This window comes from Gossypium raimondii, chromosome 7 (genome assembly GCF_025698545.1).
Source record: "Gossypium raimondii isolate GPD5lz chromosome 7, ASM2569854v1, whole genome shotgun sequence".
In the NCBI taxonomy this organism is placed as follows: domain Eukaryota; kingdom Viridiplantae; phylum Streptophyta; class Magnoliopsida; order Malvales; family Malvaceae; genus Gossypium; species Gossypium raimondii.
Window position 1 is genome coordinate 32,390,867 of NC_068571.1, and position 72,089 is coordinate 32,462,955.

Consider the following 72,089-nt stretch of genomic DNA (forward strand, 5'->3'; position numbering starts at 1 on the left):
TAGTTATAGTACAATAGTAAAATAAAAGGGGATTTTTACAATAATAAAATAAAATAACATAAGGAAATAAAAGTTCAAGAGATCAAAATATATAATAAATCAAATCTGGTTATGGGTGATTAGATTGCTTCAATAATCCACATTAATTGTTGCTTCATGCTTCTCATCAATCAACTAGTCGCAACCCCAGTAGGATCTTCTGATCTTCCACTCAAATAGCGAGTCAACAAGGACTACTTATCTTCCAAGCTCATAATCTAGACTGGTTTAGGGTTAAGGTGTTCGCAGATAGGCCATACCAATGTTGGGTTAATTCTTACCTTGATAACTTCCTAACGTTGTCATGCCTATAAAACAGTTGATCAATTGAGTAACCCTATAAAACAGTTAACAAATCATACCTCCACTCGGTAATCCCCCATAGAAGGATTAGTTCCTTATGGTTTTCATAACAATACGGAATTGATGTAAAGAGAAAACATGATAAATGAATTGAAGTGTAGTGTTTAAGAAAACGTATAATTTGTATTAAAGATGAAAATGAATCCACAAAGTTTGACTATCTCCATAAATCAGATCTCTCGAAATAAGACAAGAACAAACCAAAAATAAATCTAAATCTTAAAAAGAAAGAAAACTAAACTGAAATTTAAAAGCAAAATTCTAGACTAAGTAACTGGGTCCTTTTCATGTGACAAAGGAGTCTATTTATAGATCTCAAGTGGCCATCATCCTTAACCCTAGGTTAGCTGACGTTCTCGAGTTTTAAGTTTGATTGTGTGAACAAAAATGCCTCTTGGCTCGTGTTAATTGTGGTCCAGAGTCGATGTCGCGACACACTAGGACCTGTGTCACGAAATAGCAGTTAGTATACTCCTCTTGAGATGTTTTAAGGGGTATGTCGCGACACCCTTAGGTTGTGTCGCAACATCAAAGGCAGTTTCATGATTTTTTCCATTCTGCTCCCTATGTTGCGACATTGATCATTCTATAATTCAACATAGCAACCAGTGTTTGTTTATTTCACCTCCTAATGGTCTCTAGCACACTTACAAAGGTCATTATCTTACCCTTACTAACTATACAAAATTGTATATTTTTCTAACCAATTCATTAAAATATTACAGGTAGATCAAAGTCAGAATTTCTAGGCACTTGAAAGCACTCTAAAGAGTGAAAATTTGTGAAACTGGTATTATCGTCGTGACACGGATATTTCGTGTCGTAACATGGCGAATAGAAGTAAAGAATTACATGGATCATATCGATGTCGCGACATCGTTGCCTTGTTTTGCGACATAGTAGATAGTCTCCAAGATTTTCAAAACTACGGGGTGTGTTGCGACACCGAACCCCAGTGTCGCGACATGGGCAATCTGTTAAAGATGTCGTAACATGGAACTCCTAAGTCGTGACATCACTGTAATTTTTTGTAGGGTCAACCCGACCCAATTGTGTAACTCGACGTTTTAACCTCTAAAATACCCAGATTTTAACCTTAAAAACAATAATTTTAAGCATAAAAACACCCTATTAAACTAACCTACCCTAATTTTAACATCCCAACCCTTTTAAAACCTCTTTACAGGCTTTAATTTCCAAACCACTTTTTCACCAAAAACCTAAGTTTTTCATTTTTCATCTTTAAATATAAGGTCAGATACAATAGATCAAACAGGAAGCATATATGAGTCCAAGGAGGCTGAGGTTAAGTATTCTCAACTCTATTTTATTGTTCCATTGATTATTGTTCATCTATATTTCTACTAGAAACTTTGATAAAAGAATGTCTCCACGAAAGAGCAAAGAACTTTAGTCCAATAAACATCGGACATTTCAAACCCAAACCACTTCCATAGTCTGAATATGGAAAAGTATTTTCTTGAATTGCAAGGGAGACCATTAATTTAAGAACGAGGGTTTGAATCCTCTATGGTCAATTGCAAAGAGATTTGGACTTTGGTACATACCATCAGTGCGAGCAGTTCTGTGTCACTCCCACTGGAAACACAGTCATACCAGTAGTGTAGGAATTTTATGCATCCCTTAAGGATTAAATAATAAAAGGCAAGTTTAGTGGTATTGTAAGTGAGGTAACAATACGAGGGGAGGAAGTTTCAATATCCCCTATTGATATTTGCAAGTTTTATAACATCCCGTATTATGAAAAAGATTTTAGTGATAGCGTTGAATTGGAAAATTTTTAAAATATTAATATGAAAGATGTTATAAAATACTTGACTTAGGGTACAGGTAATTGGAACTATAGGTCGAATACTAGGCTGCCAACAAATTTCAATCAGTCGATTATGCTTCCTGTCACCAAGACGTGGATGTAATTCATCGGCACCAGAATTGCACCGTATTAAATGTTTCTAACGTTAATTTCTTTCGAGCTAATTTGTCATATGGTATTTTATAGCATAAATAGATCTGTGTAAGGTGTTAGATCTTTCAGAAAATGAAATGATGCATAAAGAGCCAAAAAGCCAGATTATTCTTTCCTCATCTGGTGACAGCACTATGCCCGAAGGCGAAAGTGTCAATGAGTGAAAACGAGCAGTTCATGGAGCCAACAAGGAGCATAATTGGAGACACGTTATATACACAATCTGTTGAGCTTCAGCGAAAGTAAATTACCGAATGGAACAAAAAGAGGAAGGAAAAGATGGATGTACTAGTAGTGTTAAAATATTGAGATTAGTCAACGGCTAGAAGAGAAGTCTGCGGAAGCATAGAAGCAAAGCTCGATGGAATGATTAGGTGGATGCAGGAAACAGGCCCAATACTCTAAGAATTTGCAAGAATGCATGGGTTACGCTCTCCGAATTACCCTCTAGATATGTTTAGCTCAGCACAAACTTATCATATTGATGGGACTAATCTTGAGGAAAAAGATGCTGCTCAAGAGTACGAATCACCTCCAGACGTATTAACATCTAAAATATGAATACTGCTACAAAATATATGAAATTTGAGGCGGTGTCTGCAAGTGTATGGGTCAGGTTGTAATATAGTTTGTTTACTGCGAAACACTTTGCAAGTATTCCGAGGCTGGATAAATTTTAACCTAAACACAGGAAGATCTAATTAGTACTCTAATTAAGTTATACAAAGTTAAAATAAAGGAAGTTTTTAGGGTTTTTATAATAATAAAAGAAAATAACATAAGGAAATAAAATATAAGAGATCAAAAGATAGAATAAATCAAATTTAATTATGGGTTATTAGCTCACTTCAGTAATTCCTATCAACTATCGCTTCGGGTTTCTTGTCAATCAACTAGTTGCTATCCAGTATGATCTTATAATCTTCCACTCGAATAACGAGTCAGAAAGGACTACTTATCTTCTGACCTCACAATCCATATCGATTTAGGGTGAAGGTGTTCACAGATAAGCAATACCAATTTTGGATTAATTTCTACCTTGATGACTTTCCAAGGTTGTCAAACTTAGAGTCTGTTTTACGTTTCTCTTTTCTCATACAGTTGATCCGTTGAGTATCCCTACAAAACAGTTAATAGATCATATGTCCACTCGTTAATCCCTCATTGAGGGATTAATTCCTCATAGTTTCCACAGACAATATAGAATTGATATAAAGAGAAAACATGCCAAATAAATCGACAATATAGAGTTTACGAAAGAGCCTGATTGTATTAAGATTGATCACGAATCCATAAGGTTTCATTGTCTTCACAATACAGATCTCTCAAAATAGAACAAGAACGAATGAAAATAAATCTAGCCTAAGAAAAGAGAAAACTAAAATGAAATTAAAAGACTAATTCTAGACTAAGTGAATGGTGTCCATAACATTTGATAATGGAGCCTATTTATAGATTTGAGGTGGTCGTCATCCTTAACCCTAGGTCAACTGACGTTTCTGAGCTTTAAGTTTGATTGTGCAGACCAAAATTCCTATGTCTCGTGTTTAGTTTTCGTCTAGTGTCGATGTCGCGACACACTAAGAATATGTCGCGACATAGCAATTATTATACTCCTCTTGAGGTATCTTTAGGGGTATGTTACGACACCCATAGGCTGTGTCACAACATCGAACGCAATTTCGTGATATCTCTATTCTACTTTCTATGTTGCGACATCAAACATTTCATGTTGCGGCATAGTGACCAGTACTGATTTATTACACACCTTCTAATGGTCTCCTGCACACTTACAAAGGTCATTAGGTCACCCTTAGGCCTCATTCGGCCCCTAAGGTTAATAAAAGACTCAATTTACACATTTTATTAACTTAACGAAAACTCATGGAAACATAATCAATACATAATGGAAATGCTTTCTTTCAAGCTCCTAAAGTGCGAAAATTAGTTTAATCTGCTACATCGAATTACGACAGATCAAGTATCCCGGGACGAAAGACAAATATGAAGCGGCATTTCAGCAGTAATATTCAATTCCAAAAAAACCTGTCATTCGCAACCCAGAACAACAAACATATTCCACAGGTGGGAGCTCCCATCAACAATACGGCTTGGGCAAGGGCAATGCACCAATAGAACTGAAGCGTGGTCCTCCTTTAGATGATTCGGAGGAGGATGGAATTTTATTTTGATACTTTTGACTAGATTGTACTAATTTCTATGGATGATTTTTTATTTATCTTAAGTAGGAGTAGGAGTAGTAGTAGAATTTTTAGTTGCTTTGTATTCTGTTTAAAGTTTTCTATGTAGGAACCCAACACAAAAGAGACACAACAATTTAAGCTATTAACGATCAAAGGAAGAAGCACCCACCATTAGCAGTCAGGACGATCACAACTAATCAGGTAATTTCTTTTCTTATCTTTTTATGGGTTGCACATTGAGGACAATGTGTTATCTAAAGTATGGGGGTAACTTAGAAAATTTGTTTTCAATTTGTACGTTTTACCTTTATTTTTCTTATCCATTGTGTGCTTGAGCTTGTAGAAATACAAGTCATTGGATAGGAGTATGTACATGGGTTGCTTGCGTTTACAAATTAATTTGGCATGAGGATAGGTGATTTTAAACTTTTGATTATTAGACTATTAAATTTGATATGCTACACTGTAAATAGGCAATAAGCAATCAACAGTACCAAATGATATAGAAAATAAAAAGAAACGAGCATGCTAGTATGAATGATAAATGGTTGAATTTGAGTTTCTTTGGTTGATTAAATTTGCATATATTGAGGTATTAAGGGATGACCTAAGGCATTATTTGGAACACATCCAGGGCAAAAAAGATGACATATTTGTATTTCACCTTTAGTACCGATTTTTGAGCCTGTTAAAACTTCTTGATGAACCTCATTACAAACTCCGAGCCTGAAACATTAATTTATATTTGCCCTTTTTCTTTGGACCTACACTGTACGACTATAGATGTCTGACCATACGTATTAAGGGTTAAGTAGATACATCACAATGAATTTTGTAAAAATAAAGTGAAATAGGAAAGACTGGTGTGATATGGGAACTATAAGGTAGCCTGAAAGTGCAAAACAAAAAGAAAAATTCAAAAAGAAAATCTATATGAGTAGGAAAATTTCTTGAAAAGCAAAAAAACATTTGTGATTGAGATGAATTGAAAAAGAAAAAATCGTTCATTAGTGCACAGAAACTCGTAGGCTAGCCGTAGTTACCATGTCATGCTATGATTTCCTATTTGGAGAAACAAGGAAGGAAAGAGAAGGGGAAATAAGGCGGTGAGCGGGTAAGGGTCACTAAAGGGGAAGAATAGGAATTGATACGATGTGCCAAACTATTTTTGTGTTTATAACTCCTCTTGATGCTTACTGTTTTTTTAATTTCATACCTATTTTAAGCCTCAGAATGTTACAAGCCGAAAATTCCTATGTAACCTAAATATTCTTATGCATGAATGGACATTATATTAAACAACCGCATAAACGACTATTTGTATTCTACTCGGATAATCAAAGTGCTTGTATGATTTATTGATGGATCCTTACAGGTGAGACTCTTAATGTTTATATACTTTGTAATATACTGAAATTAGATGTTTGTAATCAAAAGTGATAAGTCAATTATTCATCATGTTAAAGTTATCTGTGAATATGAAACACTTAGTCATGTTCTCCAAGGTCAATAATTATATAATATATGCTCAAGGGACGTCTTTTATTTCTTGTCTTTGTTCACATTGCTTTAAGACAAACAATGACTTAAGTGTGGAGGAGTTTGATCTACTGTAATTTGGTGTAGCAGATTAAACTAGTTTTCACACTTTAGGGGCTTGAAATTAAGCATTTTCATTAGGATTTAATTATGTTTTATTAAGTTTTGTTAAATTCAATAAAATGTGCAAATTGAGTCTTTTATTGACCTTAGGGGTCGAATGAGGCCTAAGGTTGAGCTAATGAACTTTATACGTGTGCAGGAGACCATGAGAAGGCGTACTAAACCGATATTGGCCGTTATTTCGTAACACGAAATGCTCAATGTCGTAATATAGAGAGCAGAATGGAGAAATCACGAAACTGCCTTCAATGTCGCGACACAGCTTGAAGGTGTCACGACATACACCTGAAGATATCTTAAAGAGGAGTATACTGACTCTTTTGTTGCGACACAGGTCCTTATGTGTCGTAACATCGACTCTGAACGGTAAATAACACGAGCCAATGGGCGTTTTGGTTTGTACAATCAAACTTAAAGCTCGAGAACATTAGCTAATCTAGGGTTAAGGAAGACGACCACCTAAAATCTATAAATAGGCTCCTTTGTTACATGTTATACACCAATTACTTAACTTAGTTTTCTGCTTTTAGTTTCAATTTAGCTTTTCTTCCTTTTTAGGTTTTAGATTTATTATAAATTTATTCTTGTTTATCTTGAGAGATCTTAATTGTAGAGACAGTCAAACTCTATGAATTCTATTTATTCTTAATACAAATCAGGCTTTTTCTTAAACTCTACACTTCAATTCATTTATCATATTTTCTCTTTATATCAATTTCATATTGTTTATGAAAACCATGAGAAACTAATCCTTAGATGGGGGATTAACAAGTGAAGGTATGACCCATTAGCTATTTTGTAGGGTTACTCAACGGATTATCTGTTTGGGAAAAGAAGAATTTAAAACCCTAGGCTTGAAAACCCTAGGAAGTAATTAAGGTGGAAATTAACCCAAAATTGGTAAGGCCTATCCGTAAACTCCTCACCCTAAACCAATCTGAACTGTGAGGTCGGAAGATAAATAGTTCTTGCTGACTCGTTATTTGAGTGAAAGATAGGAAGATTCTGCTGGGATAGTGACTAGTTGATTGACGAGGAACCCAAAGCGACAGTTAATGAAAAATACCGAAGCGAACTAATCGCCCATAATCAGATTTGATTTATCCTATTCTTTGATCTCTTGAATTTTATTTATTTATGTTATTTTATTTTATATTATAAAAAATATTAAAAAATCTATTTTATTTTAACCATTGTACTTTAACTAAATTAAAGTACTAATTAGATCTTTCGGTGTTTAACTTAAAATTGATCTAGCACTCGCCTCCCTTGGGTACGATCCTTAGAGTACTTACCTACTCCGTTGTAACTATATTACAATTGGACCCATATACTTGCAGATACCACCTCATATATATATTATTTGTTATAGTGTTCACACTCTGAATGTTAGTACGTCTGGAGGCGGTCAACAACACATCTCTAAAGACATCCTGAAGATAGAGCATACTGCTCTGGATGTCGCGACACAAGACCTGGTGTGTCGCGACATCATCTCTGTACGGGAAATAATTACGAGTCAGGGGCATTTTGGTCTGTACAATCAAACATTAAGCATAAGGACGGAAGCTGACCTAGGGTTAAGGATGACGGCCACTCTAAAGTCTATAAATAGGCTCATTTAACATATGTTACAGACAGCTTTCGTATTGTATAATTTTCCTCTTAGATTTAGTCTTTAGTTTTTCTCTTTTCTCAGGCTTTAGGTTTGTTTCTATTTTCGTTGTTTTCTTTTGTGGAGGAAATCAAATTTTTGAAACATAATCAAACTCTATGAGGATTCTGCACTCAATTCTAATACAAATCAAGCTTCTTCTAAACTTTATACTCTTGAACTATTATTGATGTTTACGTTTTCTATCAAGTTTATATTGTTTATAAAATCCATGAGGAACTAATCCTCATATGAGGGGATTAGCCAGTGGAGTTATGATTAATTAACTGTTTTGTAGGGTTCTCTTAGCGGGTCAACTGTTAGGAAGGGAATAACCTAAACCCTAGGCCTGACAACCCTAGAAAGTCGTTAAGGTCGGAATTAACCCAAATTTGGTATGGCTTATCCGTAAACACCTTAACCTTGAATCGGTTTGGACTGTGAGGTCTAGAGGTAAATAGTTCTTACCAACTCGTTATTCTAGTGGAAGATTGGAAGGTCCTACTAGGATATCGACTAGTTGTTTGAACAAGAAAACCTGAAGCGACAATTGATTATGATCACCAAAGCAAGCTAATCACCTATGCCCAAATTTGATATATTCACTATTTGATTTCTCATTATTTCTTTATTTCTTTTCAATTTATTTTTATTATTAAGAATCTTAAAAAACCTTTCTTTTTATTTGATCATAATATAATTCATCTAAAGTATTAATTAGATCTATTTATGCTTAGGTTAGAATTAGTTTAGTGCTCGCCTCCCTTGGGTACGATCGTTGGAGTACTCATCTACTCCGTTGTAACTATATTACAACTTGACCTATACACTTGTGAATATTGCTTTTCCATATATTTTGTGCAAGATTTCTACTTTGGACGTTGGTACATCCTAAGGCGATCAACATGTTAACATTGAAGCAAAAATATCATTTTTAAAAATGGGGCTTGTCTCGAAACATAGGGTTATGTCTCGAGATTATGTTAAAACATGACTAAAATAGTTTGGATTGGAATTCTAGCCCTATATGAGATCCTATCTCACCCTTAATTAATTGAATTATGATTAATATGTATTTACATGATTTAATTATATGATGTAATGTGATTGTTTGATATGAGTTGCTTTAGAAATGAAATGTGACGTCACACATTCGGGCCCAACAATCGAGTTAGGTGTGAGTTGTGACATACATATTTTAAATTTTAGTATTAATGCAAAAATGTATATATTTAGTCATTTAACCTTTTAACTTTGCAAACTAACTAAAAATTTAATAATGTTTTTTTTATTGATAAAATTTGAAATTTTAATATTAAAATATTAGATAAATATAGTTTTTGAGGTAAATTTATTCTTACTTTTAATAAAAATTGTGTCCTAGAATTTTATCGTTTATATGTAGTCTTTTACCCTTTTACAAGTGTATATATGATTTTATTTTCATATTAATGCACAAAATTTACTATCATTTTAATGATGTTAGAAGTTATTGGCATATTTTTGGAACTTGTTTTTGGCTATTTGGTGTATTTTGATGCTAAATTTATATCTAAATATGTATGCTTTAGTATTGCTAATTTGTTGGTTGTGTGTGCGCTTTGGTGATTTGAATTAGCTACCATGATTATAGGTTTTAAAAATGTGTTATCGAATATTGAATTAATGCATTTTGAATTGGTGTCATTAGGCATGTTTTGAATATCAATTGTATGACTTTAAAATATGCAATATAGGTGAAATTGCATTAGTGTCTCAAGACATCAAGAACAAAAAAAGATTAAATTGTGCATTGATGGGTATTGGTTTCGAGACATGCCTGTCTAGAGACATCGTTTTCTTGGTCTCAAGACATGAGATTCATTTTCTTGAGACAGATAACATCGAAGCTAAGGGTCAGAACAGTGGATCTAAGTCTCGAGACCTATCTCAAGACACGAGAGACATTATCTTAAGACATGAACCCTAATATTTCGAGACAACCAACTTCAAAGTTAGAGATATAAAAGAGAGGAGGCATGCCTTGAGACATGGCTTCACTATCTTGAGACACGCCTCAATTTTGATAATTTGAGTTAGGATTCATGTCCTGACTCTATGTTTGACCTTGTATAACCCTGGGGCACTACGTATAGGCCCATTAGGCCTAGTATATGAGCATTTCATTTGTGTAACTTGAAATATATGAATTATGTTACATCTATTGATTCAATTATATAAAAAAATGTATGAAAATTAGTTTGAGTTGCTCTGATAACAGAATGTGACATTTTGGGTTCAATGACTGGATCAGGTGTGGGGTGTTACAATCATTGTTAAATGAAACAATAAATAATTGCATTAGTAATAAAAATATAAATAAGAATATTTTCATATGTATTATTTTATTAATAAAATGATAATTTAGCATATTGAAGATACTTTCATAAAAATAAAATAATTTAAAGTTTCTATTATATATCATTTTTAGTCTAATATCGCCTTTAGTAGTCTTTTTTTATTCTTACCACTACATATTCATTTAAATTCCAACATATATCCAATTATCAAATTCAAACCCATATTTATAAGAGATAAAGCAACATTTAATCCATGAACTTAGTAACTTTTCCCAACTTAGTCTTTGAACCTTTTTTATCCACATTAGTCTTAGAATTTGACAATTTCTCAATTTGGTCCCTGAACTTGAAATCCTTTAAGGTGTGATGATATGGCACTTTAAAATACACTAAATATTAAAAATTAGAAAGAAACTATAATTTTTTAAAGAAATCTTTAAAATATTTAGGTGATGATGTGGCACAATCTTAGATATCATATTATCACACTTTAACGAAATCCAAGTTTAAAGGTAAGTTGGTAAAAGCTGTCAAGTTCTAGGAGTAATGTGGACAAAAAAACTTCAGAAGCCAATGCGGAAATAATTACAAGTTCAAGGACTAAGAATATGATAGGTTGAAAAGAAAAGTGAAATGAGAGAATTAGAAAAATGAAAAATGAGAAGAAAATAAATTTTGAGTGTGCTTGATAAGAAAGAAAAGTGAAAGAAAAAATTGGATAGATGACAATTTTTATCTTAATACATAAAATAAATCATTCCATATTAGAAAAATAAGAAGAGAGAGATGTATGCATTTTCATAAATTTCATATTCTTTTCCTTTCATTTTCAACTCTATCAAAAATTGAATATATTATATTTTTCTAATTTTTATCTTTCCTACCAAATATACTTATGAAAATATATTATATTTTTTAATTTTTCGTCTTTCTATAGGATTGTTTTTGGTTGGAAGGAAACTCAACACTAGGCTATTTTTTATTAGAAAAACAAATTAGGCTATTTCATTGTGTGGTGGAGTCACTGAAATTTCTTTATATCTTGGTATAATAATATCATCAAATTCTAGACGCAATTGTTACACTTTTAAGTTTTAAGTAGAGAATTCATTTTGACATTTGAAAACAACATATTTAAAAGAAACAGGAGATAAAAAATACCCGATTCAAAAAAACTGCTTTCTCAACTCAATTTTAATTCTAAACGCTAGGGGTGAGCAAAACTCGATTCGACTCGAAAAAAATTCGAATTTCGAGTTAAACGAATCGAGTTTTTCGAGTTAACTCGATTTTTTTTCGAATTTCGAGTTCGAATCGAGTTGAGTTTTCGAATTTGAATAACTTGATAATTCGAATAATTCGAATATCAAATTATAATATTTTACATTTTTACCCTAAACTCCCAAACTTTTTTACTTTTCCCTCAAAACTTTTACTCCTTCCCACTTTCCCTCCAAAACTTTTACTCCCCTCCCCTCCCAACCCCCCAATCTACCCAAAATCCATTTCCCATCAAAATTTTACTCTTCCATTTACTTTTTCTCAAAATTTTACTCCCCAAAACCCTCAAAACCTTTTATTTTCCCCCAAAATTTTTACTCCCTCCCACTTTTCCCTAAAACTTTTATTCTCTTCCCATCCCACCTCCCATCTACCCCAAACCTCCCCCTCCAATTTTTTTAATATTTTCCTCCAAAATTTTACTCCCTTATTTACTTTCCTCAAACTTTTATAAACTTTTTATTTTCCCTAAACTTTTACTTCTCACCCTTTACTCTCAAATAAAAATCAAAATTATCAAAAAATCACTAAACATAAATAGTAATAATTTTATTTATATATACTATTTATATTATTAAATTAAATTTCACATTTTATATTATTTATATTATTGAATTGTTTACTCATATTGAATATTTATATTAAAATTGAATTCTTAATTATGCCATAAAATATTCGTGTTAAAATTTTATATTGGTATCAATTTCACATTTTATTTTTAAAATAACTTTCATTAAAAATCATATTTTTATATTTAATATATTTTTAATTCCAAAATACATAGTGACAAGAATCAAGATAATTGAAACAACTAAGCAAACAAATAAGCTATCCAAAGATATAAAAATTAATAAATAAATTATGAGGTGATGAAAGTTAATAAAAAAATTGATTAAGGTGGACAAATTTTATTACGATGGGTGACAATAGTTACAAGGACCCAAAATTATTTTTTAAAGTTTAACTCGGCTCGATTCGAATTCGAATTCCATCTGACTCGACTCGACTCGAGAAAACTTCAAATAAAGTTAGGATGATAAAATGAGATTCGAAAACTCGATTAACTCGAAAATTTTCGATTCGATTCGATCGAATGCTCACCCCTACTAAGCGCTACAAAATACAAGGAGTAGACCACACCAAATTCTAATAATTTTTGTTTATTTTTTTTATTTTTGCCACCAACCTTTAAAACTTATGAGTAGAGGTGTCCATAAGTTGGATCGAGTTCGGGTACGGCCCAATTAAAATTTAACCCAGTTTGTTAGATTCGGGCTCGACCCGACCCGAAAAATAGACTTAAAATTCAGATAAAAATGTTAAAACTCGTCCCAACCCGGCCCGGCTGTATTATTTTTTATGTAATTTTTTAAATATATATGATACATAAAAAATACTAAAAATATTAAAATAAATGGTTCCCAACAAATCGAAAATAAATTTAAAAAAATATGTATACTTTAATAACATTAAAATATGTGCAACTTAACAAGTAAATATCTCTAAAATAATAACAAAATTAACAATAAAACAAGAGTTATATAATATTCAAATAATAATAATAAAATAATAGCAATATAATTATGAAATGGCAACAAAACAATAATAAATAAAAAGAAAATAACAATAAAATAATAATAATAATAAATAAGAAAAAAAAAAGCTACAATTTTTTTTATTTTGCCTATTCAGGTCGAGCTAGACTCAAGACAAAAAAAACCTTATCCTAGGCCCAGCCTGTCCTTCAAATGAGCCTTATTTTTTTATTTATACTCTCTCATTTTTCGAGCGGTACCAAATCCGACCCATAGACAAATCTACTTAGAATATGCTATTAACATTTTCGAGTTATTATAAAGATGCCACTCCACCAATTACAGGGGTACTGATGTCTGAAATGTGCCATCAGTTTAAAAAAAATACATTTTCTTTCTTTTCTAATATTAAATTATTTTGTATTTCTTTCATTATTTTTTTCTTTATTTTTAACTAAAACCCTTTCCCCATTTTTAACTGAAACCCTTTCCTTCTTTAGCATCCAACTTCTACAAACGTCATTTGACGCCGTCGATACCGCCGGGGGCGGCAACATCAATAACTTCCTCTAAGTACACTCTCTCAGCTTCACAATCACCCCGACCATCATCTATACATCCCTCTCTCGGCTCCTTCCCTTCGATCTTCACCATCATCAAACACTCCACCCATTGCTCCAAACCTCTCACAGATCTCTCTCTCGGCTCCCACCACCACCCATTCAACTCATCACTATTTTCACAACCTCCATAAACATCAAATTCTCCTTCACATACCAGATAAAAAAAGAAACAATTCCAACAAACCCCAATGGCTAACCCGATATCCCTCATAAGCATCGACACTTAGCAACCATACCCAAACTGAAATCAAACAAAAATCACAATAAATCCACACAACACAAACAAACAAAAAGAAGATCAAAGCTTCATTTCGGGTTATCTGGTTCTAGGGGCTCGGAGCATCTGCTGTAAGATCCAAACGGTGGGAGTGCAGCGAAGGTTGAGGGGAGTAACATGTTCCGAGCTCAAGGTGATCTAACAGCAAACGATTACGAATCAAAGTTTTTAGCTTCAAATTTTTGTTCAGGTTTTCGAGAGTTTTGGTCATTTTCTCAGAAAACCTGAACCATAGGATGAAGAAATGATGAGGAGAGCTTTGTTTCGGTGTTAGAAGGGGGTTGACCGGAGCTCCGACGACGGTGGTGCATGTTGGCGGTGGCTTGGGTAAATGGAGGAGAAAAAAGGAAAGGGGAAGGGAGAAAAGGAAATGCATTAAAGGGTGTCACATTTAATATTTTAAAAAATAAATAAACAAGAAAAAGAAACTAAAATAATTTAACATTAAAAAGAAAGAAAGAAAATAAGTTTTTAAACAATGTAGTGGCATCATTGTAATAACTTGAAATGTTAGTGGGATTTTTGTAAGTTTAAAAAGATCGGTGGAAAAAAACAAAAAATTAAACTAAATTCAGTGACATTTGATATAATTTACCCAAATAAAATAGAAACAAGGGTAAACTAAACCACAAGTCACCTTAAAATAGCATTGTTCTTATTTTGGTCACCTTAAATTTTTTGTCAATTTAGTCATTCTAATTAAGATAATTACTCAAATTGGTCATTTTTATTAAAAATTTCATTAATCTACTAATAATTTGCTGACGTGATTTTTTTTTTTACTTTTTACTAAAGTTAGGACCTCTCTATAATTAGTTCAGAATACTTTTTTTGGTTTATTTATAAGTTGAAGATTTCAATAGTAGCATCCTCAACATTTGAATTTTGCTTAAGGTATATTCGACAACGACGACAATCAACCATGACTATGACCCCACTCTTTCTGATGAGCCCACCTACTAGTCTATCGCCACTAATCACCCTATCGCCACTGACGACCACAAGGACGTTGCCTCTATTGTTACTTCAAATAAAATTTCTCTCTTTTGTTTTAATCTTTAGTTTGTTTGATAACTGTATTTTTCTACAAATTTATATTTGGAAAATTAGACTCAATTGTTTTAGATTCCTTTCTTTTGGAGGATTTTACTTTAAGAACAATATGATAACACTAAGAAGATAAATTAATACTTTATCAAATTTTCTATTGTTGAAGTTTTGTTTCAAAATTTATAAAATCAAATTCAAATAGAAAATTGTATGCATAACCAATATGTTATAATGCTCTGGATAATTGTGGGAAGCGAGTTTGGGTTGGATAATTGAAACGCCCTCATACTTGACCTGAACATGGGGTTAAGCATTAGGATATTACATTTGTTGTCGAAACAATTTTAGAGAAATTCAGTTCAGAAGTTTTTTCTAATCAAGTTCACAGAACAATTTGTAGTAAATTTTAAAATTTTTAATTTCACCACCATTTGATTCTTCAATCAATTATAAGATTACACAACTACTCAAGTTTTACAAATCATTTAAACTACTCTTATTTATTAGCAATTTTATCACTTATATCAATTTATTAGCATCATGCTCTTTCGCTATTTTTTCCTCCTCCTCCTTTCCATTCCACATCCTTTATGTATGCTTATTTATATGAAATTTTATGACTTTTAGTATTGTATGCGTATATGTAACATTAATTTCAATTTTGCTAATTACATAATTTTAGTAAAGATTTCCACTTAATTAGTAGCCATTGAATTATTTTTATCTTGATCACTAGTATTCCAAATTAAGATCTGCTTGTTGTGTTTGAAACTAGACACAATGACTTTTATACCATAAAATTTCAGGATTTTACATAAGTCACAATACAAGAAATTCTTTAATTTTTCCCTATTCTCACTGCTAGACAATTCTAACCCTTCTTCACTAAAATTAATTATCTTACAATACAAGACTAGTATTATCTTTCCGTTTGTTTTCCTTTAATATAGAATCACTAATATTGCATTCATATAAATTTAATAGCTTTTTTTACAATTTATAGTGATTTTCCAAAATTAAAATAGGAAACCCAAATCATTTTAACATTGTCTCACAAAATTATTATATCTCATAATCTACAATCTCATTGTTTGCACCATTTCTTCCATGAAAAACTAGACTCATTAATATTTAATTTCATATTTGATTAAACCTCTAACTCAATTTCTACAACTTTTAGTAAATTTTCAAAGTTTAACCACTGTTCGTCCGAAATTGTTTTAGTGATAATGTCTACTTTTTCTTGATTCTTTGCATTAACTTTCATTTAATCATACATAATCATTATAACATTAATTATTATTCAATTTATTCATTTATATTTATATATTAATTTCATATACATTTCTTTACCTTGAAGCTTCTCATAATACAAATCATATTTTTTTCTCTTTCACTTGAAATGAGATGTTCCTATTCATCATACTTCATCAATTACTTTCTACCTCTACTATTTCAATTAAAATTCCCATATCATGCCTTTCAATTATAACATTCTTTAACAAAAGTCATAAAAATACAAGTAAAGTTAATATGAAAACTTACCTCTTTTGACAAGAATGTCTTCTCTTATGCTTTTCTTCCATTTCTTTCTCAACTTCATCACTATCCTTCTCTTCTTTTATAATTTTCTTCACTTGCATCTACTAATTTCTTGCTTCTAAATTATGGAACATACTCTAGGATCTTTACTTCATTTTCTCTTTATTGTTTATGGAAATTCCCAAGAATTTTGGGTGAAATAGTAGGATTTCATAACAAAAGACTAAACTGTAAAGAAATCAAAATTCTCTCTTCCTCCTTTTATATCAATATTTTTGTAATTAAATTATTAATAAATATCTAATTAAATTATATTAATATAATATTTTATTAATTAAAAAATAAAAAATATCACCAATATAATCATTACATTCTAGAATTATCTCTTGCTAATGATCTTTCAAAATTCCATTCTTGAATCATCACTTAATTTGGTAAAATTGAGATTTAGTCTCTCATATTTCTTTCACTTATTCAATGTAGTCCTTCTTAATCCATTTTCTTTTTTTCAATAGCCTTCCACCCTTAAGATATTTTCACTATTGGCCCTTCAATTTTTATATTTATACTTTAACCTCTCACATGTTAAATATTTACACTTAGACCACATAACTTTTCATATTTTATGATTTAGTCCCTAGCTCAAATTAATATTTCACAACATACATCTTATTCATTTTCTCTAACATCCCTTATCCTTTACTTTCTTTATATCTTATTTCACTAAAATCTATCTCATATTATTTTCGACCAAAGGATTTTGGGATGTTACACTAATAGTTTTACATTGCTTTTTCCCCAAATATTTAGAGAAGATAAAACTTGATTTGTTGAATGCTATTTAACTTTATAATATTCCGAGGAAAGAATGCTAGTATTAGCCTTTTGAAATGATAATAATGTCAGCATTTTTATTCATTATTGAAGTAATCCAAATAAATCTAATGGTACATGTTGAGGAAGGTAACCCAAATGCACTTATACTAGATGAATCCTCCATATTTTTCAAGCATTGCTAAATTGTCTACAATGTAATAGATGGTTGATCTACAATTATCACTCCAAACGTAAGTCTTAAGCAGTTGGAAACTTGAAAGCAACTATCACATAACTTGTTTTAGCAGATTAGTTCTTCAATCCTCTGTAACCTTTGTAACATAGGTTTCTTTTTCTAAATTGCATGCAAAAAAATATAGTTATCAAACAAAAAAATAATAATGCAAGTAAAAGAGAGAAGCCTTACTTGAAGTAGCAGTAAAGACCACGTCGTCGTGGTTGTCAGTGGCGGTAGGGTGGCCGATGGTGTTATATTGGCAGGTGGGTTCATAAAAAAGGGTGGAGTCATGGTTAGGGGTGATATAAGTTCGGTTCGGTCAGGTTTTTTAGATTTTTTGGATCGTCTATTGTAATTTGGTTTTGCTCAATTCTTAATTTTTCCATATTAATTTTTTGTTTTGATTTTTACACCTATTTTAATCAAATGACCTTTGTTTTATGGCTTTTAAATATTATTTGACAAAATTTTCAATGTCTTTTTCATAAATATTTCTTAAAAAATTTAAAACTTTTAAATTATTTTCACTATTTTAAATATAAAATATTTGTTTTATATCATAAAAATTAAAATTAATTATATATTAAATAAAGAATAAATTTTGGTTTGGTTTCGAGTAACCGCTGTAACAATTCAATTTTAGTCGGTGTTGAAAAATGTAGTTCCAAAACCGAATTCTGTAAATGTGGTCATTGAAATTATGAATAGAAGTAATTACATATTTAGTATGAAAACATATTATTGAATTGTTGAGTAATTAGATCAAGAAAATTGTTAATTATAATACAAAACTAAATTGTAAAAGTACAATCGTTATTTAGTTTTAATTTAAAAAATGTTATAACATAGATAGTAAGGTGTGATTACTTCATCCATTCACCGTTAATAAAGAAAGTTAATTATATATTAGAATCATTTAATTAAGTTAAGTAAATTTAATTAATTTACTAATCTAAGTATACATTATAAGTGAGAGGAGAGAGATGAAAGTTATCATCTTTCTTTTTATTGTTTTCGTCCCAACTTGAAGAAAAAAAAGTTGTTTTTCATTTCATCATTTTGGTCCCAAAACTAACAAGGTAATCAAGTCTTTTCTTTTACATTTTTTTATAGATTTTATATTAGTTAAGCTTAGCTTACTTACCCATTAGAAATTCAAATTATCAAGTTAAATACAAGTTGTCGTTAATGGATATTTGATGAAATCAAGCTTGTTAGTGATGAGATTGGGAATAATATGTTTATATTAAAATAGGAATAAATTAGAATGTAGTGAAAAGTGATGGATTTTATTAGAAATTCAACTAAGTCTTATACTTAATTTTATGACATTATGGACTAAATTGAATAAATTAAAAGTTGTTAAGAAATTATGTTATAGGTTAAAAGTCCAAGTCCCCTAGTAAATAAATATAAAATCGGATTTTGATTCAATGCTAAATATTGAAAGATATGAGCATTTTGATATAGGGACTAGGATGAATCTGTTGTGTTTTCACGTGTTTGTGTGAAACTAAAATTATTTATGTTATCGAATTTATCATACGTAGCTAAAGATGACATTGGCCCGTCTTGAGATAAAGGAAAGGCGAAGGCCGTAGACGAGTAGCCTATTTCAGCTTGTGCTTTCATGATTGGTTTTTAATAAATAGTTTGATCAGTGTTAAATTGATTAAGGTAATGTTTATATGCTTGTCTCATGAAAGGTGAGTAAATTTATACTATGATTAAATTATGGAATGTGATGAAAGTATAAAGTTGTATATATGATGATATGCATATGGTGTTTTGTTGCAAAATGTGAATATGAGATGTATATGTTAGGTAAGATAAGAAAACATGATAAAGATATGTAAATTATTTGAATATGACATTAAACTGCTATACAATGACTTGTGACATGAGAAGTATATATGCTTTGAGATAGTGAATACCCTAATAATGGTCTTGGATTGAGTCAGGTATAGTTGACATGTATGGGATTAGTGTACGGGGTTTACTTTGGTTCATATTGATGAGGTGTGGAGCGCACATTATACTTCAGACGTATCAATGAGGTGCTAGGCAGATTTATGTTTATTACTTTGGTTTATACCAATGAGGTGCAAAGTGCAATATGCTTCAAGCATACCAATGATGCATTGAGTGCCAATTCTATTGGTGTGATGGTTGGATGATCCATATATTCGTTTGGGTTAGTTTCTGGTTGATAGGTATTATAAAAAATTGAAATTGATAAATGATATTGAATGTTGAATGTTTACTTTGAATTTGTATATGACATTATAGCATTGATAGTAGCATGTGAAAGACCAAGTGATACGATTATTACAAGCCTTGAGAGTCGCTACGGTTATAAAATGAATCAATGGATTCAAGAATGAAATGAGAAAGTGAAATTGTTCATATAATATGCCTTAATTTATACGTAATTGAGATGATATTGTAGATGGAATCAAATGTTGATATTTGACATGAAAATAAGCATGAAAGCATGAGACAAGAAGTGTAAACATGATTTAAGTTATGGTTGAATTTCATATTAAATGTACATGTTTATTTTGGTTATAATTGATTATTGTTTTGAATCACGTTAACACCATTAAGCTTTATTTCTCAGCGTACAATTTGTTTGTTTCCTTGCGAAGGTTTCAGATAAAAGCTTAGTAGACTTGAAGTCAAGCATCCACTTTCTCCTACTTAGCTTAGAAGTCACCTCATGTTATTTTGTATGTATATAAGCGTTTTGAGTCTTATGGCATGTACCTAGGTTGGTTGGTATGTTCTTAAGTTAATATTTGGCACTTTTGCCATTATGACCTATAAAGTTTTAAAGGTTAAGTTTTTATTCTTTGATTAGCAACTATTATATGTTTGTTTATATAAGTTTGAATGTTTTAGTTAATAGGTTAAATCTTAATGCTTTGGATACTATGATTTAATGGTGTTTGATTGTGTTTACATGTGTTAATTTAGTGATTTTTCATTGGTGTAATATTTAGGGATGTTTTAGGTACAATTAGGTGAGGTTTGAATGTTTGAAAATGTGTATTTTAGGTCATTTAACCTTTAAGTCTCGAGACAACAAGAGTATGTATTGAGACTGTTAGAACAAAAATTTACCTTATTATGCATTCAATTAATGTCTTGAGACATGTCAAATTGGTCTCGAGACAAACTAATCTAGGTCTTGAGACTAGTGGGCTTTGTCTCGAGACAAGAGCACATCAAAGCTAGATAACTCTTGCCTGCTCCAGGTCTTGAGACAAGAACCCCTTGTCTCGAGACATGCAAACAATGAAGCTGAAACAAAAAAATATAAGAGGTCTGTGTTGAGACCCAGTCTCAAGACTTGATGACTTTTGTCTCGATTCATAAGTTCATTGTCTAGAGACATATAAACATTGAAGCAATTTTTTGAAATTTTTTATGAGGCTTGTCTCGAGACATATTGTTAAAACTTGACATAAAGAATTTGGATTCGATTCGTAATCTTGTATTAGGCTCTTCCTAAATTCTATTTGACTAGATTATATTTGATATGTATTTATGTGATTTAACTTTATGGATTTTAAATATTGATTTACATGAGTTGCTTTGGCAACATAACATGATATCTCACATTTGAATCCGACGACTGGATCAAGTGTAGTGTGTCACAACTACAACTTTTGAACTTGCGTTCCATAAACCATCCAAATACCTTGGTTCAGATTAATGTTCAGTGTGGTCGATTTTTTTATCAGCCATAGTCATGTTCATGGTTTTTTGTCGTTGTTGTTGGATTCTCCCTTCTTAAAGATGATTCAAATGTTAATGATACCAATATTGAACTCTTCAAGTTGCAAATAAACCCAAAAAAAATGTTTTGGACTAATTATAGAGAAGTCCCTAGCTTTAGTTAAAAGTATAAAAAAATCACATTAGTTAGTGGATTAATGAAAATTTTTAATGGTAATGACCAATTTAAGTAATTATTTTAATTAGAGTGATTAAATTAATAAAAAGAATTTTAAATGATGGAAATAAAATATACTATTTTAAGATTATGTGCTGTGGCTTATCCTAAAAACAAATAAAATGTAACAGGAATTCACAATTTAAGCGTATACAATTTTCAATTATGGTGATCATTATATTTATGGATATTTTTATTTTGATTTGACTCCTGCCATATTACGCTATGGTTTGTTATTTGTTGAATTACAATGTTAATGGCACAGGACAGTTTGTCTTTTAAGGATACCTGGGCTTTGACCCTGGTTAGGGTGTAATCAATCAAATCCACTTAATTTAATTAATTGATTGATTAATCGATTTAATTTGATTGGAAGTCGGTTAAGGATTTTTTAGAAATTCGATTATTAATTAATTCAGTTCGAAATTAGGTAATTAACATAACTTAATAATTAATAATACAAATTATATGTAATTTTAATTCGGTTAATCGACTGAATTAACCGAAATCTTTCGGTTCAGTTAACGGTTAAAAGATTAAAAAGTTCGGTTAATTCAGTTAATACTAATTCAGTTCAATTCAGTGCCTAAACATGATGATGGGCCGGGTCGAGAAAGTGGAAGAGTTTGAATAAAAATATAGGTTTCAAAAATGGACTTGGACAAAAAAATGAGGCTCGTTTTCTAAATGGGTCGAGCATCGGGTAAGTCTTTTTGGCCTCAACTTGGCCCGAGTTTACAAAAAAAAAATGCTGCTTTTGTTGCTGTTTTCATTATTTTTGTTGTTATTTTGTCATTGTTTTGGTGTTGTTTTGCTATTATATTACTACTATTTTATTGTTATTGTTTGAATATTATATAACTCTTGTTTTATTGTTATTATTTTAGAGGTATTTGCTTGATAAGTTGTAACTATATTAGTGTTATTTTGAGTATAAATATTTTTTAAATTTATACATGTTATAAAATAAAGATAGATGGAGAGCGTAAAAATAAAGAAAATATAGGAAGTAATAGAGAATGTATTTTATTAATTAATGGAATGAATACAATGCTTCTTCAATTCTAATGACTGTTAGAATTTAAAGTAGATCAAAACTTATCTTGAATTCATTTATTTTAATGTTTATAGTGTATTTGATGTATTTTATTTCTAAAATTTATTTTATATAAAATAATAGTATAAAAAATTTTAATATAAACGGGTTGGACTGAACTCGAATTTTTAATATTTTTATCCAAATTAAAATTGAGCAAAATTTTAAAGTCATTTTTTAGGCCGAATCAAATCCAAACTTAAAAACGGGATTAAAATTATATTAGGATCCGACGGGGGATCATCGTTACCTCTAATCGTGCCCCTCTGCCCTAAATAGAATAAAACAAATATCAGGTGTACAGATGGGTAAAATTACGAAGGCCACGGAAGGGACACGGTAAAATTAAATCGGATCCACGTCATCAGAGGTGGACCCCAGCCTCCCAAAAAGTGAAAATAAATAAATGGCATCAAGAACATCGTCATCAAAATCATTTTGATTCAAACAGCCATCCTCCCTCTGTTCCCCTCTCCCTCTCCCTCTCCCTCTCCCTCTCCCTTCTCCCATTTGTTTTCCTTCACATTCCTCTCACCGTTTTCGGCCGGGCCTACAATTTTGATTTAAAAGAAAACCATCTTGAGAATCAATAACGAAGGGAAATTGAAATCGGATCGAAGGGTTGAGGGCGAGAGGAGAAGAATGAGCACTAAGAAGAAAACATCGCAGGGTCACTTGAGTAGAACACGCATAGGAAAGTACAATCTGGGAAGAACCCTGGGTGAGGGGAGTTTCGCAAAGGTCAAGTTCGCTGAGAATGTCGAGACCGGCCAGTGTGTGGCGATCAAAATCTTGGATCGTGATCAAGTTCTACGTCACCGTATGGTCGAACAGGTGATCTCCCTTTCCAATGTTCCACCATGCATATGTTAAAACAACTTTAAATTTAAAAACAAAAATTGCATTTCAGTTATCTCCCTCCGCCGCCAATAAACATGGGGTCTCACGTAAACTTTACTACAGAAACAGGGAACCACGTGGGACCATGTTTAATGTGGGGGTCTATAGGTCAAACGTTGGATTAAATCGAATCTGGGTTCATGATTAAATATGTTCGCCTGTTTCATATTCAATCATTGATATTTTCGTTTCTTTTTTTTTCTCTCTTTTAATGATTGCGATTTTATTCGGGGCAGATAAAAAACGAAATCTCAACGATGAAGCTCATCAAGCATCCCAATGTCATTAAAATATTTGAGGTAAATAAAACTAATGTCTGCAATTATGGTGTTTGGTTTATTCTGCTTTGCATTGTTGATAAGATTTTTTTTTTTACTTTAATTTTGCTTCTAATGCATAGGTTATGGCGAGCAAGACAAAGATTTACATCGTGATCGAGTTCGTTAATGGTGGCGAGCTCTTCGACAAAATTGTAAGGACTTGTTGGGCATTTATAGTTAAAAGAAGATGAAGCAAATTTTATATAAATTCGCTCATTGAGTTTCTATTCGCAATAGCAGTTTATTGTTTAAAGTCATAAATCTTTGATATTTATAGGCCAGGCACGGGAGACTCAAAGAAGATGAGGCTAGAAGCTATTTCCACCAGCTTATTAATGCTGTTGATTACTGCCACAGTAGAGGCGTCTACCATAGAGATTTGAAGGTTCAGCTTCAATTAACTGATTGATGACTGCTTAAAAGCTTTCCACTTTGGAACTTGGGTTTTGCTTCCTGATTCATATGTGACATATTCATTTCATTTTTTGCAGCCAGAAAATCTTCTTTTGGACTCCTATGGTGTTCTTAAAATTTCAGATTTTGGATTGAGTGCTTTCTCACAGCAAGTTCGGGTAAGCATTTACTCCTCATTTGCTAGGATGGTTTCTCGATACAAAAAGTTAATAATATAATAGCCATAGGTCAAAGCTTTTAGTTGGCAATTGAGATTATATAAATGCTAAATATCAATTAAGAAGGAAAAGAGAGAGGGAAAAACTGTCTTTTGTTTTAGTGTAATCTTTCTTTTTCTTTAATATGGTATAGATGCAAACCTTTCTAACATCTTTTGGAATGTAGGAGGATGGATTGCTTCACACTGCATGTGGCACTCCAAATTATGTTGCTCCAGAGGTATTCTATCATGACTTTATTGAGACAATAAGCTTTAATGCTGCCACTTTTTGTTCACTCTGTTACCTCATACCTGCCATTTTTCTTTACAGGTACTTAAGGATAAGGGTTATGATGGAAAATCATCTGATATTTGGTCTTGTGGAGTTATTCTGTTTGTACTTATGGCTGGTTATTTGCCTTTTGATGAGCCAAACCTTATAACCTTGTATAACAAAGTGAGTATTCCCAGAATTGGCTTCTCTATTTAGATGAGAACTTCACTAAAACTTTTGGTACATCTTGATGAAATTCAGATTGGGAAGGCCGATTTCACTTGTCCGTCATGGCTTTCGCCTGGTGCAAAGAAATTCATAAAGCGTATTCTTGATCCAAACCCTCTTACAGTAAGTTCAGAATTCAGCCATGCTTTGAGACTTAGAGAATGATAATAAGAATATTAAGCAATTAACTTCCTTTTATCTCTTTCTTTTGTTTTTTTAAACACTGTAACTTCTTATAGTTGAACATGCTTTCCGTTGAAACACTGGACATTATTGCAGCGTATAACTATCCATGATATCTTAAACGATGAATGGTTCAAGAAAGGGTACAAACCACCCAAATTTGAGGAGGAAGAGGATGTAAATCTTGATGATGTAGATGCAGCTTTTAATGACTCAACGGTAAGACATTTTTGTCATGTGTCTGCTTTGTTTCTCTAGAAAATGAGGTCTATATAAGCATAATCTCTTAAAATAGCATATTATTATATTTTAGGTCTATAGACTTAAGTGGTTATCCAAAACTGGACCGGTGTGTTTGCAGATAATCTACTTAGAGTGAAATGGTAATAAGATCCTATGATACTTATCATTTGTTTATTTTGCAGGAACACTTTGTAACAGAAAGGAAAGAGAAACCCGAGTCCTTGAATGCTTTTGAGTTTATCTCTAGGTCTCAAAGCTTTAGCCTTGACAAGTTGTTTGAGAAGCCTACGGTATGTAATTGAAGAACTTGAAGAACTACCTGCGTCTTAGTCTGGATCTCCTGTTTCCATTTTGTAAAATACGAAAATTCTTTTGTAGCTAAGTGTATCTTTCTTCTTTGTTGGTTTGAATTGAAACAATAGGGTCATGTGAAGCGAGAAACCCGTTTTGCTTCCCATTGTCCTCCTAATGAAATCATCTCCAAAATTGAGGAAGCTGCAAAGCCTCTGGGGTTTAACGTTCACAAGCAAAACTACAAGGTTTGGTTTATCCTCATTCGATTTGCTTGTTCTGATTTTGGTGATATGATATGAGTTTTCAACTGTTACACATTCTTTTTCAATTCTCACATATTTGATACATTCATATTATCACAGATGAAGTTGAAAGGTGACAAAAATGGGAGAAAGGGCCAACTTTCTGTGGCCACCGAGGTACTGAATTGTTTGCTAACCAGTGAAGCACTCTTTTAAGTTATATTGAAAATAATTGAAGTTTACTGTTAATTGATTAGTTAAATTACAGTCTAGATCATTTTTGCATGATATAATAGTCTCAAGCCTATTTTCTAAACTCCCATTGGAAGGATTTTAAGAGTCTATGCTGGAGACTCATCCCCTTGAATGATACTGTTTTATTAAAATATTAGCACATGGTTTTTAATCTTTGACAATCCTCTATCTATCCAAAAGTAACCCCTTGAAGAGCTCAAAATCACTAGAAATTTTGTAGAAAACTTTGAGAGAAACATGGAAAACATGACACTTTTGAATCTCAGGTGTTTGAGGTGGCTCCCTGCTTACATATGGTAGAGCTCCGGAAAACTGGGGGTGACACATTGGAGTTTCACAAGGTATACTTTCATTTAATTTCCTTCCTCTACGTAACGGAACTATGAATGGATGGTTGGATGCCTTTATTGTGAAGCTTTCTTAAGTTCAACTCCATGTATTAATTCATCATTTAATACGACAGTTCTACAAACAATTTTCATCGGGATTGAAAGATGTGGTCTGGAAAGCTGAAGACATTGCTGAAGAGTAAGGATGATCTGATATATCTATTACCACACATCGTGCATCTGTTGCTGAATTGACATGAACCAACCAGGGTTTTTTGAGCAACTAAATTGGGTGGTGCAGGCCATGATGAAGAAAAACTGTCTTGCGTGGTTCCATGTTCATCTTTTGAGCTTTAGCCAAGCAATGATGTGGGTGATTTCTATTATTGGTTGGGCCTCTGGGGGGTTAAGAAAAGAGTTCATTTTTGTTTCCTTAGGAAGAAACCAATTTCATTGAAATTTTGCATTCATTAGAAGGAGTAAATGCAGTATTTAGAGACGGTCTTCTTTATTTTTTAAATCTTTAAATAAAGTTATTGTGATTTCAAATAATTGTGTTGAGTCCAAAATTGGCATATCAGGTCTCTCTCAAGTTATAGCTGAAAAGGTCCATTACCAAATCATATTCTGCCACTCATGAAATATAAAAACGCAAGTGAAAGGTCTATACTCTATATATGTTTTGGGACAATTTACTTATACTGATGTCCCTAAAATTTGACATGAATTTAATTATTAAAATAATTGCAAACCCAAGTCGTCCTATAAATTTGATAATAAATAAATATACAGTTAGCAAATGTCTAAACCTAAAAAAATAATGAACTTAGTTCTCGTTTTCATCTCCTTCCCTACTCTATAAACATCATTCTTTTAAAAGATTCAATATCAACTATCCGTGCAATTCATATTTGTTGAAACATTCTACTTGAGTAACAATTCTAATTTAATGGGGTTGGTTATGGATCAATACTAAAATTGTTTATTGATTTTGGTTTAATGTGTAATTTAATGTATGAATTTTAATTTGGTATAATTATATACATGAAATATTGATTGTTGTTCAAATGTATGTATACAACTCTAATTTTGATTAAATTGTACACTTTTAAAGACATAAATACATCAATTTATTTTTATATTGAATAAATTTAATTATTTGTATATACAATATGTTGACGTGAAATGATGTTATACCAATCATTATGTTTGTGATTTCAAAACCGAATCAAATCAATATTTAATGTATAAAATGTACAAAGTCAATATTAATATATAGCATTGCACATTGGACCAAAATTCATACATAGATTTCAACTTTTCCCTTTTTTTTGATATTCAGGATGTATCAAACATATTTTCTAATTTAATAGTATAGAACTAGATAGAGTTAGAACTGTAAAACTCTGATATGATCTGTCATGCCAAATTTTCAAGAACAAATTAAAAACAAAACTAAATGCAAAAGCATACCTGAATCCATCAATTTCTTAAAATCTTCGAGTATTGTGGTTTTGATCTTTCAAATTAACACGCAAGTATTTTAAAGAATGTGACACTCTCTTTCCTAAAGGTAGGTTATCAAAAAAGTTACACATGTGTAATTTGGAGACCATAACCTTAATATTTAACTTTTGCATATTAAACTTCATTTCTAATTGGCTTGTCATCAATTAGAAATTAGTTATCATAGTATCTACACATATTTGACCCTATGCTTTATTTAATAATTGAAATCCAATAAACTTTAACCAAATTATATCACTTTAAATTTGGGCTAACCTTTTATGATAGTAAATAATAAAATGTAATTATTCTTATTATAAATGTGATATCCATATTTTTCCGACAATCTCCCACTTGAATCATATATATATATAATAATTACCTTATAATTACATGTCATTATATAACCTTACGAGCACAAAACCTTACTATCATATCCAAAAGGTATTTTGAACAATTTCGTCCATTACTTATGTTAACATAGAACCAAAACGACTTTCGTTACATATATCATAACTAAATACATCCATGATCACGTATATTAACATAACCAAATGACATAAATCAAGTAGGGATGTGTAGCATGGAAATTACATGCAATGTGATTTAAACATATCTATTTCCAACTGATCCTCCTTAAACTTTAATGAGATCAAACCTTACTAAAATTAGAGTGTGAATAAACCAAATAAACATTATTTCTGCATAAAATACCTTTAAAATTGTAAAATAAAATAACCAAAAATGCTACTATAATAAAAAAGACATTTAAAATTACAAACTTCCACTAAAACTGAATATATCGAAATGACATTACTCCCATCTGAGTAGTGTGCTCATAGTAACCCCGGGTGGTAGTCACTTAGTAAGCAGATCCGCAATTATGGAGTTTGTCCCAATATGCTTTATAACATTTAGCTACTCTGGACTCTTTCTTTAACTAGGAATTTAAAGTCTATGTGTTTTGACTTTGATGTGTTATTGTTGTTATTGGAATATAGGATTGCAATTTATTGTCACAATTGCACTTTAGTGACAAAATTTTGCATCCATCTTCTATAAAATTGGAGCCTGTATACCTGATGAGATCTAACTTATTAGACCTTTGGTATGTGTGAGCATGTAATGTTTTGTTTTCTAAAGATAATGTATGAATCTTTTGGTTGCTTTTCGATGATCTATACCCGAATTGCTCAAATATTTGCTCAACATCCTAACAATTTGCGCAATATCTGAACGAGTACAAACTTGAACATACATTAGATTTCCCACAACTAAAATGTAGGGAATCTTATGCAGTTTCATAATCTTAAAATCATTCATGGAGCACTGGGTGAGACTATTCTTACTCCTACTGATCTTGTTATATATACAATTATTAACCAAAGTTATCTTGAAACTGAATGAGATAATCACTTGGTGAATATTGTAATACCACTAACAAGAGGCCCGCTTAAGCCCACAAATGAATTTTATTTACTCTGCAAACCATTGAGTTTGTATCGCCGAGTACAAAGTTTTCTGGTTGCACCATATAAATCTTCTCATCAATATTACCATTGAGAAACACAGTCTTGACATCAATCTAATGTAGCTTAAGGTAAAAATATGTCACTAAAGATATTAAAACTCTTTTTCTGGCGGATATTCTTAATGACATTGGTTCTTGAGGTTGTAGAGTTTGTTACTTGACTATGAGATTCTACGACATTGTCCTAATCTAGAGTTGCTATTTAAATAATACCAGATTTAATAGACTGTTCCTGATATTTATCAATAGCACTTAATATCCTTAAAGAACGGGCATTATCCAGCTTAAAAATAAAATAATTTTGGACACAAGAATTTTTAACTCTTAGATCTTTCAGGCTATACAAAAAAAATCAAAGGGGTCAAGAAAACCGTTAGACACAAGTTTCTCAATTCTCATTTTGGAGATATAACCTAATCTCTTATGTCACAACGAAACTAAATTCTTATTGGTTAATTTGTATCTCTTACCTATTACGATAGTATGCAAAGATTCATTAAATGAAGCAATAGTATTAAGTAAATATATATTATTATAACCTGATAAAAAACCTGAACCAACTAAATTTGAATTATGAAAGAGACTAAATTTTCTATTTCCAAATGAACAAAAATAATGGAATTTGTCCAATGCTAAAATGGAAATAAAGTTCTGCATAAAAGACAATACAACAAATGTCCCATTCAAATCCAAATAAAATTCAATCCTTAATAATCATCTAAAAATTCCTATTGCTTCAACTTCTACCGAATTACCATTGCCTATGTAAAAGTATCTTTCACCATCATTTGGCTTTCGATAGTTCTGACAACCTTGCATAAGCATACTGATGTGAGTTGTTGCACTAGATACTAATGTCAAATTAACCTCTAAATAAACAAAATTAAGTAGTGCATCTTGCGCATCACAAGAGAGACAACTATATTTAGTTGAATCCTTTTGTGGTGTCGTATCCGCAACTTTCTTATTTTTCTTTGTATACCACATTGAAGTTAGATTTGTTAAGAATGTATCAATTTTAGTCTTTTCATTCTTGACAAATCTCTTTTCAATGTCGGCCATGAATTCTTTAGCCATGGTAATCTTATCAAACATAATGCCCCTAAATGTTTTTGGAATGATCTTCTTTATGATTATCATGCACATGCGATTTGATGTCGCTTACCTTTCCATCTCCCTCTATTGATTAGAGGTACTCTCATTTGTAAGCGGTGGAGGAGAATCAATCCTTAATGCAAGGTCGTGATCCATGATTCTGAGAAAAATTATAAGATTCTCTTGCCATGATTTTAAGTTGGTGTCATTTAACATAGGAATTGAGTTAATGCTTACTGTGATGTTGGAAGTGTAATAATAGTTGAATCAAACAAAACAAGATATTTCATCTTAAGATACCAGACACTCCATTAATATTTCATCTTTGGACAAAATATTAACTTGTAAGTGATATTTTGTTGTAGTAATCAAACATTGACAATAAAAATATGTTAGAATAATAAATTTTCATTTACTCACATGTAAAACCAAATAATCGTCATATGTTTATTACCACGCTTGCACATATAACTTTTGTTAAATATTAACTTTCGCTTGGTTTGATCTATATTAACATGACTTAAGTTACATATACATAACCTTTTATATTTTAAAACAAAAAAAATAGTCAAAAGTCAAAAGTCAAAATTGAATTTCTATCCGTTGTAATTTTTGAAATAAACCTAAAATAAAATTGTCTAAATACAGCAATTGTTGTTAAAAAATTTATTCAATCCCATGATAAATTATCATAAATAGCACTAATAAAATCTCAACATTGCAATTCACACATAGTGAACTTAAAATCCACACAATTCAATAAACAGAGTAAAATTTGATAATTGCCAATTTTCAACCAATATTTGATAAATGCATCAAATCATTCTACCATACTTAATATATACCAGAGTAATTAGTGAGAGGAAAAAAAACCTAATCCCACAAATCAATAAACAGTGCATCAACCAAAGAATTCTGATGAAATATGCAAAAACAATGTACAATCAACAATGCCAGAATTTACTAAACATCACTATATATAATCGTGAATAGGGATCCAAACACGCACTTTTTTTATCATAAATAATCAAAATCTAAATTTTCAACAAATATCATTCGTTAAAACTGTAAAATTTTAATATAAAATTTGATAAATTAATATTTATCGTGTTAAATCATTAAAATAAATTAAGAATAAAATTAAATACGGAAGCATAAAAATCTTGAATATTGTGGTTTTGATTTTTCAAATTAATACATAAAGTATTTTAAAGAATGTGGCTCTCTTTTTGAAAATGAGATTTAAGAAAAATTATGTATGTGTAATTTGAAAATAATAACCCTAATATAACTTTTGCAGGTTAAACTTAATTTCTATTAAGCCCGTCATCAATTAAAAATTAATTACTAAAATATCTACATATATTCTACCCCATATTTTATTTAATAATTGAGATCCAATAAACCTTAATCAAATTAAATTACTGAGATAATTTTTTGTAATAATAAATAATATGTATATATGTGAAAAATAGTGCTTGTACGTCAATACAGTTTCTTTTCACTTAAAAAATAATTTTAGGGACATTGGCTTGAGTAATGTATTTATGGAAAATATGAATTATAAAATGATATCAGGTTTGGTTGAGGACGAAGTTTGCATACTGGGAATTTGGGCAGGTTAGCGAGTCGTGACAACCTTCTTTGACCCCCTCTATTTATTGCCCTCTCTTTGACAGTCACCTACAATCCACCGCCCAATTCCCCCTTTCTCTCTTTTGACCTTTTTATTTTATGGGCTTAAAATGAGAACAAAAAGATAGATTTCTTGCAGCTAACCTAAAACACCATGCAATGGGAAATGAAAAGACCTTCATAAAGTCTCATTCACCTTTTCTTGCAAGAAACCTCGCAATCTCACATGGTGGATTAGGCATATTACACTCCCATCAACAATATACCAACACGCCAAGTCGGCAACATCCTCTTCAAGGCCTTTTTACTCACATTTTTTTTTCTTGATATTATTATGTATCTTTGGTGGTTGAGCTATCTATCCTTTCTCGGAACTACCCACCATTAATTCAACACTCTTCTTCCAGCTTTCCCTAAATGACTCTCTTTCTTCTACTTGTTCTTATATTAACTGTCTTTGTTTCACATCTTCCCTCAAGCAAGCTTTCTCCCATTTCTTTTCATACCCAAACCAGTTCCCTTTTAGCTGATTTTTACAAGACAACCATGATTGGAGAGACAAATATGGATAAGGATAGCATTGAGATGGATAAAGAGAGGCTGACGGCGGAAATGGCATTCAAAGACTCCTCCTCTGCCGTCATCAAAATACGGCGAAGATTGCCTGATTTCCTGCAGTCTGTAAAGCTTAAGTATGTGAAGTTAGGGTATGGTTATTCATGTAACCCTGCAACCATTCTCATGGTTGCTTTAGTCCTACCACTTCTCTATACCATTCTGGTTCACTTCATTGATCTAAAAATGGACCGGATTTCCGAGTTATGGACCAACCAATCCCTTCGACTTGAGAGCATTGATGCTGCTACAACACTAGCTGCTTCATTGTTTATGTTCTTCCTCTTTGCTCTCTACTATGCGAAACGGTCAAGGCCGGTTTACCTCGTCGACTTCGCTTGTTTCAAACCTGAAGATGATCGTAAAATGTCAGTTGATTCCTTCCTCAAGATGACTGAAGATAGCGGAGCTTTCGCGGAGGACACGCTCCAATTTCAAAGACGGATATCAACCCGGTCTGGTCTAGGCGACGAGACGTATTTCCCCAGAGGAATAACATCTACACCGCCAAATCTGTGCATGGAAGAAGCTCGATCTGAAGCTGAAGCTGTCATGTTCGGAGCACTCGACTCGCTTTTTGAGAAAACCGGGGTCAACCCCAAGGATATAGGCATCCTTGTCGTTAATTGCAGCTTATTCAATCCAACCCCATCCCTCTCAGCCATGATAGTTAAACATTACAAGCTACGTACGGATATCAAGAGCTACAATCTCGGAGGAATGGGGTGCAGTGCAGGCCTTATATCAGTCGAGCTAGCTAAAAACCTCCTTCAAGCCAATCCCAACACGTATGCCGTAGTGGTAAGCACGGAAAACATAACACTGAATTGGTATTTCGGCAATGACAGGTCCATGTTGCTATGCAACTGCATATTCCGCATGGGTGGAGCCGCTGTGCTCTTGTCGAACAAGGCTGGAGACAAGAGTCGTTCCAAGTACCAGCTGGTTCACTTGGTTCGAACCCATAAAGGCGCGGACGACAAACATTACAACTGCGTCTACCAAAGAGAGGATGAGAAAGGAACCGTTGGGGTTTCTTTGGCTCGTGAACTAATGGCTGTAGCTGGAGACGCATTGAAAACCAATATTACCACTCTGGGTCCCCTTGTTTTACCCTGGACAGAGCAGTTCATGTTCTTTGTTACTCTTGTTCGAAAGAAGATTTTCAAAGCCAAAGTTAAGCCATACATACCTGATTTCAAGCTTGCTTTCGAGCATTTCTGTATCCATGCTGGTGGAAGGGCGGTTTTGGATGAATTGCAGAAGAATTTGCAGCTAACAGATTGGCATATGGAGCCTTCAAGGATGACTCTACATAGATTTGGGAACACTTCAAGTAGCTCCTTGTGGTATGAGCTGGCTTACACGGAGGCCAAGGGTCGGGTGTCGAGTGGTGACAGGGTATGGCAGATAGCATTCGGGTCGGGCTTCAAGTGTAACAGTGCTGTTTGGAGAGCTCTTAGGCGGAGTCCCATGAATGAGTTAAGGGGAAACCCCTGGAAGGATGAAATTGATAAGCAACCGGTGAAGGTTCCCATTGCTTGATATCTCAAACTCCAATTGAAGTCAATCGTTTGGAATGGTGGGTGCCCTATGACCTGCGGGGTTCTTTCGTTTCCTCTCTGTTTCATTTATTTTTTACTTAATGAAAATGTAATTATTATATATATATTCCACATATCGTTATATTGTTATCCTAATGTACGAAAATAAGATTATTTTAATTTTTACATACTAATAAAAGATAATATCATCTAATCAATTTTTAAAATATTAAAAATTTTAATACATGCATATATTTTTTGGAAATCACAAATCTAGAACATAGATGTGTATTTAAGATTATAATAAATTTTTTGAAAGGTCAATTCATTAATTCATTCAATGAATTAAATCATACAATCCAGAAAAAAAAATTTATCGTAGAAGGTGAAAGACAAGCTCTATCAACACAACAAAAACTTAAGCCTCAGAATCAATAGAACATTATGACACGTTGACAATTAGCTTTGTCACAATTCAAGTATGACATATCTGGAGTGATTGCAAACACTTAATACGATAAGGAAATCAGCCCTAGATGGTCCAAAGCGGCAATCAAAAATCGACAAAAGAATCGAGCATTCACCAAACTAGAGAGGAAGACAACAAAATCATCCCTAAAACCACTTGTAAAACTAAGATTACATGCATAAGCAAGACTAAAAACGTGCTACAAGAGCAGGCAAAAACTTCTAAAACTGAAGACTTATTAAACAATGGAAAAACAAACAAAAAAAATATAAAACTTAAGACCACACGGGTCAAATCGACACGTGAAATCATTTATTATTCTAAATTAATACTCTCAAAACATAAACAGATTAAGAACTTGACGAAGAGTCACCCACTTTTCAAGAAAAACTACTGGTGGCCAGTGGAGTTTTAGAGAACGACAGGCACCTTCATTTGCCCATCACAACTTGTGAAGACAACAAAAATACTTACAAAATACATTTGCAAACTGAAAAGAGAGAAAGCTAGTGTAGTGAATGAGGAAAAAAAAAGAAAGGGTTGATGGGAGAGGAAAAAAGCGGGCGATAGTCAACCCAGAGGCTGGCACTATCATTGAGCAAAACAAAATATAAGAAGCAAACGACTTAATTTTCTTTTCTTATTATACACAGGTTGATCGTATATATTAATTTTTGTTTAAAAAGTATAATATTAAGTGCATTACAATGGTTTATTATGGTGTCGTCATTGATTGCGAGTTATTATTGAGTTAACTTGTTATACCAACTCAATTAGTAACATTATTTATAGAGATAAATTTGGTGAGAGAAAACAAGTTATATTAAAAGTTAACTTTTAAAGTTTAATTAAAATTTATTATTAATGAAGCGGAAAAGAATTTATTTATAAATTCATTAAATACAAGTTCAATCTTTAGGTATATTAATTTTAATTTTTATTTAAAATTATATAAAAATATAAAAGGACAAAACACTATCAAAATAACCGTAGTAATAAATTTTATTAATAGTAAAGATTGATATATAACAAATTTAGTAAAAAAATTATGCTTTGAGAGTTAAGCTATTTGTGTACTAGTGCATGGTGCCTATGTGGATTTGATTCTGAAAGTTAAAAAGAAGGTTTGAAAATGAAGTTTTTTAAAGAATAAAAACTAATGTGAGGTTATAAAATAAAAGGGATAGATATTAATTTTGATTGGATCACAAACTTTGATAAATTAGAGCTTTGATTCAATTTGGTTGGCAGTTGTGGAATTCTTTAATTTGTTATTGCTTTCAAATTTTGCTTCACTCCTTTTAAAATAAAATGCCCATTGATTTTGTTTGTTCATACGTGATTCGCAATCAATTTGGTTGGCGGTTGTGGAATTTTCAATTTAGGTACATTTATTATCCTCACTCAATTCCTTTTTTCTTTTTCATTTGAAAAGTGTAGAGTAATATGTAACTCTTTTGTTTAGGTTACATAATTTATATTTTAAAAAATTATTAATACTATAAAAAATTATTACTATGATAAAAATAATTTCTAAACAAGTAATAAAAATTAAATTCAAATCATCATATATATATTATGTTAGTCTAAAAAAAGTAGTTCATAATATGTTTACTAATAAAAATCAAGAAAAATAAACATTATATAAAGTTTTATCTAATTATTCTAGCGCATATTTGTTGGGTTATTCCCTCTTTAATATTTAACCTATGCTAGGTTGGTCATTGATTGAGTTCATCATCGTTTGAATTTGAGCACACATCTTTAAAATTATCAAGATCTCCTTCTTTTACATACTCTATGAATAGATCGTTTAAATTCTCCCTATTATTGAAGTTATGATATATGTAACATGCTAGATAGTACGATCCAACCTTGGTTTTTATGCTATGCTAATGTGATGCTGTTAATATGAGAAATATTTGTTTAGAACAATAAATGTCTTTTCAACCATATTCTGAAGCCCTGGATGTCTCAAATTAAAGAGTTTGCGAGCTGTCTATGATGCTTGTGTTTGACACCATTCTCTCAAATGGTATCATACCCTACGACATGGTGCAAGAAAACCTTTTTTATTTGCATAATTAGCATCGACCTTATACTATTTAAGTTCATGGTCTAAATAGTCTATAACTTTAATTATAAAAACTTACATAAACTTAATTTGAAAAAAAATTATGCTAGGTTAAATCTCACTTTATAATATGTAAATTAGGTAAAGAAATAATATAAAACTTTATAATATATAATCTTTATAAAATTATTTATAATTTGTCCAAAACTTTCACAAAGACTTCTTATAAATAATAATTTTTTTCCGTAAGTTTAGAAAATTATTTTTATAAATAAATTATGATAAAAATCTATAACATTTTTATGAATAAGTATATTGTTTTTATAATATATAGCAAGGACACATAAATAAATTATGTCCATATTTGGCCATAACTTTTTATAGATATATATTATAATACTTTTATAACATGTAAATTATTTTTATAATAAAATTTTTAGGCATAATCGTAGAATTTTTTTAGGATTTAAATAATATAACCAATTTTTATAACATTATAAAATATCCAAATTATTTTTATAATATTTTTTAGGATTTAAAATATAAGAAAAATTTTCATAACCATTTCAAACTTTCATCGTTGTTCATGCTTATAATATAATTTTTATAACTTGTATAAAATAAATTTTAAAATTGAATTTTGGTGTAATTACCTACGTAATTACTCCAATTCTCACACTCTCTAAGAATTGAAAAATATGATTGGCGTGCTTTAATTACATCCAATTTAGCAGGACCCACTAATTACAATGGTTACCCAAACATGATACCCTTATATAATTATAAGTAATTACACACAAATCCAATTATTAGATGACTTTCCAAACATTACCTAAAAAATAGAAATATTGAAATTATTGATTTGCCACCCAACTCAAATTTCGTAAGGCATGTTTTATATATTCAAATGTATATTTTATAACAATTATTATTTTTAAGGACAAAAAAAAAAATAGAACAAGTAAATAGCTTGATTTGAAGATTTGATGGATTCCTATTGATAAGTGATAAAAGTAACATATTTTAATCCTATTCTTAATGCATTTTTGGATGATTATTTATGCAAATTGGTGAATTTTATACTCCTAATCCTTTGAACTCATGTTTCTATACTTAGGAGAGCATTTGAGAGTGAAAAACGAGCGAAAAACAGATAAAAAGAGCAGATTTCAGGAGCCACACTGGCTGGACACATGACCATGTGCCAGACCGTGTCGATTTCCAACTCGCATCCTAAACACGCGGAATAATGCAATTTTTAGACTTTTTGGGCATTCGAAAGTCTATAAATACCAAATAGAAGAAGATAATAGGGATCCATTAGGGAATATTGAAGAAAACAACTCGAAGAACACCATTGGAGCCAACTCTGAAGCAGATTTCTATCAAGATTGAAGACCTCCTTTTAATTTCTTTTGAAGGTTTTATGAGTTTCTTTATTTCTTGTGGTTATTCTGATTTTGAGATGTTCTTATTCACAATTATGAACTAATTCCTTAGATATCTAGGGAAGATGAACCTTATGATGAATTCTATTATTTGATTTCTATTTTATTTGATAAATACTTGATTCTTGTTCTTAGTTATGTGTGCTTATCTCTTGTTTTAATATTTATGAGATATTAATTCATGTTTAATGTGCTTAAATCAAAGGAGAAACATTCTTTGTTTAAAAGTAGATCTAGCATAATTGAGTGGAGTTGCATGCAATCTTAGAAATAGGACGACATAAATCTATCAGATTAGAGTCAAATCTAATAGGGGAATCCATAGATTGAGTTAAAGCAACAATAGGGGTTTTAATTAGAAAGAAATTTCAATTAATCAACCTAGAGTCAGTTGCTCTTATTCTCGAAAGAGATATTAGCATAATTTAGGGATTTCTACGGATAAAGATACCAAGTGAATCAATCGTTTAATTCAGATTCATAATAATAGATGAAGTATAGGTGGATTCTTTCCTGGGTATTGTTTCTCACATTGGTTATTATTCAATTATTTTCTTGATTTATTCTCTGTTGAGTCATTCAGTTAAATTAATTTAGTAATTTTTAGTTTAAATCAACCACTCCAAATTGTTGGCTAAATAATAGGAAATCTGTAATTACTAGTACTTTTAGTCCTAGTGGATACGATATCTTTACCCACCGTAGCTATACTATTTATCGATAGGTGCACTTGCCTTTGTCATATTTTTAGTTAGTAATGGGAAAACACATCACCTATACCCTACGTCCTAGATTTTTCTAGTTAGAAGCTTATAAAGCTCCTGTTCATATGGGTTTTGTGGTGCTTTTTATATAAAAAAATGGGATATAATAAGGAAGGATGTTGTTGAGACTATAAAAAGAATTTTGTTATCGGAAGATGAATAATGAGTTAAATATGATTGATGTTGTGTTAATTCCTAAGATGAAAGGTCCAGAATTAGTAACATAGTATAAACTCGTAAATTTGTGTAATTTTGGGTATAAGGTGATTTCTAAGGATATGGTCAATACGATGAAATCTGTAATAGTCCATTTTTCGTGGTACTGAAAATGATGGTTTCAGAACTTCGTTTATTGATGAGTGAGCCAATAAGTTTTAATACTTAATATCTATTAGTCTATTTTAGTGTTATATGAAGCCCTGGTTTGTTAATTTGATTGATTAGATCATCTTTTTTAGTATAGGGATGAAATCGTAAATGTGGTAAAAGTGTACCATTATGAATTTCTTTTACTAATAATAATATGTTAATCGATTAGGGATTGAAATGATAATTCAACCAATTTTGTAGTTAATGGTCAGATAGGTGTTGGTTTTACCTTGCCTGTAATGATGTTAATTTTAATTAATAATTAGATTAAACATATATATATCGAAGCATACTGGATAGAGGGAAAGAAAATTTCATTTTCCTTTCTTCCATCTTCATATCGTCTTTATTTTTTGTTAAGCTAGGAAAACACAACCAAGCTTTGTACTCTTACATGATAAGCTAATTCAATTTTGTTTTGCTTGAATTTGATTTTTTTTTGTGATTGTTACGCTTTAATTTAGTTAACAGTGGTATTCGTTTACAAAACTGTTAAAGAATGAGATTACCATTGCTGAATGCTTGAGATTGTGGTGTTAAATGTTTAGATTAGATGAAAAGTTATGAAAAAAGATCACTTGGTAAAATGAGAATTTGTTAGTTTTGAATAACAAGAATAAAGTGTAGACGCTTCGAAACTAGCTTAAGATTTCTATAAACATTACTATAAAAGGTTTGACTATTTAAGTGTTAGGTTTAGGGAAGCTAGAATGATGGAATTGAACTGACTTATATGTTTCATAAGCTAATGAATGATAATGGTTGATAAAAATTTAATTAAAATTATCTTATAGATCAAGATTTGAATCCGCCAAAAGAAGATCGCGAGAAAGGAAAAGTTGTTGAGTAGACTCTACCATGGAGTGTTATCATTCCGCCAGGTAAGTTCATACAATGTGAACATTATTTAACTTTCTTTTCTTTTGTTCTTTAATTATATAACTGAAAATTTGGTAAGTCAGATTTGTTTTGTTAAATATATAGAGGAGAAATAATGTAAAATACGAAGGAATGCGAATGAGATTACAAAATGAAAACATCATGATGAACTTAGTAAAAGACTCATACACATGGTTATATGTTACTTCACAGGTAAGTAAGTCGCAAATGATAGTGGCAAGGTAGATTACTTGGTGAGGCTCATCCCTAAACAGATACTGATGAACTTGGGAATTAGGCGATGGGGTTTTTTATTTTATGTGGGTTTATATTTATCATAAGTTGACTATGTTATTGAAATAATTTCTTTTAAAGTTTAAGTTTATTTTATCTTTGCAAATCATGTCTTAGAATATTACCTTTTATTATGAATAAAGTTGATGTTTATTCATGCATAAGTGTTGCGTGTATTTCCTTTTGTCATAATACACATGTCAAATTTATTGATAAGTACTATTTTCTATGACCACGAAAATTACATGCGTACCCCCGGTAGAGATAGTCTTTTTACTTAGCAAACCCAGACAAATTGTGCGAGCCCATATAGGTATGCGAACCCATGTATTTATGCGAACCCTATCAAAGTATGAAACCCATGCATGCATGATTCCTTTGTTTGCGTAGTCTATTTATGTGTGAACCCTGTTAAGTTGCAAACCTATGTATCTTTGTGAACTTATGTTTTATGTTATACTGTGAACTCATATGTCGTCTTGTTGCGCGAATCTATGATGTGGTGCGAACTTTAGTAATAATTTCTATGTACTTGTATAAATTTATGTTGTGTGAACCCTAAGACTGCTCTGTTCATATCTTTTATGCAAACCCTTAAGTCTTTCTATTGTTTGACAAGTGAACCTTTCCTTTATTTGTTTTGTAAGCTCACATGTTTTATATACTATGCATAAGTTTATTCCGCTGTTGTATGATAACTTAGCATATTTCATGTTGTAATCAAGTGGTGTGTTGGAGGTTAGGTTGGTAGTTAATGGGGAGTCACTTCGGTGGCTAATATGGCACGCGCGGATTCAGGTTAAACCTACTCGGTCGAGTCTAGGGTGTTATAGTATTTGAACTTGAAAATTGGACCTGAGATAGAAAATTGAGTTCAAGAACCCAAAACCAAGATCGAGACCCAAAACTGGTCAAACCAGGCCCGGTATGTGAAACCGAGCCAACGATCCAACCAAACCAGTTAGGTTGTCATTGGCCCGGACTGAACCGGCTTGGGGTGCCGTAAGGGTGTTGCACCTGGGATGGCACCATTGGACACGACGGTGCTGACGGCTGCAATAGTTGCATTCCGATGGCCGACGAGTGGTCCTTCGACGAGTGAGTAGTGGAGGAATCACACTCCTATTGGGACTCTACCGAATAATTTGATTTCAGATTAACTATTTCAAAAATAATATTATTTTAATTATTTTAATATTAAATTAAATTTAATACTTATCTTGATAATATTTTATTAATTTAATATTAAAGTGATTATCTCAATATTAAGTTTAATTTAATATTTATCTTGTAGATAAGTATTCTATTACTTTAATAGATTTAATATTAAATTTAATCTAATATTTATCTTGATAAGTATTATATTAATTTAATATTAAAGTAATTAAGTTTAATAATAGTTGAACTCTCTAGACTCTAAGAGAGAGTCATGGGTCATTATTTTTCACACACTTGAATTCAAGAGAAAGTTGTACAGAGAAAATTTTCTGAAGAAATTATTTCAGAAGAAATTATTTTAGAAGATTTCTAGAGATATTTTTTATTTAAAAATTGACCTAAAAGTTTAGAAAAATTACAAAATTACCTCATTGGTAATTCTGTGAAAAATTTTCTGATTCAAAGCAAGCTCACACTCGATAGACGTGAGCTTGAGTATAGCGAAGAAAACTACTTGGTGGAAGTGTTCATCCTAGATGAATAAAAAAGATATAATTTTAATTAAGTGTTTATTACTTTAGATATCACAACCAAGTTCTTGTTTTTGGAAAAAAAATGAATACTTTGGTTTTTCCCTAAACTTATTTTCCGCTTCGTTTTCCAAACTCGTTTTTCCAACAGAATGGATTTTCATTTGTATGGTAAACCAAAAACACACCAAAAGTTCATTTTTATTTTCCTCCGTCTTCTAATATTCCTAAATTGTTCTATAAAGAATTACTGCAATAGTTCTTTTTTTTTTTTATAGAAATTGATATTTCTGCTATGCTTCACTCAGTGCTCAATGGATTGTTTTTGTCAATGCAAATCGTAGACAACCATTGGACTTCATTATATCCTCGAGGCTCATTTGTCAGTAATTTTTTTACACACCAAAATATAGGTGGGGCGAATAGAATCTTAAAGAAAGTGGTATTGATACATGCCTTGAGGCCTTCATTAGTTAATTTAATTTTATCCTCATGCACAAACAGTGAAAATTGAAAAAAAATTTTATACTTTTTTATTAATTTATATTTTTAAAATTTTATGTATTTTTAATTTCAAAATAATAATAACAACTTGTGTTTTAGTTTACTTCTAGGTTCTGGGTTCGATTCCTTATGTGTGTTTTGGGGAAATATTTTTATTATATCTTAAATTGGTTTTAAGTTTTAAATTTATTTTTAATTTGTTTTGTTTTTATTTCAAAACTAACAGTTTCACCTTTTTTTTCCCTATTTTTCCTGCACGTTCTTTTCCACTTTGTTACGCTGTAACTTTCTTTTCCAAAAATTCAGTTTGTTTTGATTCTTTGTTTTTTTTTTCCATTTTATTGTTACTTGTCGTCTGTCAAGGGAGTCTTGTCCTCGTGTGTTCGTTTAATCAGAAGTGAATAAGATAAGTTTTATTTTTGGGGTTAATGATAGAATCACTTTCATTTTTTTATTGAATTGGAATTCTTATAGTGTAGTTGTGTGTGAAATTGAGGTTTTTGAACGGTGGTGGGATCGAATTGATCAGTCTTGGTGCTTTTTATTGCAAATCAGGTGTATGTTCTGAACGTCTAATTTCGATATGGAATTGCTATCAAATTTTGGGGAAATTTGTAAAATTCTGATGTGTCTTGAATGGTTAGGATTGGGGTTTATTTTGCTGTTGCAAGATTACGTTTTTGACCTGTTTCGGTGCGGTTTTGTGACTACACGGGTGGCCACATAGGCATGTGCCACACACGGGCCGTCCACATAGTCATGTGAATTTGGGAATTAGGGTTTTTGGGAAATTTTTGGTGCCACACGGCCGTGTGGCCCTATCTCGCAGATTTTTGTTCTGTGTTGTATTTTGACCCATTTTGTGTTTCTGTGTGTTCCGACCCTCGGTAAGCCTTGGAAAATATGTTTGGGACTCGGTCAAGTATGGTTTCATGGATATTTATGCATTCATGAGCTTTAATTGAATTGTTCGTTTATATGGTGAAGAAGTCTGAAATTAATGTCACTTTCATATATGAGTATTGAAATGCTAGTGTAATCAAATCTGAGTCTGTGCAACTGAAAACGTGAATGCCTGTTTCTATATATATGTATGCATACTGTCTGCATTACTGCATTAGCATGAAAACTCTAGGGTTTTGGTTACGAAGAGAAGGAAGTTTGATTTGGGTAGTTTTAACTGCAATTTTTTGTATAGCAGGTTACCGTACTGTACTAACCGTATACTAGCACAGCTGTATACTTTTACTCAAGTGGCTTAGTTCCACTTTACGTGGTGTGTAGGGTGGATGAACCTCTTATGGTTCTATGTGGTGTGTAGGGTGGACGGGCCTTCTGTAGCCTTTATGTGGTGTGTAGGGTGGACAAAGAGGTGTTTGGTTGGTTGGGTGAAATTTTTGATTCTCGCATAATTTACGCATCAGAATTTATGCCTGTTTGTATGATTATTAGCACATTTATGAAATGCTTTGAATAGTCTGTGCTGATTGGGTACATGAGTGTTTGGAATGATAAAATCAATGTGTGCGATTTGTTAATAATAACTTTCCATTTATCAGATTGTTTTTTGAGATATTTGTATGTGATTTGTAAACATATGCTTTACTGGATTATATGTTAAGTCACTCAGTCTATTGCCTTTTGCCTGTTTCGGACTCATACTGAGCTCATGTAGCTCACCCCTTAGTGTTTCTACCTTTTAGGTACTCTCGTGTTCTGAAGCTGGACTTTACATACCGGAGATCTCGGAATAATAAGTTTTGAGGAAAGCTAATAAAGTTTTTCTTCAAGTCTAAATTTATTAAATTGTTTTGGTCTGTAAGTGTTTATGGGAACTATGGATTTATATTTCTAAATGTTTTTAACGTATCTTAAATTTTTGTTTTAACGGTTTAGTTCAAATTTAGCAAAATGTGTTCGTAATGAGATTTTAACAATTTTTTTTTGTAAAATTGTTTTTAGATCACTTTGGTGATTAATGTAACCTCCGAGATTCGGTCAAAACTTTTAGGCCGAGTTTTGTGAATTACATTATGTTTATTACTTTATATATTTTTTAAAAAAATTCAATTCTTTTATTTATGCTTGTAACATGGCATACTGAGAGGTTGCCATGAGTCACTGTCAAATAGGGTATCAATGTCACATTAGCACAAACTAACAATGTTAGTACGAATGTACCAAACTATTTGAAGGAATAAAGGTAGCCTATACCTGTAATACCCTCTTATCCAACCCGATTGTCGGGTCCGAGTAGCAAGAAGTCACATTTATTGCTTGAACAACTACAAATAGAAACCATCTAATTCATAACACCATTCATGTAAACATAAGCATTTTAGTATAAAAACATGATATACTAACTTTTCCGGGATTTATACATGCTTTTGAAACCTTTAAAGTTAACTCGAAATCGAATTAGGGCTGAATTGTAAAAGTTTCAAAATATAGTATTGACATCATGATGTGCGGGGGTTCCTCGCCGCGATGTGGCCTATTGACTTGGCCCTTGTCACAATGAAGAGGTTACTCATTACGCTGTGGCTTGGAGCCCAAATCTCGTCGTGATGACATTTGTGTTGCAACGCCCCAAAATTTCTAATTTCGTTATTGTAAAAATATGACACAAATATCTGTCAGCTTTAGTGGTTATGTGTTCTGGGAGTGTTTGGGAGGTCCCAAGTTCAAGCCTTCGCTTGGGAAAATTTTGCTTACTCTTGTTTAGTAGGCTTTTTTTTTTGTTGGGTAAATTACATTAGAATGGGTCTGCTGGTCTAGTGGTTAAATGGTGTGTTATTATGGTAGAGGTCTTGTGTTAGAATCCCTATGCAGGCAAGGGTATTATTTTTTTCTCAGATTTCGGGTTAGAGTTGTGTAATAGGGGGATTCTGAGTAGTGGATGTGTAGTGGGAATTACAGGAGACGATTAAGGGATTTTGGAGGTTGTCGGGATTTTATTTTATTTTTTCCCATAACCGAATTTTGACTCTCTTTTCCAAAAAAAATAAATGCTGGCGTCTATTCTTCTCCCTCTCCTCTTGCCAAAATTCTTTGAGTTTTTCCATCTTTCTCTTCTTTTTCTTCTTCTTGATTTTTCCCTAATCCATTTATTTTCCTTCGTTTTCGCACGCGGTTAGTGCTTGCTTAGTTTCGGTAAGTATTTCTCTTTGTTTGTGTCATTAATCTCTTAATAATTGAAGTGGTAATGTTTTTTCTCTGCGATTTGGGCATAAGGGGAGGCTCGGACGGGTGAATTCAGTGTTCTCGTCTTAACAATAGTTAAACGGAGGGTTATCGTTGGTGGTAAGTTGGGTTTCTGTTCATTTTTGGTTGTCAATTCGCTTGTAAATCCATTAAATTGGTATTGAGTATCTTGATTATAGGCTTTGGAATGCTCGGGGACTGTTTTAGCATCAAACAAAACCAGGTGTGTACCCGAAACGCAAAAAAAAAAAATGAATTCGGCGAAAAGCTGAAATTGCTTGCTGTTTGGATAGCAGTAGTAGGCTAAATTTAAAAAATCACCATCAATTGTGAAAACCGAATTAGAGGATGAACAAAATATGGAATTAAATCTTATTGAGTCTAGTTTCTTCTAGAAGAAACGGTGTAAGTAATGGAATTGTAAATCGTGAGATATAATAAGTTTTGTGAGACGAGGTGAGAATGAATTCAGGTTCCCCAGTTTTGGCTTTGAAAAATCATCAAAAATTGGAGAAAAATAATTAGGGGTTAAAATTTACATGTTTAAATTATTAATGAGTCTATTTTCAATAGAAATAAATGGTAACATCATCCAAAATTTTGACTAAGATATAATTAATTTTTAGCAAGGAAAGGTCGAAGCTGTCAGACAGCAGAACATGGGTAAGTTTGAAGATTTTACTGTACTTATTGGATGAACAAAAAATTCTAAAAATTTTATTGTAGAAAGATATTTGAGTCTAGTTTCAAAGACATCAAACGGACCTTAATTTGGAATTCTGTAGCTGAAGATATAAATAATTTAGTAACAGTGACTCAAGTAGATAGCTTTGAAGGAACATATAAGTAAATAGTGAAAACATATATGAATAATTAACTAGCACGGGTTACATTAAAAATGGATCACGTGGCCAAGTCCAATTTGGGCCGAGTGGGCTACATAGGCGTGTGAGCCCATTTTTCTGAAAGGTTCTGTATGGTTGCACAGGTCGCCCAAGTCGACTTTGGTCCTACTGTAGGCTTGGTAAGCTTTATTTAGACCCCTATATGTGTGATCTGTCTGTCTGATTTCTATATCGAGCGTGACTTATGATATCTGAATGTATGTACTATTAATTGTATAAAGGCATGACATATTTTGTACGTTGCATTGCATCCGGGTTGGTTGATTATATTTGGAGGAAGTGTCTGAAAGGCTATTAAGTCTGTTATTTGGTAGCTCAGCTGCAACCTTCTGATTATGTGCCGCATTTCGGTACAGCATGGTGTGTAGGGATAGGTGGCTTGATTTAATCCCCACATGGCGTGTAGGGTTGGACGGAGATGGTGTGTAGAGGCTGGTGGGTAGGATTCTGATTTATTGTATCTGCATTCTATATCTGATATGGGCTAAGGCCCCAATGTATTTCTGAGACTGTATCTGAATGGGCTAAGGCCCAAACTGATTATGTGATGGGCACGGGCCCCAGACTGTATCTAACTGAATTCTATTGATTATCTGTATGCATGTTTTCTATGGGGATTACACACTGAGTTTGCGAAAGCTCACCATTTCTTTATTTAATCTGTACAGATAATCCCCAGGCTTCACGGGTCAGTGCAGCAGAGGACTCGACGGTGGCCACACGTAAATTTTAGACTGTTTTCCATTAAGCTAGAATTTATTACTTATTTGGGGTTTTTCATGTATCTTCTAGACTATGTACTGGTTGGCTTTAAATTTGGAACTTTATACTATTTTTATGGATTTTTTTAAAACTACAACTCCACAAAACACAGCTTTTTTCTAAAAAATAAGGTTTTTCGTAAATAGAAACGATTTCCCCTAAATTAATGGTTTACAAAAGCTTCCGCTAAGAGAGAAGTTTTAAAGCAAATCAACTAGTTTTTTTTCGAATTAAATAAAAGCTAACTTACTGTAACGGTTTTTAAACTCGACAATCTTGTCTTTAAATCCCTTTCCATGTGACATCGCTAGATTCGGCCATAACGTCTAGGCCGGGTTTGGGGTGTTACACGTGTGACGTCGCGATGTCACACACTGTTTCTGCAATTTCACCTTTGATTAAAACCTGCAAGTTTCCAAACCAATAAATATACTCATTCCAATCAATTTCCAGCTAACCTATACCAAACTAATGCACCAAAACAAAAATATATGAACTTTTTTCAACATGTACCAAGTATCATTTCATATAACCAATTCCTAAGCCATTCAAACAAAACACAAATGAAATTTCCTACTTCTCTATGACCATTGACATTACATCATGGTATGATATTCTAAGCCAAAATTAAACCTTTACAGCCAAGTCTAAGTAATCAAATTCACATAATAATCATCTAAACCAAAATACCTATACATACAACTAGAATCTATTAACTTACTCAAAACATACCAAATTCTAATACAAAATACATAAAGCATAAGTTTGCACCAATCCAACCAAACACAACTTCAAATTGCAAAATTATACACTCCACACACATATCACTTACTTATGAGCATCCTCAATATCATTAACCATATTCACATAAACCAAATTGGCACTCAAGTTTATATAGGCATAGAGTATACCAAAAGTGACTCAACTAGATAGGTACATGCCAAACTATTTAAAAACATAAATACACCAACACTGCTGAGTCAGGTTCTATTCCTAGATGTTGAGATGAGTCTCCCTCAATCCATTAAAAATCTACTATACCCGCGCACAGAGAAAACAAAACCGTACGCTCAGTGGGATTTTTATAATTCAAGTATGTAATATTAGCATTAATAATTCTACCCTAAGTAGACATGTATAACTATATGCACATATCTACCATATACTTATAACTTGGAGTTTCTAAGCTTTAAATATTCAATATAAGCATGTTAAGTGTATAAAACTAACACCAATTCATCCCACTTTAATACAATCTATATAGACATTTCATTATGCTTATAATAACAATATTTTAAACATATCAATATAAAAAAAAATTCCCTTATCAGTCCTATTTTTGATTTACAACTTCTAGTATCACCTAATTCATTCGTTTCTGGAGTTTGCTGACTCGTTTGAATCCGTTTCAACCCCTAAGCCTCGGTTTCATTTGATTTACATACACTATTGCATGATCACAACAATTCAATTGCATTTAATCAGAAAACACATTGATATAATCCCATTAACCTGACTCGGATTTTCAAGATGGATACTATGATTAGTCAATCTGCATCTCAAACTGGCACTGTAATGTATCATCGGCTAACCCGAAGTATAGACCTGTACAGTTAATAGAGTAACCAATTTGCAATATCATCACATAGTTCAAGTCACATCCCATCATTCTCAATTCAACATAAAGTCTTCAATTCATCATGTATTATAACATATTTTAGCTCAATTTCACACCAATTTCCTGTATCAATTAAGTCATGCAACTTTCTATTCTATTTAATTTAGTCCTTGTCTCAATATTCAATTCCAACCATAGCATTTCACTCAATAACTATTAATAGATTCCCTCAATAATTTATAATGTAATATATCATGAATATGCAGTACCTAAATTGGTTTCGAGTCATAGAAATACAAATCGAAAGCTTGCATCACTCATCGTCGACTCTCACCTTTCCTTTCCTTTTCAATGATCTTGTGTTGTTTTTAGCTATGAATAATAATTCAGTAATAGTATAATATAAATTAAGGCCAAATACCTTGAAGTTTTCTTTTCCTTCTCTTGTTTCGTTTTCTGGAAGAAGAAGATGATATCTTTCATCTTTTCTTCCACTAATTCAATTATAAGTATATTTTATTTAGTTTGTTTACTTTCATTTGATTAACAAATTTTACTTTAATTTATTTAATAGGCTTATAATGCTTACCGTCCACTAGCATGTTTATTAGTATGGTCTAATTACTATTTTAGACCTTAGATTAATTGCAATTTAAGTCCTCAAGTCATTTTCTAATTAAAAATCTATAGCGATTGAATTTTATGATTTAGTCCCCGAACCTTAATTAAGCACTAATATGAAAAATTACCTATCCAAAATTCAATTCATTTATACACTAATTCCGTAAATATTCTTATTTGATATTTATGAACTCGGTTTGTAAAAACGATGTCCCAAAACTATATTTTCTAACACCATCGAACTAATCAAATTTAATTTAATAAATCCTTAATTAACCATAAGCTAAGAATCAATAACTAAAGATAGTGGAATTTTCCATCATCATCCACCAACTCATAATATAAAATGGTTTATTTCTTGGTCCTTTAGCAATATAAAAGTCTATAGTGATTGAATTTTTACCATTTAATTTTGTACCCTAATTAATCATCAATTCAACAAAATTACTAGACCAAAATTTAGTAAATTACTATATTAATTAATATTTAATATTTACGGGTTCGGATTACAAAATGAGGTTTTGAAATTACATTTTTCGATATCACTGCAAATCAGATTGTTACAAACCACATCAATAGACGCACTATTTTTCTACTAGAACTAGTACGCACTTGCATCGGTCTGTTCGACGCATCATTATGATTTATAAAAAAATTTAAAAATTTAATATATGTATATTTTAATTTTTAAAAATATTAAATGAATGATATTAAATAAATTTCAAATATAAAATATTTGTCAATACAGTCTAAAATAAAAATTTATCAGTCAACAAGTCCAAAATTAACAAAAAAAAAAAATCATGTATTAAATGATAATATAATCCACAACATTAGCCCATTGAACATTAACATACATACAAAAGATTGAAAAAGTTGTTTGAAATCAAGCTGAAGGCTGAAATTTTAGTGATTTAGGCATTCAACTTCTATCCCTCTTCCGACAAAAGAAGGTATAGGTGATGAGGATTTTGTTTTTACCGTGACTGAGTTTATATTTTAGTTTTATATTTTAAATTTTAAAATTTGTCCAATAAATAAAATTATAAAAAAAATTAAGCGCATCATGTTTCACCCAGTATGACTGGAATTGATCAAAACAGGCTGGTACGACCATACTCATCAATGTTAACCGAAAACGATGCGAAACAGGTGACTGTGGAAAGACTATAAATCTATGTATTAACTAGATAAAAGAAATACCAATTAAGTAGAAATAGACAAATTCAACCGCACTTTGGTTTTTGGTCAACGAACTTCAACGGGGATTGATCAATCTCTTTACAAATAGGTTCTAACCTACTCGTACACGTTGGTCATGGTTTATACTTCAAACAGTAAAACAGGCTATGAAACCTGAAAATCAAATCCCAATCAACAATTTATCTCGCTATTCAAATTTGATTCAATGTTTTGATTCAGCAAGTCTTTATAGTAGTATCTTTTAAATAATATCCTCTCGTCTCTCTCTTTCTCTTTTAAATTTCAGAGAGAAAAAAAAAACACCTCTGTTCGTAGTTCGTACACCATATGAGAATACCAGTATTCGAACCATCCCTCAAACCCCTACAACGATCCCAAAGACAAACCATGTGGCTCAGGAGATAATTAATTAGGAACATGGCCACCTTGTTCACTGTACAAGGACGCAAGCTAAAAGTTGAGAATTATGATTATTGCGTTTAGAAAGAGACGGATATTATCAAATAGGCTTCTAGAGTGCTAACCTATGAAAATGGTAGACATCTTGGTTAATTCAAGATAATGGTTGACAATGACACCCCATCTAGGAAAGAAGTTCACTATTTATTTATATTAATACCATTCTATGTATTCATTAACATAACTGTTGTTGTAACACAAACTTCTGACATTAGTAACTAAGGTATGATTCATTTTATATTAGTATATATAGGAGTTATTGACCTGTTATACACTAGCATTCACCGCGTCAAACAGTGGGCCGAATATGAAAATGATGAGGTGAAACTCCAATGTCAAATTCGCAGTTATAATCCTGATCGAACAACTGGTAATTGGAGATCATGATGATCAGTAGTACTGGGGCTGCAGTAGGCTGTGGTGTGGTCATCGAAGCAAGTTAATTGCCTACATGTCTCTGTTTGACCATTGAGCTGAGAAGCTACAAGCCGATCAAGTACTGCCCAGTTGGTGAGCCTAGAGTCATTGTTACCAACTGAGTTGGGATCACCACTGACCTGGTTGGTGATTGAACATTCATTGTCCGTCAACATGGGTTGGTAACAGTTCTGGCTGCTGGCGGAGTTTGGGCTCTCTAAGCTTGGGAGTTCCATGAATGAGTCGGCCGGGTAGACGTTGCTGGTGGATGTCTCCATGGGGCTGAAGAATCTCCTACTCGTACAGTTGTTAGCTTCACTATCGTCCTTGCAATTCCTTTCCATGTATTCTAGTATCTGCTCCAAGGCTCCATCATTGAACGCACGGAACATACGGTCCCTGGCTTTTGCAGTGAGAGATGAGCTAATATGGCTGTCTAGGGTTTTGAGGTGATTTTTCTTCTTGAAGACACGACAAACCACCCATCCCTCTTCTTGTGGCCCCTCCCCCATAGTATTAGAGACCTTGATTCCGAAAAAAGAATGTTAATATTAATTTAATGGCCAAAACTTTGTAGGAAAGTTACGTAGGCCGTAGATTATTTATTTTCAGATCCTAGCATTTTTTTTTCTTTTTCCTAAGCTGTTTATATACGATAAGATGCAACACTTCCAAGATCCAACCTGAAAAGCTAAAGTTTCAACAATTTTTCTCCCTAATAGTGAATGATGTTGTAGCTGATTTTGATCATTGAAAAATACTGGCAATATAACGAAGGAGGGGAGGGGGAACTAAGAAGGTTTCAGCTTAAAGGTTTACCATATTGGTTTCAGCGATGTTATCTTCTAGTCTGTATTCATGCATGATCCAATCAGATTTCTGGCCATGAGGGGCTCGTCCTTTGTAAAACACCAAAGTCTTCCTCATCCCAATCCGGCGGCAGTTGCTACATATAACTTTGTCACGGCCGGTCGCTTTCCAAAACCCAGCAGCCGTGGCACGGTTGGTCCGAGTCCCAGTAGGGTACTTCTTGTCTTTATGGCTAAAAAAGTACCAATCATTCTGGGGAGTGGTTCCAATTTTGCAGCTCTCTGGATAAGTTACAATATTGATAATGTAAATGGCAATGGAACACATAAATCATTACTTAGATATGTAAGTAACATACCTTGAATATCCCAGGGCTCAAGCTTGTTAAGATCAACATCCTGAATTACATCCAAATCGATCTTCTCATAGGAAACCTTTTTCCTGAGGTAGTATTGCAATAGCTCCTCTTCGGTTGGATGGAATCGGAATCCGGGAGGGACGTGAGTTTGTCCATTTACAGATATGCTCATGTTTTCCGGCATTTAAGAAAAAAGAAAAAATGAAGAGACCAAAAATAAACTAGGAAGGAAGATGAGAGAGGTGGTGACCAAATGGAATATGTAGAGATGTCTATATATATACACGTGTGTGTACGTTGCAGGACATAAAATGGCCAAAAGATCCTACAATGGAATTACTGCTTTGTGTACTAGTTTAGTTATAGACTGCTTGGAGAAACGACAGTGTGTTGAATTGTAATGTTGAAAGGAGGAGGCAGGGAGAGGTAGGACCCAGTTGGAGGTTGCCTCAATCAAAGTCAAAAAAACACTAAACTACATTTCACCCTCCTCTTTTTAACTCTTCTCCCTGAGGGTGAGGGCTCAGTGAACTGCAACCACCGCCCCCAACGAGAAAACGATGATGGGAGTGAATAGTCTTCTTCAAAAACTCTATCATGGCTGATTTTCAAGTTCAGTTGGATTTACTTGGTATTATCTTTTGTACGCACATAATAAATTCTTTTTCAAATTGATCTCACTTTATCCGTAGCGCCTCAAGCAGTGGCACGTAATATTAATTTTAGTTAAGAAAGTTTGGAAAGGTCACCATTCTAATCATTTCATGTATGCTCTGATTTCCTTACCTTTCATCATTAATTTTGGTTAAGATAAAATGACGGATCAACCACTTCATACTTGTATACTAACCGGAATTATCTTTCAAATACATATTTATTTGACATGTGCCGCTTGTATATGACATTAATTAGTATTTACTCTTTTCTAGATATGACGGTGGTTGTGATTGAATTAAGTCATAATTTAATTGAATAAGGTTTTTCTTTTGACCCAAAAATTATTATTTAGTTTAATTAATTAATTTTTAAGTTAAATAAATGTAATATTAATCTTTGTATAATTATGGGTTTTAAAGATATTTTGTATAATTATGATAAATTATATATAAAATATAGAATAATTTGAGATAGAAAAATATAATGGCAAAACTAAACATAACATGCCCCAAACACAACTAAATTTGAGAATATGAAAAAAGGCTATGTTAAAATTGTATACTATTAAAAATCACATACACAATAAGAGCACATAAATATTTTTTTCTAAATTGTATAAATATGAAAATTATAAATTAAGACACAATCAATATAAACACAATTCCACGGTGACAATTTATATATGCAAAATATGATATTAAGTGAACATAAAAAGATTACGATATAAGATAAAAATAACATGAAATGATATATATATATATATATATATGATGTTATGACTCTTTTAAATAAGCGATCAATATTTTAAAATTAATACCACATTAAATAAATTAGTATATAACATAAACACAAACTTAAAAAAAAAAAAAAACAAAGTTTACAAAATTAGATTCACTAGATTTAGAACCAGTCGTGTTACCGGTTTGAAAAAATGGTTGAACTTGTTGATATGCGGGTTGATACAAATCAGTTGAACTAAGTTAAAATATTAGTTGAACTCTTTTCTTTATTTTATGATATTTTTAAAATTTATGATTTTCAATAATTTATTCAATTGATTTGAACAAATCAGTCAGATTGGAAGCCGATGATCTGACCAATTCAATTTCTAATTTAATTTTGAAAATCGTGAACGTGACATATGATTAATAATTAATATACAAGAAAAATAAAATAAATGTGAAAATATATAAAATTGTTATGAATATCTTATTAGGTGGATGTCCATCAAAATCAAGATAAGTTTTTATGTACTTTAAATTCTAATAGTGATTAGAAGTAGATCTCTACTTCATTTATACTTCTTATGCCTATAAATAGAGACTTTAGAGAAGCTTTGTAAAGATTTGATTAATCAATAAAAATATGTTCTCTCTTTGCTCTTTACTTTCTGTCTTTTTCTTTTATAACATGTTATCAATACGATTTCCTTTTAATTATTTGTCTCCATAAATCACAAAAATATCCCAAAATTTATTATTGTCGATTGACTCCTAGAGCTGCTGCTATTTCAATTGAGGCCTGCGCATTATAGGTAATCATTAAAGCCTTTAACCACTTAGCTAGGGTGATAACGATGATGTTAAAGACTCTCAGGTATAATTTACTATGATTTATTTATTATAATTGGAGACTAATCATGACAACATGAATAGATAGTTTGATTTAAAATCCAGGCATGTTTGCGATGGTGATTATGAAATCAAGAATCTATTGGGACGTTTATAAGTTCATCCTAGTAAATCTATTGCATTCCCCAAAGTGAATGCAAGCATAAAAGAAAATAAAAACCAATATTATTTCAATACTTGGTAGTACAAAATCAGTCAAAAGCTTTAGAAGAGCTAATATATTAATATCTTGTGATGGTTAATTCATTGGTTTTAAAATATATTTATAATTGATCTCATATTGAGATTGTGAATGAGGAAAAAATTATATTTCATATGAGTCAAAAGAGGATTGAATTATTGATTACTCTTGTTATTAATTGAATTGATTGTGACTATCTTTGTAACGCCCCAAAATTTCTAATTTCGTTATTATGAAAATATAACACAAATATCTGTCAACTTTAGTGATTATGTGTTTTGGGAGTGTTTGGGAGGTCCCAAATTCAAGCGTTCACTTGGACAAATTTTGGTATTTTGAATGAATTAGGCCTTACTCTTGTTTAGTAGGCTTTTATTTGATTGTTGGGTATATTATATTAGAATAAACTTGCTGGTCTGGTGGTTAAATGTTGTGTTATTATGGCGAAGGTCTTGTGTTCGAATTCTTATGCAAGCAAGGGTATTATTTTTTTTGCTCAGATTTCGGGATAGAGTTGTGTAATAGGGGATTCTGAGTAGTGGATGTGTGTGGGAATTAGAGGAGAAGATTAAGGGATTTTGGGGGTTATCGGGATTTTATTTTATTTTTTTCTCATAACCGAATTTTGACTCTCTTTTCCAAAAAAATTCTGCCGTATATTCTGCTCCCTCTCCTATTGTCGAAATTCTCTGAGTTTTTCCATCTTTCTCTTCTTTTTCTTCTTCTTGATTTTTCCCTAATCCATTTATTTTCCTTCGTTTAAGCACGCGATTAGTGCTCGCTTAGTTTCGATAAGTGTTTCTCTTCGTTTCTGTCATGAATCTCTTAGCGACTAAATCGGTAAAATCTTTTCTCTACGATTTGGGCGTATGGGGAGGCTCAAACTGGATTCAGTGTTCTCGTCTTAACAATAGTTAAACGGAGGGTTATCGTTGGTGGTAAGTTGGGTTTCTGTTCGTTCTTGGTTGCCAATTCAATTGTAAATCCTTTAAATTGATGTTGAGTATCTTGATTATAGGCTTTGAAGTGCTCTGGGACTATTTTAGCATTAAACAAAACTAGGTGTGTACCCGAAATGTAAAAAAAAAAGATTCGGTGAAAAGCCGAAATTACTTGCTGTTTGGACAGCAGTAGTAGGCTAACTTTGAAAAATCGCCATAAATTGTGAAAACTGAATTAGAGGATGAAAAAAATATGGAATTAAAGCTTATTGAGCCTAGTTTCTCATAAGAAGAAATGGTGTAAGTAATGAAATTATAAATCGTGAGGTATAATAAACTTTGTGAGACAAGGTCAGATTGAATTCGAGTTCTCCTGTTCTGACTTTGGAAAATCATCAAAAATTGGAGAAAAATAATTAGGGGTTAAAATTTACATGTTTAAATTATTAATAATTCTATTTTCAATAGAAACAAATGGAAACATCATCCAAATTTTTTACTAAGAGATAATTAATTTTTAGCAAATAAGAGACAAAGCTGTCAGACAACAGAACAAGGGTAAGTTTGAAGATTTTACTGTACTTATTGGCTAAACCAAAAATTCTGAAAATTTTATAGTAGAAAGGTATTTGAGTCTAGTTTCAAAGACATCAAGTGGATCTTAATTCAGAATTCTGTAGCTCAAGATATAAATAATTTAGTAATAGTGACTCAAGTAGACAGCTTTGAAGGAACATATAAGTAAATAGTGAAAACATATATGAATAATTAACTAGCATGGGTTACATTAAAAATGGATCACGTGGCCAAGGCCAATTTGGGCCGAGTGGGCCACATGGGCATGTGAGCCCATTTTTCTGAAAAGTTCTGTAAGGTTGCACGGGTCGCCCAAGTCAACTATGGACCTACTGTAGGGTCGGTAAGCTTTACTTAGACCCCTCTATGTGTGATCTGTCTGTCTGATTTCTATACCGAGCGTGACTTATGATCTCTAAATGTATGTAATATTAATTGTATAATGGTCTGAAAGGCTATTAAGCCTGTTATCTGGCAACTCAGCTGCAACCTTCTGATTATGTGCCGCATTTCGGTACAGCATGGTGTGTAGGGATGGATGGGTTGATTTAATCCCCACATGGTGCGTAGGGTTGGATGGAGATGGTGTGTAAAGGCTGGTGGGTAGGATTCTGATTTACTGTATCTGCATTTGATATGGGCCAAGGCCCTAATGTATTTCTGAGATAGTATCTGAATGGGCTAAAGCCCAAACTGACTCTGTGATGGGCACGGGCCCCAGACTGTATCTAACTAAATTCTGTTGATTATCTGTATGCATGTTTTCTGTGGAGAGTACACACTGAGTTTGTGAAAACTCACCCTTTCTCTGTTTAATCTGTACAAGTAATCCACAGACTTGACGGGTCGATGCAGCAAAGGACTCGACGGTGGCCACACGTAAATTTTAGATTGTTTTCCTTTAATACCTAGAATTTATTACTTATTTGGGTTTTTGATGTATTTTTTGGACTATGGACTGGTTGGCTTTAAATTTGGGACTTTATAATGTTTTTTATGGATTTTTTTAAAAACTGCAACTCCACAAAACACGGTTTTTTTCTAAAAACTAAGGTTTTTCGTAAATAGAAACGATTTTCTCTAAATTAATTGGTTACAAAAGCTTCCGCTAAGGAACAAGTTTTAAAGCAAATAAACTAGTTTTTTTTTCGAATTAAATAAAAGCTAACTTACTAAAACGGTTTTTAAACTCGACAATCTTGTCTTCAAATCCCTTTCCATGTGACATCGTCAGATTCGGCCATAACGTCTAGGCTAGATTTGGGGTGTTACAATCTTTGAGATCTTCTTTTGTCATCATCCTCATTAAGGGGTTGAAAGCAAAATATTTGACTGTGAATGATCTATTTATGAGCAATAAAGTATGATAATTCTATCTAAAGGTTGTTATGGTTGGATGGACCTAAAGTTGAAAGTTTTTTTTTTAAAAGAAACAGTGAGTATAACTCTACAATATTCAAAATAAGTTCTCAACTAAAATTACGTGGAAAAATATTACTGATAAGAATTTGCAAAAGAGAAAACTTATGTATGAAAAGTCATTGGTTATGTGCCTCTTGCACACTTGGAAAATAAGATTCACTCTTAAAATTTGCTATTAATAGATTTTTATTGGATTCAAAGTCTACTATTAGAGTTTAATTTGCTTACTTCTTGATAAAATTGTCAAGACTCAACGCAGAAAAAAGATTTTAGCATATTCCTTGAAGCAAATATTGCATATAATTGTTTGGAATTTATATTTAATTTGTTGACTTAGTGACATTATAGACTTCACATTGATTTAGACATTTTCGTAGTAAATATTACAATAGTAATTATATGTGGATACAAAGTAAAAGGAACGGTAGTAAACGTATCAATTTGTCACAATTTATATTCACACTATTAGTACAATTGAAATGCATGTTAAAGGAAGCCAACAATTTACTGATACAAATACATTTACTACTTGGCATGACTAGTAGTTAGTCCATCTTGGATAATATATGATGCAAAATTAATTGAGAACTCATATGAACATTCATTAAAAATCCAGTAGATTCTTGAATTTAAAGAATTCTCATTTGTTGCTTGTTCTCAATGAAAATTTATTCTTAGAAACTCACTAGCTAAAGTTGAAATTTAATGTTTTGCATTTCTGAAATGAATATGGGCCCATTTATCCACTATGTGGATGGTTTTGATATTATATGACTTTGGTAGATGCATCTACAAAATAATCACATATGTGTTATCAACTTGCAACTTGTCGTTCGCAAGATTGCTTGTTTAAATAATTAATTTCAGATCATGCAATTAAGACAATTCATCTTGCTAATACTAATGAGTATATATCTCAATCTTTTATTTATTGAGTTTGAAAAACTTTTGTAAAAGTTTGTTATTTATGCGCATAATGGTTTAGAGAAATTATTGATTGAACGGCTCTGATTAATATCTAAACCATTACTTATGAGAATCAAACTTCCTATTTCAGCATGAGATTATGTTGATTTACGTATTGTACGCATTAAGCTAATAAGTTATAAATACTCCCCATTACAATTGGTTTTTAGTCGAGAGTTAAATATTGCTCATCTTAAAATTTTTGTATATGTGTATATGTTTCAATTACTCTACCACAACGCACAAAGATGAGTGAGTCCTCAAAGAAAGTTGAGAATATATATTAGTTACAAGTTTATTTGTATTATTAATGTTTTGAATGTATTGGAGATTCAATTACGACATGATTTGTGATTACCATTTTGATTCGATAGTTTTCCCGACATTAGGGGGAGAGAAATAGTAATTTGTAATGAGTTAGGGGAAGAATAATTTGAACAAAAAGTTCAACAATGATAACTCATTAAAAGTTAATTGTTAGATGTATTTACAAAGTTAATGAGAATAACCAAGTGTTATATACCATCTAGTATTTTAATTTGAATCAAAGTCCCAGTAGGACAATCAGTTAGAATAAATAATAGATTGATCGATTCCAAAGATGAAAATTCTTCTAGATGGTCATATAGTGGAGGTGGGTGCTCCAGAAGAGACCCAAGACATTACTAAAACTCCAGAAGAGATTCAGGTTCCTAAAACTAAAGATTAAAATAGTGAAAATAAGAGACGTCGATAAGTTATGTCAATTCGAGAAAATATCGAACCAATAATAAAAGTGGTCGACAATGGTTTTGCGTGCAATATTATTGTTGAAATAATGAAATAAAAGGAGGATCTTAAATAAATCTATTGAGAAATATAGATATGGAATAAATTGGTCAAAATAAAAAGACACAACTCAAATACAATTAAATTCGTGGAGTTTTTGGACCAACAATCCAAATATATAAAGGTATAAAACCTGTAAGGGTGCAAATGAAGTAGTTTTGCAAAAGTGGAATAAAAATATGAAGTTTTTCGGTAAGTCTTGGCATTGATTATGAAAAGATATAAGATTTCTTTGTGGTAGATGCAATAACCTTTAGATATATTATTTTGAAAATTCATAAAAGATTTAACTTCCGTCTAATGGTTGTTGTTACAATATTTTATGAACCACTATATAGTAAAGTTTATATTAAAATCCTTGAAGGACTTAGGATGCTAGAAGCATATTGAAATTCTAGGAAATTGTTCATTTATATGAATTGAAATAATTTAAATATATGTGGTTCATAAAATATTGTAATAACAATATTTATAAAATTAACCACTATATTTATAAAATGTTGTTACAATATTTTTATGAACCACTATATTGAAATTTAGGAAATTGTTCATTTATAAAATGATCCAAAATACCTATTTGTGTTTTTATAGAAGAATCATGATTAAAGTTTGCTACGATTATTGTTAAAACTCCCGAGGAGATCAAAATATATTTTCCCAAAATTTCCCCTTACTCATGACTTTCAAAAGAATGGTGATATAAATGCTTAGGAAATACATTCAAATAGTCATTTGAAAGATTAGTATTCAAGATTGAATACGTAGCACATGAGAAAGTATTTAATGTTTTGATGAGGGAGAGTAAATACACACTGTAGTATTTTTCCCTTAACTGAGGTTTTGTCCCATTGAGTTTTCCTGGTAAGGTTTTTAATGAGGCAGCATATTATGCGTATTATAGATATGTGTACTCTTTTTCCTTCACTAGGATTTTTTTTCCCACAGGGTTTTTATCTTAGTAAGGTTTTAACAAGGCACATTATCTACCAATGGACATCCAAGGGGGAGTGTTATGAATATCTTATTAAGTGGATATCCATCAATATCAAGATAAATTTTGATATACTTTAAATTTTAATAGTGATTAGGAGTAGATATCTACTTCATTTATACTTCTTATGCCTATAAATAGAGACTTTGGAGAAGCTTTGCAAATATTCCAATTGATCAATAAAAATACACTCTCTCTTTGCTCTCCCATTCTCTTTGCTCTTTCCTTTCTGTTTTTTTATTTTATAATAAAAATTAATTTTTTAAAGTAAAAAATATTTGGCTTAAGGGTGTAAAAAGCCCTCAAACTTTTTCAAAAAAAAAAAAATTAAGCCCTTGCTCTTTTTATGCACTCAATTAGATACTTGAACTTTTAAAATATATCAAAAAGGCTCTCAAACTTTTTCAGAAAAAGCAATTAAGCCCCCCTTTTTTTTTTTTGCACTCAATTTGGGTACTTAAATTTTCAAAATGCATCAAAAAGACCCTCAAACTTTTTCAAAAAAAGCTATTAAGCCCCTACTTTTTTTCACTCAATTGAGTTCTTGACCTATCAAAATGCATTGAAAAGACCCTTTGACCGTTAAATTTAACAATTGATTGTTAAAGTTAACTGCCCCTTAACCACGGCGTAACATGTGGTAAAAAATTATAAAAAATACAAATCAATAAAAGTTATAAAAATGATTAAATTTTAATTAAAAAATTTAAAAATTTATTAAAAATTAGAAAAAATTGTAAAATTTTATAAAAATCATAAAAAAATTACATCAAAAAGAACCTTTAACCATTAACTTTAACCATTGACTGTTAAAGTTAACAACCCCCGATTTTTTCAGTTAAAACCATCACGTGTCACAACACAGTATGACGTGGTGAAACATGATAAAAAATAAAAATCGATAAAAGTTATAGGAAAATTATAAAATGCTTCTTTTGGTATGATAATTTTTATAATTTTTTATGAATTTTATATTTCTTTACATTTTTTATAATTTTCTTACGACTTTATAAAATTTCATAATTTTTTCTATGTTTCTATATATTTTATAATTTTTTTACAATTTTAATGGTTTTTATAATTTTTTTTATAATTTTATTAAAATTTAAATATTTTATATTTTTATTAAAATTTAATAAAATGTATTTTTATAATTTTTTTGTCATATGTCATGTTGTGGTTGTTACACGTGACGGCTTTAATTAAAAAAATTAGGGATAGTCAACTTTAAAGGTCAATTGTTAAAGTTAACAGTCAAAGAGCTCTTTTTTTATGCATTTTGGCAGTTCAAATACCCAATTTTAGTGCATGTAACCTCCCCAATCCAACCTAGACATTAGGCCCGAATTCTGAAGATCACATTGGCCACCGAAATGACCCAATAAGCTATTGGAGTTTATAAAACAGTCATTTTAAAATATTTGTTTATCTTAGAAGAAAACTTAGAATATTTTTAGAAAAATTCACAAGTTAGCAAAAACCCAATTAAAAACATTTTCCTTGTAACGGTGACTACTTTTGAAAACTTAGTTAATTTTCAATTTATTAATTACACAAAATTTGTTTATAGTCTAGCAACGGAAAAGTGATATTTAACTTAGTTTTGTTAAAAACTATGTTTCATGCATAAATAATTAAAATCCATATTTTATCATTTTAAAATTAAATTAAATGTCATGCATGCTATATAAAACCAAAACCTAAGTCCTATGCCACAGTTTAATCATAAAACAATACAATCTTTTGAATAATAGAAAATGCAGATAATAAATATAAAATACTTTAAATAAAAAAACGTTCTGAGCCGAGACCCTCTGAAAGTCGAGTCCACGTCCTAACTTGGTGGGTTATCTGTAAAGATAGAAATAAAGGGGAGTGAGCTTAATAAACTCAGTGTGAGTTCAATCACAAGAAAATAAGTGCAGACAGTAGATATAACATACTGAATAACCATGCATAGAATGATTACAACCGAGCAAGAATTTAGAGTATCATTATTTCATATCAGCTCACACAAGATCATCTTAGAATTCACAGTTTTGCATGCACATTGTCGAAACCATTCTTATTTTAAAAAACAGGGTCGACTTGGATTTTGAAAAAAAAAATGAAAATGAGAGTCGCCACCGATCCTTTTTATTTAGGTGTGATCGGGTCACCTCAAAAAGTGGTTATTTTTAATAAGCGATTTGACTTTATTAAAACAACGATTTTGGTCCACGAAAATCAGAAAAACAGGTTCGGGAGTCGGTTACGTACGAGGAAGGATTAGCACTCTCGTAACTCCAAAAATTGGTACCTAGTTAATTAATTATTGTCTTAATGACGAAAATTGAAAACTTTGAAGAGTTTTAAAATACGATCTTTTGTTCTTTTAAAAAAACTTATGTAAAACAAGTTACTCGATAAGACCCTCTCATTTTGAAAAGAGAAAATGTCACACCCAATGAGTTAGGTCATGATATTTCACTTCCTCAAAAACGAGCTTGTCCAAAAAAACTCGTGTAATAAAATTTAAAAGGATATTCAATTGTTTAAGTCAGATGAAGAAATCGCAGCCCAATACGTTAGGGCACAATTTCTCAAAATTCTAAACATTGAATATTACCTTTATTATATTTAGAAAAAAAATCTTCATCTCGAGAAAACAACATGTCATATCCAATGCGTTAGGACACAACGTATTGAATTCTCGATAATGAGCTTTTTATTTATGTTTTGATTAAAGAGCATTCTCGATTATTCAGATTCAACGAAAGAGTTGGAACCCAATACGTTAGGGCTCAATCCTCTCTAAGATTCCAAATACCGAGTATTGCCTTTATTTTTCAAAATTTTCTCTTTATACAAATTTGGGTAAAAATTATATAATGGAGTAACAATTGTGATAATGTAAATACAAATAGCATGATCAAGAACAAAAATAATAATAATAATGAAAAGATAAATAAAAACAAATCAATCATGTATACACAATATCAAGTAAAAAACAAATAAAACCAAGCATTTAAAGAATATAATAATGATAATAATGGTCATGTGAATAAATAAATAAATAAACATCAAGTAAAGCAATAATAATAACAAAGAAAATAGATAAAATTATAAAATATAAAATATATATGTACATATAAGAAAAATATATATGTATGTGAATTATAAAAATAAAAAATATAAATATACATATTTTAATATGTAAAAAAATATATAAGTATGTATATAAAATTATGAAACAGAAAATATATAAAAGTATGTGTATATATATATTTATAAAAATTAAAAATGTGTAGGTATATGTATATATTATAAAACGTATGCACGTATACATGTATAAATATAAAAAATTTGAAATTTAAAGGCATAAAAAGTAAATAATAATGATACAAGATTAATGATGCCACATAATAGTATTAATAATATTAAAATAATTAACTTAATAATAAAAACTAAAATAACAAATAGAGGATTAAATAGCATCAATAATCAAAGACCAATGAATTTAAAATAAAAATATAATGCAAAATAAAATGTAAACAAATTTGAAAATGAAGAATTTGAAAATGAATAATAAGAGAAAAAGATTTGAAATCAACAATATACAAATCAATAAATAAATTATACACAAATCAACAAAATAAGAACAAGCCACAGAAAATAAGAACACAAGAGAGAGAGAAATTTGAGTGAATTCTCTTAATAATAATTATTACTCCCAACTCAAGTCTTTTACAATGAAGGGAGAGGCCTCTATTTATAGTTGAGCCTCCCTAAATCCAACGATACCGATTAATTACATCAACGGCTAAGATTAAAGGATATCTACAAATTAAATCTCGAAGATTACAAAATCATATTTTCTAAGATTGCATATCATATCTTCTAAGATTGCATATCATATCTAAGATTGCATATCCTTGAAGATTATGTTTCCATATGTGTCAAGCTTGTAGATGGACCTTTAACCTTTTCAAGTAATGTGCCATTCCGATCGGGCCAAATGATATAATTTTAGACTGGACTTGGACTCTGTTTTATTATTTTGGGTTTATTATTTTTGTTTGTGAGCCCGGGCTAAATTGACCTATTATAGCTGCCCCTCTTTGCTCATTGTCGACTAACGAGAATGGAGCAAAGACTATAAAAGGGCCAATTTTGCTCGGTCTTTCTGAGTTCTGACTTCTTTGAGTGCTCGTCTTCTTCAAGTAATCTCGTTCCATCCTACTGCATCTTCAGGGGCATAGGAATTAGTGCTTCTATCTGCTCCAATGTGATTTCAGGGAGAAGAGATTTCTAGCTTCGATCTTCTCCGCTGGAACTTCAAGGAGGAAGGAATTGGTAATTTCAACCCGCTCCACTGCAACTTTAGGAAAATAAGGCTAGTGGTTTAAATCTGCTTCCCTACTACTTCGGGAAGATAAGACTTGCCGTCTTTGATCTGTTCCACTACTGCTTAGAGAGACAGGATCTACAATCTTCAACCTACTCCACTGCTGCTTAGGGAGATAGGACTGGTGGCTTAAATCTTCTTCCCTACTACTTTGGGAAGATAAGATTTGCCGTCTTCGATCTGCTCTACTACTGCTAGGGAGACAGGATCTACAATCTTCAACCTACTCCACTGCTGTTCAGGGAGATAGGACTGGTGGCTTAAATCTTCTTCCTACTATCTCGGGAAGATAAGATTCGCCGTCTTCGATCTACTCCACTACTGCTTAGGAAGACAGGATCTACAATTTTCAATCACTCCACTACTGCTCAGGGAGATAGAACTGGTGTTTTCGATCTGCTTCACTGCCAGTACAGGAAGATAAGATCTGCTGTTTTTAGTCTGCTCTGCTGCAAACTCAGGGAGGCAAGGCTGGTGTCTTCGATCTGCTTCACTACCAATACAGGAAGACAAGATCTACTATCTTCAGTCTGCTCCGCTACAACTCAGGGAGATAAGACTTGCTATCTTCGATCTGCTTCGCTGTCAGTACAGGAAGACAATATCTGTTCTTTTCAACCTACTCCACTGCTACTCAGGGAGATGGGACTTGCTATCTTCGATCTACTTCGCTGCCAATATAGGAAGACAAGATCTGTTATTTTCAACATACTCCACTACTACCCAGGGAGATAAGGCTAGGGTCTTCGATCTACTTCGCTGCCAATACAGGAAGATAATATCTATTATTTTCAACCTACTCCACTGCTGCTTAGGGAGATAAGGCTGATATCTTCAATCTACTTCACTGCCAATACAGGAAGACAAGATCTGCTATTTTCAACCTATTCTACTGCTACTTAGAAAGATAAGGCTGGTATCTTCGATCTACTTCGCTGCCAATATAGGAAGACAATATCTGTTATTTTCAACCTACTCCACTGCTGCTCAAGGAGACAAGGCTGAGGTCTCCGATCTACTTCGCTGTCAATATAGGAAGATAAGATCGGCTATTTTTAACCTACTCCACTACTGCTTAGAGAGACAAGGCTTGTATCTTCGATCTACTTCGCTGCCAATACAGGAAGACAAGATTTGCTATTTTCAACCTACTCCACTACTGCTCAGGGAGACAAGGCTTGTATCTTCGATCTACTTCGCTGCCAATACAGGAAGATAAGATCTGCTATTTTTAACCTACTCCACTACTACTCAGGGAGACAAGGCTTGTATCTTCGATCTACTTTGCTGTCAATATAGGAAGACAAGATCTGCTATCTTCGATCTACTTCGCTGCCAATACAGGAAGAAAAGATCTGCTATCTTCGATCTACTTTGCTGCCAATACAGGAAAACAAGATCTGCTATCTTCGATCTACTTCTCTGCCAATACAGGAAGACAAGATTTGCTATCTTCGATTTACTTCGCTGCCAATACAGGAAGACAATATCTGCTATCTTCGATCTACTTTGATGCCAATATAGGAAGACAAGATCTGCTATCTTCGATCTAATTCGCTGCCAATATAAGAAGACAAGATCTGCTATCTTCGATCTACTTTGCTACCAATATAGGAAGACAAGTTCTGCTATCTTTGATCTACTTCGCTGCCGATAGAGGAAGACAAGATCTGTTATCTTCAATCTACTTCGCTACCAATATAGGAAGACAAGATCTGCTATCTTTGATCTACTTCGCTGTCAGTATAGGAAGACAAGATCTACTATCTTCGATCTACTTCACTGCCAATACAGGAAGACAAGATCTACTATTTTTTATCTACTTCGCTGCTAATACAGGAAGACAAGATCTGTTGTTTTCACTGATCTGTTCTCTGGGGAATATGACCTGTATAATCTATTTTATGAACCTAATTATGCCTAGTGATTAGGATGACATGATCAGAATGAATCAAATGCTCCTAACTAGACATGTATGAATGACATTTGCATAATGTCATTTTTTCGAGAATGATCATTCTTTATCGCTTAGGTTATCATTACTCAAAGTTTATTAAAGTTTTATCATTGACGTGCTACAACGCTCTCTTGCTCGGTTAGCATTTCCAAAGAAACACTTAGTTAGATTGTCCCATTGTAACCTTCAAAGTTTAATCCACTAGGACATAAAATTTGTACCATCTTTCTCCCGTTGTAACCCAAGGATAGAAAAATATGGCCTTTCCTTAATCTTCTCCTATCGTAATTCAAGGATATAGAATGTGAAACTGTTTGGTCCTTTACACCATTCACAGGGTGTCATACCAAATGCCTATGCACAAATGAAGGATTCTTTTCTCTAGGGAAACCCCTTCTTGTTGCTTGGTGATCATTGCTTGCTTGTTCATTTAAGCTTTGTCAACAAAATGGCATATTGTCATGTTGTTCAATCAATGTTTTTGACAACAAAATCTAAAGAGAAAGTCTTAATTTAGACTCTTCCTTCTCAAATTTCCAACCTTTAAACTTGGTGCGTTCTAAACAACAGTCCTGTTTCAGATTCCCGTATTATTTAGAAACTTCTAGAGTAATATGCAAAACTTCCCTTGTGAAAGTCTTATTAGTCCATTAATCATTATTCTAATGCAACACACTTGAAAAAAGAACAAAATGATGGATAAAATAGAATTGATTTGAGACCATAGCTCATAATGAATAAATTATCAAGAATATTGAGAATAAAAGAGGAATTGACTCGTATCTTGAAAAAGAATGAAGTATTCCAAGAACAACAAATTAAATATAAATAATATAAAGATTAGGTGCCCCAGATATCGTAGCTTAAACTTCTTTGTACAAACTCTTTGAAAGACCATTCTGAGTTTGACATGTGTTTAGGAGATCTACAGTACTTCGTCGATGTCCCAAGATGTCGCCTACCCTTTCCTGTTGATTCAGGTATAGCAAGATCACCACATGCCTCAATCTGATCAAAATCTGAGCTACTCTGATCACCTCATGTCCCATTTTGATCAAAATTTGAGCCGCCCTTTTCGGGTTTTCAACTCAAATCCCCTTTGGTCTCAAGGCGTCCTTTGCGGATTTTCACCTTGGCTTATCATTTTTCTTTTTTTTTTCTCTTTTTTTTTAAATATTTTTTGATTGAATCTGAACTCATAGGATTAGGCATGTCCTTGTTATCATTTCTGATCAAAATCGACGCTTTTCCAGATAAGGCCTTCCATATAAGGTCCTTCCCAGCTTGGGATGAAGTTCTTTTTGTATGGGAAGGATCTTCTTCAATACCAGGTCTTTCTCAAGGAATTCTCTAGGGCGGACCTTTTTTGTGAGATCGCATCATTTTCTTTTGGCGCATTTGACCATGATGGATAACTTTGAACATTTCTCTTCAATCAAAATTAGATCCAAAAACTCAGAGAGAAAGAATCTTATCTTTAATAGGCAAAACCACGATGGGCCCAAGAGAAAGGCATTGCATCGGCAGAGTTTTTTTTTGCGCCATCTTTTTTTTGGGCGATATGGCATTAATCGTGAACAGAATGCAAACTTTTGATATTGTGTTGTTGTTCAAATTTAGTACATTGTTAGATATGATCCTTTTGGCGTTCCATACTGACATATGATTCTTCACGAATTTGCTAACTGTCGACTTTGTGACATTGACATATGAAGCAGCTTCCACCCATTTAGTAAAGTAATTTACGACCACAAAGATGATTCGATGACCGTCAGACTCTTTTGGCGATATCGACCAAATGACCTTCATGCCCCACATAAAGAGAAGTCATGTATCCCAATGATTCTTTGTAGGGTAAGATCCGTTTCTCAACTTGTTCTACCATCCTTAACAAGTCTGGAAATAGGCTACAATCTATGTCATCTTCAAAGTCATAAGATCCCTCTAAACACATGTCTCACTCAAAAGGAGATTACGAGACTGTAGCAACATCACTCATGTCGTTGATATATAGGGACCTATTGTAGGTACAAAATAATATACAAAGAATGTATGAATTTAAGAATAATTATCTGTATAGTATGATTATGAATGAAAGATTGATTTGGAAGATAATCCAAAAGAATGAAAGAATAAAAAATAATTATTCGTAAAGAATGAAAGAATATTGGCTCAAAAATGATCGCAAAGATGTATTTCATTAAAATAATGACGTTCAGACATGAGCCTATTTCACAAATGAGTTCTTATTGCCTCTAGGCTGAAAGCAACAAGTGTGTTCTGAATATTACTCTAAGTAAGATCTAAATACTACAAGGATTTCTTCTGCAGTCCAATTATTCAGAACACTCCCAAGTTTATAAGGGTAGATGTTTAACAATGTCCCTTTTCAGTTGTTTTCATGTATGACATTGATGTGAACGTTTCTTTTAACTCATTCACAGAACTTCATTTTTTATTGTCCATCATATTTTGTTGGACCTTAGCTAACGCTCTTGCAGCAGTAGCTGGTCCAACCTCTCCCTTTGGAGTTGTTCAGGTTTTTCCAATCTTTAGTCCATTACTTTGTTTTTCCTCGTGTATTGATATTCTAGGATAACTGCCAAAATTTTAGGGTCATTTTGTGATATTTAATGTATATGATGCAATGCAAAGCTAATGCATGAATGCAAAGAATGCCATGAATGCAAAAGAAGAGAGACGTTGATTCTGATTCAATTATATTAGAACAACTTTTTTAGAAAACAAATCTCTTTACATAAAATGGATATTTATGCGGCCTTGCCCTCATACTCTAGGTGAAGACATCAATCCCTTTCTTCATATCCAGATGTTAAAATCTCGTTAACTTTCCAAAAAAGGTGTCTCTTATATCTCCTTTTTGCTTGATCCGGGCCGCGAATTGTTGCTCATTCATCCTCGTGATGCTCGTTGGCTTCTCTTTAAAAGGTCGAGAGGTTGACGGCTCTCGAATAATATTTATCAACTTGAATCCTCGGGCAACGAAGCAAAGTCGCGTAGTCCTCCCTTAAACAATCATCTTTCTCTCGTTATGTTTTCTCGGACTATATTCGGACGACCGTATTATCTCCCACTTTATCAAGAAATCTATTTTCTTATGACAAGCTCTCTATTTAGATACTGAACGTGAATCAACACCTCTTTTCTATGATGAAACTGCAATGCAATCATAACCATAACAAAGCGAAACAGGTTAGTGCAAAACAAAAGCAAGCAAGAAAGAAACAAATTGAGCATCTACTAGGGAAACCACTAGGGTTTGGTGTAATTATTCCTAAGGTGGGCAACTAGGGTTCACTATATGTAGTTTGGCTCTAAGGTAAGGGTACCTGAATCAGCAGATTCCTCGATCCTCACCCATTATAGGCTCATACGGACCAAGTTCAGTTTAGGGGAATACATTTCCCTATGGCCGCACAGAATCTCATGAAGACATAGGTATGGATGTATCCCGAAAGCAATCCGCTATCCTGCACAGAGGTGAAGACCTCACGAAGGAAATAGCTTCTCACTCCCACTTAAAAGGATATAATCGAGTGATTATGTAATGCAATATGCAGAAACATCAAAATTCAAACCAATAAAGTAATTACAAACCGAAGTAATGATAATCGTAACAAAAACGGACAAAATACAACAAAATGATCATAAATTTAAACCAAGTTTTCGGGTGACCTCTAGGCATTTGGTGTGATTCTACCTAGGGTAGGCTCCTAAGGCTCATTATATGCAGTTCGATTCTAAAGTAAGGGTACCTGAACTAGCAGATTCCTCGATCCTCACCCATTATAGGCTCAAACGAACCGAGTTCAATTCAGGAGAATACATTTCCCTATGGCCATGCGGAGATGAAAATCTCACGAAGACATAGGTATGGATGTATCCGAAAGTGATCCACTATCCCATGCAGAGGTGAAAACCTCACGAATGCGTAGTTTCTCACTCCCAGTTAAAAGGGTATGACCGAGTGGTCATGCAATGCAATGCGCAGAAATATATCCAAACTTAAACTAACACAGCGATTATAAATCACAATGATGAAAATCGTAATAAAGACGAATGAAAATGCAACGAAAGGATCGAAACCATTTTTATTTTGAAAAACGGGGTTGACTTGGATTTTGAAAAAAAATGAAAATGGGAGTCGCCACCGATTCTTTTTATTTAGGTGTGATCGGGTCACCTCAAAAAGTGGTTATTTTTAATAAGCGATT

The 72,089-nt window shown here is 32.1% G+C and overlaps 3 protein-coding genes across 3 annotated transcripts; 2 read left to right on the plus strand and 1 right to left on the minus strand.

The window, feature by feature from the left end:
- The first annotated feature begins 23,106 nt into the window (after window positions 1-23,106).
- LOC105795524 (CBL-interacting serine/threonine-protein kinase 9) lies at window positions 23,107-27,130 on the plus strand. Its single transcript, XM_012625205.2, has 15 exons — window positions 23,107-23,498; window positions 23,801-23,863; window positions 23,965-24,036; window positions 24,162-24,269; window positions 24,376-24,456; window positions 24,683-24,736; window positions 24,829-24,954; window positions 25,033-25,122; window positions 25,279-25,401; window positions 25,608-25,715; window positions 25,848-25,964; window positions 26,082-26,138; window positions 26,483-26,557; window positions 26,680-26,744; window positions 26,847-27,130. Exons 1-15 carry the CDS (start codon window positions 23,307-23,309, stop codon window positions 26,851-26,853), a joined length of 1,338 nt encoding a protein of 445 aa, XP_012480659.1. The 5' UTR covers window positions 23,107-23,306; the 3' UTR covers window positions 26,854-27,130.
- A 5,321-nt stretch (window positions 27,131-32,451) lies between these two features.
- Window positions 32,452-34,689, plus strand: LOC105795517 (3-ketoacyl-CoA synthase 1). Its single transcript, XM_012625191.2, has one exon. The coding sequence runs from the start codon at window positions 32,730-32,732 to the stop codon at window positions 34,470-34,472; it is 1,743 nt and encodes a 580-aa protein (XP_012480645.1). The 5' UTR covers window positions 32,452-32,729; the 3' UTR covers window positions 34,473-34,689.
- Window positions 34,690-51,857: 17,168 nt separating this feature from the next.
- LOC105795511 (NAC domain-containing protein 43) lies at window positions 51,858-53,578 on the minus strand. Its single transcript, XM_012625178.2, has 3 exons — window positions 53,318-53,578; window positions 52,969-53,240; window positions 51,858-52,673 (listed from the first exon to the last, which is right to left on the minus strand). The coding sequence occupies exons 1-3, from the start codon at window positions 53,499-53,501 to the stop codon at window positions 52,080-52,082; spliced, it is 1,050 nt and encodes a 349-aa protein (XP_012480632.1). The 5' UTR covers window positions 53,502-53,578; the 3' UTR covers window positions 51,858-52,079.
- Window positions 53,579-72,089: the final 18,511 nt, after the last annotated feature.

Bases quoted from the DNA above. Each gene is read 5' to 3' on its own strand.
- LOC105795524 (XM_012625205.2), top strand. From the start codon at position 23,307: ATGAGCACTAAGAAGAAAACATCGCAGGGTCACTTGAGTAGAACACGC. The intron at 24,270-24,375 runs GTTCAGCTTCAA...CATTTTTTGCAG, and splicing joins TCTACCATAGAGATTTGAAG to CCAGAAAATCTTCTTTTGGA. The intron at 24,737-24,828 runs GTATTCTATCAT...TTTTCTTTACAG, and splicing joins CAAATTATGTTGCTCCAGAG to GTACTTAAGGATAAGGGTTA.
- LOC105795517 (XM_012625191.2), top strand. From the start codon at position 32,730: ATGACTCTCTTTCTTCTACTTGTTCTTATATTAACTGTCTTTGTTTCA.
- LOC105795511 (XM_012625178.2), bottom strand. From the start codon at position 53,501: ATGCCGGAAAACATGAGCATATCTGTAAATGGACAAACTCACGTCCCT. The intron at 53,241-53,317 runs GTATGTTACTTA...TAACTTATCCAG, and splicing joins TGAGCCCTGGGATATTCAAG to AGAGCTGCAAAATTGGAACC. The intron at 52,674-52,968 runs GTAAACCTTTAA...TTCGGAATCAAG, and splicing joins ACATCGCTGAAACCAATATG to GTCTCTAATACTATGGGGGA.